Source organism: Solea senegalensis, linkage group LG20, assembly GCF_019176455.1.
Source record: "Solea senegalensis isolate Sse05_10M linkage group LG20, IFAPA_SoseM_1, whole genome shotgun sequence".
NCBI lineage: Eukaryota > Metazoa > Chordata > Actinopteri > Pleuronectiformes > Soleidae > Solea > Solea senegalensis.
In genome coordinates, this window is record NC_058039.1 from 15,794,746 (window position 1) to 15,866,834 (window position 72,089).

General features: G+C 42.0%; 2 protein-coding genes across 2 annotated transcripts; one reads left to right on the plus strand and one right to left on the minus strand.

The window, feature by feature from the left end:
- The first annotated feature begins 2,192 nt into the window (after positions 1-2,192).
- nxph1 (neurexophilin 1) lies at positions 2,193-38,263 on the plus strand. Its single transcript, XM_044053524.1, has 2 exons — positions 2,193-2,683; positions 36,312-38,263. The coding sequence occupies exons 1-2, from the start codon at positions 2,630-2,632 to the stop codon at positions 37,047-37,049; spliced, it is 792 nt and encodes a 263-aa protein (XP_043909459.1). The 5' UTR covers positions 2,193-2,629; the 3' UTR covers positions 37,050-38,263.
- Positions 38,264-60,315: 22,052 nt separating this feature from the next.
- LOC122786751 (kinesin-like protein KIF3A) lies at positions 60,316-62,382 on the minus strand. The gene has a single exon (XM_044053217.1). It carries the CDS (start codon positions 62,380-62,382, stop codon positions 60,316-60,318), a length of 2,067 nt encoding a protein of 688 aa, XP_043909152.1.
- Between the last annotated feature and the right edge of the window lie 9,707 nt (positions 62,383-72,089).

Here is a 72,089-nt window from a genome sequence, read left to right on the forward strand (position 1 = left end):
GAAGGTTGTGATAAAAGAACGTTAGGGTAACGTTTCGGGAACCTTTTAGAGAACGTTCTCTAAAGGTTGTATGAAGGTTGTGACAAAGAACGTTCCGGGAACCTTTAGAGAACGTTCTCTAAACGTTGTGGGAGAACGTTCTCTGAAAGTTTCACAAAAGCGTTTAAGGAAGGGTTAGAGAACCGAGAAAAAGGTTGTGAATGACAAAGTGTTCTGGAGAACCTTAGAGAACGTTCTCTAAAGGTTGTATGAAGGTTGTGACAAAAGAACGTTAGGGTAACGTTTCGGGAACCTTTTAGAGAACGTTCTCTAAAGGTTGTATGAAGGTTAGAACAAAGAAACATTCTGGGGACGCTCTGGGAACCTTTAAAGAACGTAAAAATTGGTGAAAGGTTGTGACAAAGGAACATTCCGAGAACCTTTAGAGAACGTTCTCTAAAGGTTGTTTAAAGGTTGTGACAAAGTGACTTTCTGGGAACCTTTAGAAAACGTTCACTAAAGGTTCTTTGAAGGTTGTGACAAAGGAACATTCCGAGAACCTTTAGAGAACGTTCTCTAAAGGTTGTTTAAAGGTTGTGACAAAGTGACTTTCTGGGAACCACATGTGGAATCAAAAACTATCATTAGTTTTGTCGAAAACCACATGATTATGGTTGATTTCTGTAGGTGTTTATTTATTAATTTATTTATTTATGATAAATTGGAAGTACCATATGATATCATTTGATGTCATTTGCATGTCTCCAATAAATATACCCTTGGGAAAACAATTATGAATAATAGGAAAATGACATTTGTGTGTTGAAATGTTGCTGCTGAACACAAATTATTTAAAAAGTGAAGTGATGATGACCACGTGACGGCTCATCAATAACCAGAAGAGTCACGAGGCGTCGTTTCATAGAGGTCACAATGTGGCTTTCACACGACTAATATGTTATTGATATTGTTGCTTACATGGTGCATAATCTCAAAGAAAGGAGTAATTAAAGCAGGTGGACACACACACACACACACACACACACACCCATGGGTTACCAACATTATTTCACATTAAAGGGATAGTCCAGGTTTTTAAAGAGGTGCTGATTTGGCCCTTGTCCAGCAGATTTTAGCCACTTCACATAAAATTTAATCTAATAACATCTACGACTGCTTGAGTCGACTTCATGTTAACAACACGTTTGCTGCTTTGTCTTATCATTAAATATCCTTTTCTGACTCACTTTGTAAGCCGCACCAAACCCCATAGAGAAAATGTCTGATTTTACATCAGCGCACACAGGGGTTCCCCATCCACTGCTGCCTCCATCAGTGAGTCGAAATGTGTCATTTTGTAATATTTGGTGTTGGAAACACTTTGTTCACACATACTTAAGTGACATCACCTCACCAAACAAGGCTGTATGAGACCAGCAGCTCCTGTGTCCTAACATGCTTAAAACATGGATTTTCTGTATGGGCTTTGGTGTGAGAGCATGTGTGAATTACACGACAAATTTGAAATATTCAACTTTATCATCATCAATCATCAACTTTAATGTGGCACTAATCTATTTTGTGCTGTCACGCGATTACTTTTCGTTATTTCTGTTACTGTTGCTTTTCTTTCACCTTGAACCGCTCTTGTTATTCTCCTCTGACCTCTGACCTCTACAAGACATGTTCTCCCATGAGCAGTGACGCTCACACTGGATTATCTTCTCTTTCCTCTGTGAACTCTAGACATGTGTCCCATAGATCAGCAGGTTGTAAGACAGGTGATTCTGGTGTTCAGCGTGAACTTCAGCAGGTTGTTTCCATCATGACTAATTGCTGTCACGTGATTGGCTGATTAGATATTTTGCGTTAACGCACAGCTGGGGACAGGTGTGCCTAATAAAGTGGCCGGTGAGCGTGCGAGAATAAACTGAAGTGGACAGCAGCTGCTGCTGGCTCGTGCTTATTCTTGTGATTTCTGAGTGGAGGAGCTCGTGCACTCCTTTTTTTTTTCTTCTTCTTCATCACGAGGATGTTTTTAGAAAAAGAAACGAGGAGAAAAAGAGAGCGAGAGGATGCGCTTTCTGCATCAATCTCCACCCGCTTTATTCGTCTTTTCCTGACCCCCTCCTCTTCCTCCTCCCTTTCCCACTCTCCCCCCTCCTTCCCCTCGAGCGACAGTCTAGCAGATTGTGTTGTGAGCGCTCGTTATAAAGCGCAAAGCTCCTCCGTTCCCTCCACAGACCGGAGCGCTCAGACCAGCTGCGTGCGCCACGTTACCACACCACACACACTCACACACACACACACACACAACCAGGACTCGAACCTCCTCACAGCGATGACCCCGCTGTCCTGGCTACCTGGATTAAGTCTCCAATAACTGGTGCCCTCCTTCCCCCCGACCCCGCACCCTCACCCGGAGCAGCTTCTGCAGCAGCAGCAGCGTCAGCGTCGCCCTTTGCCGTCGCCGTCTCCAACTCCGAGCTGTGTTCCGCGGTCATGGGCTGCGCCGTGTCCTTCTTCTCTCCCGGACTGCTGAGAGGCTCGGCCGCGCTGTGAGGCGAGAACGCCACGTGGATTTATGGTCGGCGAAGCTGCAACTGCCAGCCCAGTGGGAAATTAGTGGAAGTTTGAGTGTGCCGGGAGGATGCAGGTGACGCGCTGGTGCGCCGTGTTCCTCCTGACGCCCGCGCTTTGCCTGGTGAGTTGACTTTTTGATTCTCCCGCTCAAGTCTGTGTTTTGTGGTTCAACTTTCCTCCGCCTCGTTCTCAAAAGTCTGAATTGCGATTATTTTACTCGCAGTGGCGAGAGGATTTTTTTTTACCCTGTTATAAACGCAGAAGAAAATCATGTTGGTGCGCTCACTGCGTGGCGCACTGTGGAAAATATGATCGAGGGTGCAAATAAATAATTGTACTTTATTTATACTCCTTCTTCTGCTTCTTCCTCTTCTTCTTCTTCTTTCTTTGAATGTTTGACAATAGAGCGAACAGTCACGGGCACTGACTGTTTGTCCTGTGCGTAATTCCACCGTGCGTAAAATGCAGTGTGCGGAAATGGAGGTTTTACGCACAGAGAAAGACCCAAGATGTTTTCTTCGGGCGAATGTGTTTTACATCACTTTTTTTTTCTTTTTTTTTAATATTCATGCTGTTGTTTGTTCATACAAAAGAAACCAAGCAGAAATCAGAAAGCCCTCATCTGCACTTGCAGTGAAATGGTCTCACGGGGGCGCCCTAATAAACCAATACAACCTCCACGGCGGCTGTTGGAGCTCTACAAACGGGTTACACAGACTTGACGGACAGGTTTCCCCCAAAAAAAGACACACAGGAGTTGCGAATTTTTTTTCTTTTTTTTTTTTTAAATTGAATATAATAATTTGACCACGTTTCAATCCGACTTTGTAAACCCGAATTAAAGCATGCATCTATTTCCCTGCTTGGTTCAAAATATAGTCTTAATACACAGTTCTGCTCGGTCAAGTCGGTTATAATACGCACATGTGAAAACAAATACAACAACGAGCGAGGATTGAATTGTTTTATAAGTAAAGTCTTTGTAACTCTCAATTTCCGCCATCAAGAGGTAGAACAGGAGGAGACCAAAACACAAGGAAATAGTATTTCCCAAAACAGAGAGACGAGGCCTTCTCAATATCCATTTTCTCCTGTGAAAGTATGCTTGAATGCACGCTTTGTCCTTTATTTATTTTTTTCTTTTACGCACTGCCCAGATTCTAATATTGTACTCGCAACTGATTGAAATCTCACTACAGCTCCAACAGGTGTAATTACTTTTAAATGTGAAGTTGTATTTATAGATCACATGACCACGGACATAAATGTCAGAGGAGATTGTATCACACACACACACACACACACGACATTTCATATGTTTGATGTGTGTGTGTGTGCGCCAGTTTGTCCAAACGCATAGGCAAAAAAGGACGTGTCGCTGTCCATGGTGCTGAAAGCGCTTAAACACACTCTCCTCCACTTTTAAAGACAAAAAACACCCTTAACAACGTGTTCAATTGAATCTTAACCGGGATAAAACCAGACTGAACACACATGTACAAGTTAAATAAAATGATAAGACTCTCTATAATTTGTGCTGAAATCGTACAGTTTAACTGCTAGTTTGGGAACTTTTAGAGCAGTAAAGGGCGCAGGCCGTTGTCTTGGCCTTTTTTTTATAACACACATTTTGTCGTTCTTAGTTCTAGAGTCTGTCAAGTCATCTTTTTTTTGGCATTTTTTTATTATGGAATAAAGAAAAACACGCGAATCTATATAATTTATACACATTGAAACGGTGCGCGTGTGTGAGAGCGATTTTAATATGGCGCAGTGGTGATTAAAATAAACACTGTTCTCACTTAATCCTATCCACTGTGTTGAATTGTGTAGATGGTTTTAAAGAAAACACACACACACACGGTGCCACCTCCGCCCAGAGTAAACGCAGCGTTAGCAATCAGTGTTCTCCACAGCAGCGGGAGGATTAGTGTTGAACTGTGATGCTTTTATTCCGTGTTAAAGGCTCCAGTCTCCGCTTAAGCCTCTTGTCTGAGGAGCCGCGCCTTGACCCCGATAACAGCGCAGCCCAGGTGCAGCTGTGCAGCTGCGTAAGGCAGGAGTGGGGACCCTTAACTATTTAATTAGCACACCTCCCCTTCATCATTGGGAAAAAACAAATCCTCTTTGAGTTTCTCGTCATTTTCGCTCCTTCACATGATATAAATGAGAATCCCGCTCGTGCAAAGCTGAGCAGTTCATGTGGATAAAATGAACAAGGGTTTGTGTCAAATTCGGCTCAGTGCTTTATACTTAGTTCTTATTATTTTGTGATTTAATTCTGCACAAGTGTTTGTCCTTAATCTATATTATAGCAACAGATCAGACAGATGTTTCATGTTATTTTTAAAGCAGATCATTTCAGAAGTGAGATTCATTTATCATTGCGTGATTATATAGTGGCGTTTTTCAAAATGCTTTTTATTATGCCTATTCATTTACATATTTACAGAATATAAACAGTTTTTATCCTCTTAATCTGATGGCTGTGTAATAATCCCATAATTATATTCAGCATATCATATAAGCTTCTTCAATATCAAGGCAACACAGGCTCAACATATATGCAAACACACGAACAGACATGTCTAATAAAATAAAATGTTTCATCTCAAATGTACCTGTTTATCTGCTACTTCACCTGTCAGTCTTTAATAATCTGGTAATCTGGCCTATAGCTCGACTCTCGAACATGATTTTTCTAATTCCATTATTTTTTTTCTGCAGAGGAGGTTGTTAAACGTCATCTCTCTTGTTGGGCTTTGTGCTTCACAGACATAGTTACCGACACACAGATGATTAAAGGATTTCAGCCTTGTTGTTTTCATGTTTTCTAATAAAAAAGGATGGACACCCTTCACACATGCAGCAGCAGCAGCAGCAGCAGCAGCAGCAGCGTTTTTGGGTATGAAACCAGGCAGTGTGGTGTGTCTCTGGCTGCTGTCTCCCTTGTGTGTCTCCCTCGTCTTACCTCCTGGGAGACACAGCAGCAGCAGCAGCAGCAGCAGCAGCAGCAGCAGCAGCAGCAGCGGCCACATTAAAGTGTTATTATCAAACAGTGCAAATGGGGCCTGCAGTGTCAAGCGGTCTGCACAGCGGGGCGGGAGGAAAATTCCCACTGAGAGCACAACAGCACAGTTCACACGGTGTGAACACCCACACTGACACCGGCGGCGGCAGCAGCAGCAGCAGCAGTGACCTTAGTCCACACACATTCTGTGTGTTTTCAATGAGATATTTGAAGCTGAAATCAAGAATTAATTCAATTACACGTCACAAATGCTGACCCAACGTAATAGAAATACAATTTGATTGACTTTTGTTTAGATTTCTTTGAAGGTACTCAAGTACACTTTACAGAATTGTAAAAACAGGTCATACACAAAAGATGATGATTAAATTAACAACAAATAATCAATTAAAAAAAGTTAGATAGTAGAAATAGGTCTGGGAGATATGACCAAAAATGTATTCACAGTTTCAGATCTGTTGACATTAATAGGTATTACATAATAAAAAAAACATTTCACTCATCTGACGCATGAAACACTTACAAAAATAAGAATTAATGTAGATTACTCATCAGCACTACATCTCACTATCATTACAGTTTTGAAGGAATGAGTGATGATCTCATTTTCTTTGAGTGTCTGATATGGTACCGATATCACAACCTCGATATCCAAACTGATATTGGTTTCAAACTCTGAACATTTACAACCTACTGTCATAAGCAGCCATTTCAGAGAACCGAGCTGTGTTTTCCCATAAAGAGGAAATAGAAACAGCTCATAACGCGACTCAGTTTAAATGCTTTTTTAATCGCCGCTTTTCTTAACTTTCTTTTGAGTGGAACAATAATGTCACATTAAGGAATTTCTGGCACTGATTGTCACATTGGCTCATCCTTCATAACCCTTTAAAACCGAGTGTACCGCTCGCTGACGACACGTTTGCATCACTGAAGTTACGCGGATAAATTCCAGCGGTTTCTGAAAGCTGAGAAGTCGCACGTCAAAGCCACCGCGTGGTCATGACGGTTATTTCACTCGCGCCTGTTTCACTTAGCCGGAGAATCAGCAGCGTCTTTGTCTTTTTATGTTTTTGTACGGACAAAGAAACACAGAGAGACTCAAAAAAACTTCGTTCTATACTGTTCAAATTTCAAATTTCCCAAACTCAAAAATCTGTTGCTCATACACAACCTCAGTGTTCTCCAAAATGAACCTTTTTGTTTTCCTTCATTTTAAATAAAACAGTATTTTAACATGCAGTCAAATGGTAAATAACTGCCAGATATTGGACGTTATTCTGGAAAAATTGGCAAAAGCACTTAGTAGTTAAGCACACAAGACATTTTCTGGTCCTTTTATGGTTAAAGTAAGCATAAAAAAACTGTAATAGTATATGTGTTGAATAAATTGTTTGGGTTTAATTCACAACTAGTCAAAACAATGGTTAAGTTTAACTTTGGGACAGTTAATAGCTTGTGTTTAACGTCCATGGTTGTCATGGTTGCATAAACAAAGATTGGAAACCGTCGTGTAGCAGCACAGCAAACGTCGACTTCTCTCTCAGTTGCTTATTGCACCACCTTTGTGCTACTTAGCCGCTAAAGCAGAGCAGAGGTGTCACTTTAGATCCTTTCAATCCCCACCGGCTGCCGCTGAGGAGAGAGAGAGAGAGAGAGAGAGTGGGAGGGGGAGGGAGGGAGGGAGGCGAGAGGCTGAGAGAGTACAAGCTCCAGCCTGTTAGCCAACATTCATTCAACTCCCGCGCGGTTGAAGCGGCCACCGTGCCTGTTGAGGAGGTGACAAGTGAGTGAGGAGGTTGCTAAAGGTCTTGAAGTGGAGATGTAGGGCAGAATTAAGTGGGTTTTCTCTCCTCTTTTTTTTTTTTATCTATGTCCTGTTGTGATCTAAGGTGTTTTTTTTGTTGTTGCTCCTAATGAATGTTTTTGAGGAGGCAACAGAGGTCTGTGGGGTTTTCAAGGTCATTCAGCTGGAGTGAGAGTTTCCTCTAAAGGACTCCAGGGACCTGAGAGCGGGGTTAAGAGATGGATGAGTGTGTGTGTGTGTGTGTTGTATTTATTCTGGAGGTTGTGCGAGGTTGGATCAATAGGTGCGTTTCTCTCTGCCTGTTTTTAATCTACATTTTTGTTTTTCTGATTGGAAACACTGGCAATTTGAAAAAGTATTATAGATACCTTCAAAATACTCTAACATGAAGACATGAGTAGTTTCCAACATAGAACATAAAATGATCCCCCAAAGACATTAAAATGATTCAATTGTAACCTCCCAAAAAAATTGCAGTTGAAAAAAACACTAGCTCTGTAACTTTAATTGAAAGTGAGGTTGCAGCTGTGGCGACGACCTCTGACCTCCAGCCAGAGCGGCTCTCTGTAAATTAATGGCGCACAACTTTGGTCGTGACACGTCAAGGTGACCCGGTCTTGTTGCAGGCGCGTGTGAACTGTGACCTGCGTGAACCTGCGTGAACCTGCGTGAACCTGCTGCCTCTGAGTCGTGAGCTCGGCCTCCCCACGAGGCTGATGCTGCTGCTGTTGCTACTGCTGTTGCTGCTGCTCACAAACAACGGTTGACCTTGAAGTTTGGCCCGTAAAAGTCTGTGGTAACAGCGGTGTCTGTGGTCTTGTGGAGTCCTGAGGGAGAGGAGGCGGGAAAATCATGCCTGGATTTGGATCCTTGAGAAAGATCCTTTAAATATTCCCAAAACTAATTAGCAGTAGTGGTATCAATACTAGCTGATTCAGGGGTGTAGGAAAACATGTACACAATAAAATACTGCAGTATTTTATGAATGGGTTTTCTGAGAGTTGCAGTTAAGCCTCCGAACACTAGTTGGCAGCAGCGATCTGCATTTGAAAAGGCAGTTTTTAAATGATCACGTATTATATCGATGTATGTGTGTCATCGCTTTAGAGCCTCATTTCAGAGGAGCTGGTTAATTTTGAGGGTTAACATTTAAGGGTTTAGTGTGAGACATTAATTGTGGTTAAGGTTCGGGAAGTCAACGCAGTGTCCTGAGAAGAATAGCTGTGCAAACCCGTGTGTGTGTGTGTGTGTGGTGGTGGTTGTGTGATTAATGACCACAGTCTCCGGTCTCTCTCCGCCGCTTTCAATCGCGCTCCACAGTTCACAGGTCAAACCTGGAGCTGATCACAGAAAAACCGTTCTCTGTCTCAGAAAAATCCAGTCCCTGGGTCCACAAACCCGGGGGTCTGATCCTGAGGGAACTTCACACGTCTCTCTCTCCATCGCTCTCCCTCCTCATAGCACAATCCTTTTTTACGGTGAAGCTGCGGCACCTCAACGGAGACACTTTGAAGTCGCCCGCAGAGAGAAAAAGTCTCTGAAGGCAGCGAGAGTGACACAGATAAACCTCGTCCGCCGTGCTTTGCATCTGCTGGTGCTCGTCTCGGCTCAAAGCGACCGAGCTCACCTCTCCAAAAAAAGACACACTCCCACTGACATCACATGAGACGATTCCACTGCTCCTTTTGATGGAGATTTCATTTCAATTTCATTTTTCAATTTATTTATTCCAGTAGGGACATGAAACATGAAAAACATCAGCATGTAAATATGCCAGATAATAGCAAGTGGCTCATTTACATGTTTAAAATATCATACACAAGCATATAACGTGTGTTTACCTGAAAAAACAGATTATCTGGGGATCGATGGGTCTTTTGTGGTGTGAGGGCCACCGTCGTTGAGAGGAGGAGTTCTCCGTTTGCTACGATCTGCAGTCTCACCATTAGATGGCACTGTTTCTTACACAGACGACCTTTAACCCCTAGAACAGTGCATACAGAGGCGATATAGAGTGTCTTATATCCTTATTTTCGGACAATCGGATTGAATTTGTGAAATTTTGGAAACACGTCACAGTTCGTCGTTCGCGTTTTTATGAACAGAACGAAAAGAAAAATGGTCTAACTCTGTGACTTCTGCACAGTTGTCGCTGCTACACTACACTACACACTCCTATCCCTTGTTTGTGTGTAACAAGTCTGGTTACTGATTGCCGCGTGTGCAAAAACAAAACAAATGATATTTCTGATTCACACACGGAGGAGGGGAGTGTTTGAGTTCCTGCTGGTGAAAACCATTGTGCTGCGACACCACACTGGTGATGCAGGAGCGGTGGAGTGATGGATTGCCTCGCTTTCTAACCTTATGATGGGCTTGACTGACTGGTGAGACAGAGCAGCTTGAGAGCCTGCGCTCCTCAGGGACAGCAGGAGATGAGAATTGTGGAAATGGAGAGGAAGAGGGGGCCGTGCTTCCCCTCTGCCGCTCCGGCAGTGATAGATCTCCCATCGGGGCGCTCGTCCGACGCACAGTCCAGCGGTCACGGCGCTCACTGACGGGATTTATCAGCCGTGTCCGTTATCTCCTCCCTTACATCTTTCCATCCTGTTGCTTCACGGTGACTGACCACGCGCGCTGATGTCAGCCTCGGCTCCACAGACGTTTTGTGGAGGAATTACAAAAATCAATGTGGGCGTGACTTCAAACCCATATATTGGTTGGGAGAGAAATGATTCCAGTGGAATGAGGGAGGATTTTACTCGACGGTGTAAATCCTGCGCCATGAACCAAACTTCACCCTCCTGTCTGAAGAGCTGTGAAAGCATTCCCGTTATCTCACTGGAGATTCTCGGGAGAGTTTTAATATCAAACACCAAACAAAACCATCGAATCCCGGCGCAAAAGCAAATTTTTGAGCAGGAAAAATATGGAAAAACTGTTCCCAGGTGGGATCAGTCTTCCCTCTTTTTGACGAAACCGTGACCAGAGGTTTGCAGATGATGTGAACTCAGGAGAAGAAATTCACTTTAAGTTAAAAGTTCTAACAATCTACAGTATATGTAACCATCTATGGGATGTGACGTCCTGGAAGACGCCTGGAACATCGCGGAACAGCCAACAGGAGCGTCCACTCTCTGTGAACGACTGATACAGACTGACACAGTCTTAAACCTTCTTTAAACAACTTAAGAAACAGCTCGTATTGACGTGGACATTTGTATCTTCCACTCGCGTCCTTGTCACATGATGGCAATGTCTCCGTTTAACCCTTAAACACCGAGCGCATCGCAGACGACACTGGATTACCGTAATCACGCCACGGTTTCTGAAAGCAGAGGAATTGCACGTCAACGCCAACGTGTGGTTATTACGTAATTTCACTCCCGCCGTTGCAGGAGGAAAACGACTGTAGTTTCCAATTTTTTGGCCTGTTTTTGCACAAATGTTATTTTTTAATCTTATTTATTTTTAAAAAAAATTATTTAAAAATCTTGTTTTAAATATGTGCTATACTGTTCAAATTTCAAATTTAACACGCGTAATCTGGTGTTCATGTACAACTACAGCGTTTTTTAAAATCAAACTTTCAGTTTTTCTTCATTTTTAAATTGTTAAAACACTATTTTAACATGCAGTGAATTGTAAATAACTGCCAGATACTGAAAGTTATTGTGGAAAAATGGGAAAAAAAGCACTTAACTCACCGGACATTTTCTGGCCCTTTTATATACAATGATACACCGGCCGGTTTTCTTTTTTACTGCAAAGCCAGATGAAGTGAGAGAGACACGTGAGATGTGAAGGAGAAGAAGAAAGAGAGGAGTAAAGCAAGCGTGAGTGACTATTTAATGAGTGTAGTATTTCAGCCCACACGTCTGTCTCGTGCTGTCGCTGTCTCTCCGAGCAAACGAGCCGGTGTCGAACACAAGCTTATCAAGCAAGAGGCCACCAGTGATGAAGTCTGTTAAGTTTAACAGACTGCCTTGATATCAACACTGGGGCTGTCAGGGTTAACACATGAATTGTGATTTCTTAACGGCGGATGGATGGTCGTGTAAAAACAGCGGATGATCGTTGTGTGTTGAATCAGGGCGTGAAGTCAATAAACAAATGAAGCTGAAGCAGGAATTCTCGGTGCACCTCGGTGTCACAGAATCACTCTGCATGTTTGTGTTTAAACTCATTCTGTGGGTCAGTTCTCACTTCCTGTCCCGGGTTCTCCCGGTTCCTCCCACACTGCAAAAACATGCAGATTTCGGACACTCTACATCAGGGGGGTCAAACTCATTTTTGTTCAGGGGCCACATACAGCACAATTTGATCTCAAGGGGGCCGGACCAGTAAAAATAGCAAAATAATAGAATAATAACCTATGAACAACAAGAACGCCTTTGTTTTTTCTCCTTTGTTTTACATTTAATGAAGACATGAAAAATATAAGTGCAATTTCAACAATATTATACCTACATTTACTATTTACACAGCACAAACATTTAGTAACGGTTATCGGAGCATTTGACATTGCGTTAAATTCATCCTGTGGGCCGGATTGGACCCTCTGGCGGGCCGGTTCTGGCCCCCGGGCCGTGATGTTTGACACCCCTGCTCTACATTGACCGTAGATGTGAGTGTGAGTGTTGCGGTAGAAGATGAATGAGTGAGTGAGTGAGTGAGTTGACTTCCTGTCCTGATATCCAAAAAATCTCCCACCTGTTTGAACACAGGCTCCGCCTCGATTACTCTCACCTGTGCTCTATTAGCCACGCCTGCAGTATTTAGTTTTGCTCCATCAGCATTTTCTCGTGTGTTTATTGTATATATTTCACTGTTGGAAGACAACTACATATAGATGTAGAAAAGCTGCAAAATGACGCTGTGTTATGAAGCGATTGAATAAACGCGCGGGTTTAACGGGACACACAGCGGTGGGAGGAGTCTACGTAGCGGCGTCATGAAGTGTGACTTGAGCGATAAGAAAAGCACGCGTCGAGCTGAATTTCGCCGCGTCGATGATGACATAAAAACAAGAAGAGCCATTCGGGCTCTTTATCGGTGCGGCTTGATGGCGTCCCGAGAGACTGAGGCCGTAATGATTTTCACAAGTGCAGTTCTGTTTGGATTTAAACAGAGGGCGAAAGAAGTGGCCACGAGGGAGCGCACGTGTCTGTATCTGGCAGTTGTCAATCATCCAGATGAGAGACATCCCTTAGACCGGCGGTGCAGTGGTGGAAGATAAAAAGGGGAGGAGGAGACCTTCCACTTTTCCTCGTATCTACCTATCTCATTTTCGCCGCCTCTCTGTCTCTCTCCTCGTCTGGTTATCTCTCTCTCTCTCTCTCTCTCTCTGTGACTTTTTATTCTCCACACTCAGATCCTCAGATTCACATGAATAACTCGTCTTATCTGAGCTGACCCTTCCACTTCAAACGCTCTCCGTCTTTCCCCGGGAATCAGATGTATACTCTTCCTCATTGTTTGTCATTGGCTAAATCCTTTTTCTTTCTTTTTTTTTTAACCTCTTCTTATCACTTCATTGCCATCAAATCCTGTTTTTTTGTTCTGCCTCAGGCGGAGACATTAGATTCCACGTGTGGTGTTTTGTATTTGTGTTTTCAGCTGAATTCAGATCTGTGCTGTGGAGGAGTTTATCACAGCTGAAGGAAACACATTTTTATTTTACAAGGGCGTTTAATAATTCATTAATTGAATTAATAACAGGGCTCTGCTCGCTGTGGATTGAAAACATGCCGAGTGTTGCGCCATCTAGCAGCAAAGGTGGACTCGCATGTTATTTGAGTGGCTGTAGCTTCTGTTTTGGAATATTTGCATCGGCTGATGCTTGTGCTGAGAATGAGAAGACTTCCAGTCGTTTGTCGTGAGGAACAGTCCTGGTTTTTCGCTCAGATTCCGATATAGATCTTCAACTAATTCATTATTTTCATAATCGATTAATGTGTCGATTACTTTATCGATGAATCGAGTAATCGTTTGGTCCATAAGATGTCGAGGAAATGTTGATCAGTCTTTCTCAAACCTAGAAAGGATGGTGTTCTCAAATGTCAAACTATTCTGTTTTAAGGATTTCTTTGTGATCTGGAGCAAAGAAACCAGAAAATATTCACATTTAACGACACATCTGTGCTGAGCCAATTCAAAGACATCATTCTCCAACTGTGTAACAAATATTGTTCTCCCCAAAAGAAGAACAAACAAAAACAAACAAACATTTTCATCCGATCCAGTGATTTTGTCCGGTATCGGAGCGATACCGATTCCCATCCCTAATGGAAACACCATTTTTACTGAGACAGTCAAACAGGCTTAATCACTACTGTGTGAACTCGTTTGACAATGTTTTGAAAGTTACGCACTACAGCTTTAATCATGGCTCATTAAAAAACACTTTTTAAAAGAATCTGGCATTTTAAGATGTATTGATAATTGTTTTAGGATCAATTTATAGCCCAAGATGAAGAGAGGGTGTTATGGAAACATCTTTTATCTACATTTCCCAGCATATTTTGCCTTTAAAGCAGCTCACAGTAGTGTCACAAACAACATCAACAATGGAAAATCCAAATCTCCACTACTGCGTGCGTCAGGGCCTGTTGTTATTTCTCGCTCTCGTTCGCGTGACACTCTGAGCTCCACGTTGAAGAATCCTTCCAGAGCACAGGGCTCCGCTCTTGAGCATTCATCAAACCAATTACCGCTGATGGGAGTGGTGGTGGCGGCGGTGGCGTCGTGGCACTAATTCTTCCTGTCGCTTTGATGGATTCTCTCGGCTCTTTGAGCGCCCGTTACTTGGGAAGAGCGCGGCCGGTCCGTCGAGGCCATTACTTAAAACATTAGGTGCTCGGGAAGCGGAAAACACTGCTGCGCTGCCATGTTGATGCCAGACAGACTCTTTGGTTACAGCTGTGAGTTAACGCGAGTGTTCGCTTGAACACCTGAACACCTGAACGGCTAAATCTTGGATCTTTAAAGAATATACTGATTCAAGCACTCTTCCTGTTATATGAATAGATTCACACACTCCTTAAAGAGGTGTAACAGTTAAGTAGTGTAATAAGTTACGACTCCGCGACAGTAATAAGTAGTAAAATTACTTTTTGAGTAATGAGACCGTCATTAAATGGAGCCGCGCTGCACAGTGTGTCCCCGCAGTTGCACATTCCCCCAATAAAATCCCACTTTGAGTGTCTTGACTCAGCTAAAATTTAAAAACTATTTGGCTCCGAGACTCGAGTTAATGGCACGGGCAGTAAAGCCATTCAAGAAAAAGAATGAAAAAAAGACAGAAGAGTGGAGTTAATTGAATGTGTTTTCCTTCCAGTCAGCGCAAACGCAGACGTTGAGCTGCAGCGGAGCAGAGGACGGGACAGGAAACGCTGCACTGATACTGTAGGTGTGCGTCCGCTCCCCCGAGCAGCGAGATAACCGCGCGAAACCGCCATGACTGACAGGCCCAAAGTGTCACTCAGTGCTTGTCAGATGGAAGCTGCATCTCCTCCTTGCTCGATGCTTCCGACAAGCCAGGCTGACAGTAGACAGTAAAAGAGGGACCTGTCAATTATGAATCACACCCTTTCCATTATTAACACACGAGTATGGCGTCTTTTACTGATAATGTGGGTCCCTAAGGGTCGACCGTGACCCGCTGGTGACCCCTGGAGGTGATGTAAGGCAAGGCAAGACTATTTGTAGAGCACATTTCAAGAACAAGGCGTTTTAAAGTGCTTTACAATAAAAGGAAGGAGAAATACAGCAGCAGCAGCAGCAGCAGCGTCACACATATCAAAGGTATAATAAAAACATTTAAATAGAGAGAGAGAGAAAAGAGATTTAAAGAAACTACAAGTTGCAGTTACGGTTGAACTGCACTCTTCACAAAGCCCAGATTTAGGTGAGCTTTACACGAGAACATAACAGTTATCATTATGTGAAACAACGTGCTCATTGGTCAATTTATTAGGTACAGAAGAGGCCACTTTCTGCAGTGTGTTACGACTGAATGTGGAACTCAAACTACAGTCTGAACTTGGGAGGAGGGGAAGTACATATCCAATTCTTACAAAACCAAGCTAGAACCTCATCAGACTCTCTGAAGTGGTTCCAGTAGAGGAATCTTTGAAAAAGAAAGACGTGATGCTGTGTGTGGAAACAAACACCGAGTCATGTGACTACGTGTCAATGTGGCAAACACACATTTGAGAAGTCATGTTTTAATTGTTGGTGGTGAAGGCTGTGATAATAGATAATGTTGGAAGAACGTGTCATGCAAGAGTTATTCAAACCCTCTTGTGCATTTAGAGAAGGTCATCTGCATGTTTTGCTTATAACGAGGGGGTCATTTAAGTTACTTTCTATCATTTTGAACCAGTTTGGTCATTTTTGTCTGACCTCTGGCATCAACAAGGCACTTTTTAAGTCCATGTCAATCCAAAATATGGTTTCTGAAATCCTCAACCAGCCCAACAAAACCTAATACACCTTTCTTCTTCATTCTGATGCTCAGTTTGACCATGTCCACATAAATGCTCTGAATCACTGCCGTGTGATTGACCGATTAGCTCTCAGTGCTGAGCAGCTGAGCAGGTGTACCTAATAATGTGGCGTGGATTGTATTAGCGTCAGCATTAGCCTGTTGGTCCATGCAGTGAAACTCAGCCTCTGTTATTGCACCGTAAGGCGTGAATATTTACCCCGTCTCGCTGTTTATTTAGCTTGTCACATCCGACAGTGACACACACACACAGAAACACACACCAGCTGAGCTCCAGCACTGGCACTGGTGCAGCGGGGAACGCAGTGGTGGATTTGGCTCTCTATTAACCGCCTCACAATCATTTAAAAAAAAAAGTTGGACTAAATCCTCACCGAGTGTGAGTAGCTCTCACCAGACACCAGGGGAAATAGCCTGTGCGGCTAATACGGCAGCTGTTCAAACGACTGTGAAATACTGTGGAGAATCTCACAGTTTAAACTCGGCAGCCAGATTTAAAAAAATGGAGACGCGTCACTCAGCCTGTTTGTGAGCGTGTGTGTGTGTGTGTGTGCGTGTGCCGTGGAGCAGGATAAGCCGCGGATCAGGGACGGTGACGCGCTTTAGTTTTAACCCAGAGAAGTAGCAGCTGTTGCCAGCAGATGAAGACAGATGTCGGAATCAGCGGCTCGTGCCGAGTTCAAGCTTTTTATTGGACGACACGAGCACGTAAATGTATGATTTTTGTGTATGTGTATGTGGTGTGTGTGGTGGTGGATGAGGTTGGTCTCATAGCACCTAACCCGGCACCACGCGTCCTATAATACTTTGTTTTTACTTCCTCTCATTTGTCCTGTCTTGATGAAGTCATTCCGTCCGTGCGTTGAGAGAGTATGTTTACCACTCTGCTTAATTCAAACCGTTTCCACTTTGCTCTTTTATCACTGTAAAGATACACATCAATAAAAGTAAAACTCCTCAAGAGCCGCTTTAAAAGCGGAGTGCGTAATTCCTCTCTCGGGAGAGAGAGCGAGAGAGATGTTTCTTTGTTCGGCACTGAGCCATAAATTTTCATTACAGTGGTTATACCGAGTGAAATAAATGATTGGCTTATGTCGGGTCTAGACTCAGAAGAGTGGAGCTTTTTATTTACTCAAGCTTTCGCCCAACTTTCTCTCTCTGTCTCTCCGAGTGTGTATTTAAATAAAAAAAACAGGTCTCATGTGGGCACAGGATCAGGTCTGAACTGGACCGTAGAGAATCTTTGGATGCTGACGGATATATGCTCATAATAATGGAGGAGCATGTGATATTTGCCACACACACGCTACAGCACAGCCCCCAATGCCTGAACCCTCGTCTTCTTCTTCTTCTTCATCTTCTTCATCTTCTTCATCTTCTTCATCTTCTTCCCTGTTCTGTGCAATTAAACTTTGCCTCCCATCAGTCTGAAGATGTCGGCCAGCTGCTGTCCTCCGTGATTAATGGTACACAGCATCAGGCTGAAGAGCACACGCGGAGGACAATAAGCATTTTAAATGGACATTCTTGTCCACAAAGGCCCCATCGTGCTGTTGGACAATGGGGCGAAAGCTTTGACACACTCAAGGTCAAGTTAAGCTTCTTTGGTTCTTTTGTGTGTGTGTGTGTGTGTGTGTGTGTGTGTGTGTGTGTGTGTGTGTGTGAATAGACTGTGTTTCACTCTGATCCTTGTTATACATGTTACGAGTTTGGACAACGGTGACCTACAACGTGAAGGAGACTTTGGCTTATTTCTTATTTTCAGAAAGCAAAATGTTCTTGCACAAAAACATTTGAATTTCAAAGTGATAGTCGGTAGGGTTGTTGTGTTGTGTGTGTGTGTGTGTGTGTGTGTGTATGAGCCATGTTTTCAGTGAGAGCAACTCTGTGTTTGCCTTTTATGGCAGGAAACAAGTTCCTAAAGTGCTCATTCTCATGCACCAAAGTCCAGACAAAGGAAGTCACAAAATAACCCGTTTTACTGCAAAAATTTTTTCCCAAAAAAAAAAACCCAAAAATGTCTATTTATAGAGAAACATGGGAAACATATTCTGACAGATTAAGCAGATGTAAAATGTATTAGGTGACACAGCTGGCAGCCATGTTTTCACTGACAGTGAGTGTCAGTGTCTTTAACTGCTTCCTGGGATGAACACATTTAAGTCAGTGCTGTTGTGTCAGTTTCAGGTTCTTGAAGTGTAAGTGTGGTTGTATGAAGCACTATCTCTTTAAGCTGTCAGCTTTGAATGTAAAGGAAGCATAAGTGATGGATTCCTGGAGTTTAATGATTGGCTGGAATAGCACGCACATGTTTTACAACCACGTCTTTGTTTTCTACCTGCTACTAGTGGCCAAACTCAAACAAAGGCAGAAGCAGTTGTTGTTAATGCCATTATTGCCATTTTGTCACCTATGTATACAGTATGGATAAGATACTCACCCAGACTGCATGCGGGAAACTTGGAGCTGCTTGGTGCAGGAACAGCAGCAGTTCTGACTTGCACTGATTCTTACCTGTCGTCTAATTCTTTGCAGACTTACTCGATGTTGCCTCCACACTCTACTTCACTGTGTGTTTGGTGTAAAAGTGTAGGAAACAACACATTTGCTTTGAACACACAATTGCGATATCACAACCTTTAGGATCTACTGATAATGATATCTTTGTTTTAAATTTGACTTTATTCTCAAATGCAAACGTTTAAAAACTAAATAAACAGCCCACATGTTTACTGACTGAACCTAGTGAAGCAGTTATGTTAAATCTAGATTTATGGGATAGTATCAGATTTAGCTTTATTTCATTGTTTAGCTAATATCCAGTCCAGAGCATGCCACACACTCTTACTGCATTAGACCTTGTTGTGGTGTATTCTTTCATTCATTTTGTCTGGAAGGATGTGACCAGTTCCCTCTGCTGCAAGGTCCCACGTTTAGTCCATGTGTGAAGGACGGGTGACATTCTAACGCGGCCTCTTGTCTGCCACACCTTTGATAGGATGACACAGCGTGGCCACTCAGTCAGTTCAGAGCCAGCGAAGTGAGCACAGATCTGATAGAAGAATTAAAGGGCCAATTAGTCGGCAGGTTAAGGGATAACGCTCTCGTGTGCCTTTTTCCACCGCTCTGCTTTGATGAAGGAGACAGACGCGGTGTGAAATTCCAGAGAAAACGACGCCCGCTCTGCAGCCTCCGCCCTCTGGCTCCACATACAACACGGCCCTTTGATTTTCCCATTAGCAGCTGTAATAGAAGAAGAACTGCTTAAACCCACCTGGCTTATGATGTTTAAAAAAGAGAGATGGAGATAACGTTAGCTTTACGCTGCATTCCTCCTCCTCCTCCTCCCCGTCCCTCACGCAGGAGCTTCAGTCGAGCTGATAAGGGATAATCTGTTCATTTACAGCCGAGTTTACCCGTATTCCACTCTGATGCTGTGTGGCGGGGGCCCCGGCTCTCTCGGAGGTGGCTGCAGCACTTGGTTGGCTTCGTTTGGAATAAAAATGAAGGTGTGCGCTTAAAGAAGTGCTGCTGGGCAACATACTCTGAATAGGAAGCAGCTGGTGAGAATTTAATTGGAATTGAATGATGAGAGCGGCTGAAAGGCATCCAGTGGCTGTCAATTTGCCGGTATTAAAGAAATGTGAATTGAATGTCTCCTCTGATGGTATGTGAGAGCATGTAGAGTTTTCTGCTACATTTCTTGCAATGAACATAACTCAAGATATTTATTTGACCTTTTTATCTTTGTCTTCATACACTTATCTGGGTCTGGGTCCCGGGGGCAGCAGCCTTAGTATGGAAGCCCGGGTACTTTGTCCCGAAAGCTGTCAGGAACAACTTGGGGTTAAGTGTCTTGTCCAGGGAACACATTGGCATTAGGGAGGAAACAATTACTCAAATAATCGATTGCTAAACGAGTCGTCTACTATTTTAATAATCAATTTATCGGTTTGAGGGTTTTTCATGATTAAAAGTTTTCTGGTCATTTCAGTTTCTTAAATGTCAATATTTTCTGGTTTATTTGCGCCCTATATATAACATAATATATATAATTCATTAAAACGGAATCATTTTGAAACGATTACGCGATGAATCGAGGGAATACTCGACAGATTAATCGATTATGAATATAATTGTTAGCTGCAGCTCTAATTGGCATGTACAGTAGACCCGAGGAGCCAGGGATCAAACCCCACGATCCTCTGGACGAAAGATGACCCCACTGTACCACTGAACCACGGTGTCCAAGTGTCCGAGTGTCGGAGAATAAACCCACAAAACTGAAGCGGCTTAATGGAAATGGCACATTCTACTACAGCCTTTTTGTTGATGTGTTCCAGAACACACAACCCTGAAACATCCGCGAGGCTGAAGAAGCCCCAAGGTTTACCCCTAAACCCCTAAATGTAATCCTATTTCTTGACCCATACCCCACCGTCCTCACCGTTGTCAGCTGGGATAGATTTCAGCCCCATGACATTTAAAGAATTAAGTGGTAAATAATGAATGAATTGTATTATTACCGAAACAAAACATAAAAACTTTGCAGAGGCAGTATTTATTGACGATGACAAAAAAACATTATGGAGGCGTTGACATTTTTATGAATGACCTCAGATGGATGGATGGATGGATGGATGGATTGATGGTAGTGGCTTAAACAGTAAAGACTTCAGATTCAGCCGTAGTCATGATTGGTTTTGAGTAAAAGTGCATTTGCATTTCCACTCGTTGACTCATCGCGGTCTCCTCTTCGCGTCTCCTCCGCCGACTATTCACATGCAAATAGAAATCCTGATTCACTGAGTGAGTGCGCAGTAACGCACGCGGGGCCCTCAACTCTCAATCCGCCCGTCCTCTTCCTCTTTAATGTCACCTCGTGACCTGAAAATCAATGACGGACAGTCGCAAAACTAAAAAGCATTTATAAAATGCAATTACAGGCAGCCGATACCAGGAGCCGGAGTGAGCTTGTAACTCCATCTTTTTTGTCTCCGCTGACTTCGGCTCTTATATCATATTGATTACAGCTTGTCATAGGTTTGAGATGAGGTCCTCTGGGGTCAGTGGAAGCCAAAAAAAAAAAAAAGGGTCGTTTATTGGATTACGGGGTTCAATTTAATTTCAGGCAACAACTTGGCATAGTAATAAGCCACTCCTGCGGCGGTTTCTTCACCTGGCTGCTGTCACTCCCCTCCCCTCTTAATACAGACGAGAGGTCAACACAGGCACACTGCAAATTCATTCCCCCTGCATCTGTACACTTGTGAAAAGAACACATTTCATTATGTGTGTGTGTGTGTGTGTGTGAGAGCCAATCAAATAAAGCACCAGCGCAGTCTTTGTAATGTGGCTGAATATATTCTTTAACACAACTCGCACTGTTCGCTTTTTGAAATTATTATTATTCTCCCAAACAAAGGCCTGTATTTTTCATAATGATAATAATAGTAATTCCCTCATGTCTCATCAGTCGTGTGCATCCTGATGTTTTTTAGTGCATTATATGTAGTTCTGGTTGTTTATATATAATGAGATCTAAGAAAATTTTAAATATAAATTGTGCTTTTATTCAATTGTTATCACTATAAATAAACTAACTATGGACTTTATATGAGTTACAGTCATTTCCTGGGGGGTGGGACATGACTTCACTGTGCAGTGTGGAACACTTAGGGGGCTTTTTGCCTGAAATTGAATACACTGTACTATATCTGCACGTTTTTTTGGCACCTATTGAACTGATTGGACTGTGACTATTTGCACCTTCGGATTAGATGTCTTAACTTAATTTCGTTGTATGACTACTGCACTTATTCAGTGACTCTAAACTCTCTCGCTAATCTAAAATAATTCAAATATGAAATACAACTTTTTCTTTTACTTTTTACATAGTTGGTTGTCAGATGTATTCTGACCCGAGAACACCAGCGTCTCCAGAGCCTGTGCCGAGCGAGGAGCCGACACATCGTCCCCGCTGTACCGCACCGACTTATGCATTAGCCTAATGCTAAATTAGTCATCAAAAATAATTACACTAATCCCATTGCAGCGTGTTTGAACAACATGGCGCGTGCATGTGCGTGTGCGTGTGTGTGTTCAAGCAGGCACACACACACGCAACTGTGGAACAAAAACAAGTTCCACAACCTTGACGTGATGACGCATCCGTAACCAAACTGATTATTTGATTCCAAATTACAGCCTTTAAAATCGTAATCTAAGACTGAGCTACTGTATTTGCCGAGTGCTCCTCCGCTGACTGCACAGACACAAGACTATAACATGTAAGTGCATTAAAAAAAAGAAACACGGAGGCCGACCACAAGTCCTGCATTTAAGTATCTGAGGTTAATGAACACACTTTTGATGACTACGAGAGTGGAACAGCAGGGTCCAGTAAAAGTTAACATCGCCGCGCGCGCTGGCTTTTTAATGTGATGCATTTTACGAGAGTCTCTCAGCAGCAGCAGCAGCAGCAGACACATTACATTTAACATTGCACTCATCACAACACTAATCACATGACATAAAAGAGCCTCTGCAGAGGGATAAAATAGAATGTTCAAGAATTCCGTTTAATTACACTAATGTCGATATGCATATTTGTCTCATTTTCACGATGATTTACGGCTTATTGTTTGTTATTATCCGACACTGGAGAACGGCAGAAAAACCGCTCATTAGGAATAATAACGCCCGACATTACATGCGTACTGTACTTTTTTAGCCGTGTATTTGCAGGCTGAATAATTTAAAGTGATTTGTGTAAGAAAATAATCCCCCATAATGCATCGCTGACTGAGAGGAGAAAGAGACAGAAGGTGCAGAAGTGGCTGCTTAAAAGCATTTTTGGAGGCGATGGCGGGAACGGGAATGGCGGTGGCGGCGTGTGCTGGGGGAGTTATTGCTCCACTTACTTTACAAACTGAAAATCTCATTAAGTGTGACAGTGAAGATTAGTTGAGAGGGACCAAAGTGGAAAGAGAATGAACTCACAAAGGGGCCGTGAGGAGGCTTTGGCTTTGTTTGCCGTCATTAATTCAGCGCTGAAACAACTCGGGGGTGGAGGGGGTGCTGGAGCTGTGAGCTGCTGATCAGAGGAGCTGCAGATATGACAGGCAAACAGGTGCCTTTTTCCCTCTTGTAAGGCTTTTCCCTTTTAGTCCCCCCCCCGCCCCCCACCCCAACCCCCTGCTTCTTAATGGAGGTGAGTTGTGTATTTGGGCCATCTGCGTGCTGACAAAATAAAGCTGTCTTTGATTTTACGGTACCTAAGGACATGTAAGCCTCTGAGCTTCAACAGCAGGTAATCCCAAATCCAGCTTGGGACCTCCAAGAAAATAAGAGTCGGAATGGTTCTCGCCGCATGCTTTTACTAGAATTAACCAGCAACACATTTTAGCTTTAAATATAAACTCAATCCTTTGTCAAATGAGTTCAGGCAACGCCGATTAAGCCAATCAGCTCCACTCAACTTTCTCGGTTCAAGAGAAAAACACGAAAAGTGAAGGTTCACCGGCAGTGTGACAAAAGTTGGCGTAGCATACTTTTTCATTTATGTTATTTCCCTGACGTGACAATAAAGCTTATTTTTGCTGCTTTGCCTTTATATCGTTGTAGCGCTACTCGGATCTACTTGACTCGACTCAAGTCGTCGTAGTCATCGTAGCAAGGTTGGGCCAAACTGCCGTCACGGTGTTTTATACGCGACATCAGAGCAGGTACCAAAAAAAGCACCAGGTACCAGGTACTAGCCCTTATGGAAAATCAAAAAATACGAGTTGAGCCAAGCCAAGTCGTTCTTGCATTTGTTAAATGCTCTGCTGCCCCCTCTTACATCAAAGAAGGATACTTTAAAGGTTCTTTTCTATGCAGATGATACACTGGCCGTCACAATCCTCCCCACTTCTCCGGCTTGTGCTTCATTTAACTGTGTTTTACTAGACAAATTGAAATCTACTACTTGTAAATGTATTTATTTAATCTTTTATATACTGTGTATACAACATGAACATCAATGTTATATTGTAGGGAAACCATGAACTCCATGAACTCAACATTAAAGTATCTACCTGCAGGATAGAAGGTAAAAACAGACAATTGTATGCTTGTGTGCTTCATTCAAAATAAAAGACAAAGGCCTCAAACAATAGGTAACAAACAGGAAAAGCAATATTTTAAAAATGGACAAAACAACACACCATTCAAATCTCTTCCCCAATCATGTTCCTCCATGAATTACAGCTCCATCACTATTAGATGAGGGTTGTGTTTCTTGTTTCTTTTTTACTTTCATAAAGTGAGCACTGTAGTCACATTGCTGTGCACTCACAGGACATTTGAGGATTCTTTTTAAGAACATAATGATGTATAGTGATGAATAGTTATTTTATGCTGGAAATGGAAATAAAACAGATGAGTATCTGTGGCTGCTGTTACACAGCGCCAGTACCCCCCACTCGTACATCTGCATTTTCCTCAACTTCTCAGCAGGTAGGCCGTTCAGAGACGTTTCTGTCTCCGTGTCCTCTGTCTCTTGATGAGAGCCATTCACTGTTGGAGAGCGGAGCCTCTTCCCGGACGACTCCGAGAATCACTCTTTATGACTTCATGAATAAAATGAATGACCGTAAATGTAATGTGCTACATCGCATCGCCGAGACGGGGGCCCATCCTTCACTGTCACTGATGGGGGTTTGCGGGGCGATTGTGGACAAGATGGTCGGCTGTCCACGTGTCAAAGTGTCCTTGGGTCGAAAAAAAAACAAAAAACGGTGCACATCAAATTGTGACCGAAAAGTAGTTGAGTGTGTGAACTTGTGTAGGGTACAGTGCTTTGTGTTGCAGTTTATAGAGGCTGGCTAATTAATCGTCTTAGCAGATGAATGAATTGGCTCTGGGAGGACAAGCATCAGTGGACCCTGCCTCTGATAGTGGACATCGGCTGCCTTTACCCAGTAATTAGAGACAAATTATGGATCAATGGCTATAAGCTATGTACCGTATCAGCTTTTTCTACGGAACTAGCAAAACCTATTTTTGGATAAGAAGTTTCAGGTACGCAACCAATACGCAACTTTTGGAAAGTGATGATTTCACGGCCACGCCTCCCTCTCGCTCTTGCATTCACCATTACCGTCTCCACCATTGACGCCTTTGCCTCATTGCAGGAAATTGTCTTGTCTTTTCTTGGACTTCTCAGTCCTCATAAACCCCCAAATACCCTTCCACATGCATCACTCATCTTAGGTTTGTCTAATCAAATCCAGCCATCAATTTATAACAACAAACATTTCAGGGAATGCATGGAAATGTCGCCGGGTGACGCGAGATTAAAACTGAGAAAGTCGTTGATAGTTTTTATCAGCATTGTGGCGATGACTTCAATGTAGCAGAACTTCATTTATATTCATGCACTACATGTTTAAACTGGTATAAATTTTATTAGGTGCTTTATTAGGTGGTTAAAATGTGTTTTTGTTTTTTTCCCCTTCCCATGTTTTTAGTGAGCATCCGTGACTCAGGCTGATTCTTGGTATCTCCTGTCAGCCCGTTTATTTGTGCTAATTTGTCTTCGTTTTGATTGTGGACCGACTTGATTAAAAAATTCCGTGTTCAGTGAAGAGGGAGAGCTTTTATATACTTTGTTCTAATGAGAGAACAATGGGAGAGAGAAGAATCAGTGAGCGGCGCATCCGCTGAACCAAACGAGGTAGCAAAAAGGAGAATATGTTATGGTCTAATGACACTACGTGACAAAATATATGTAAAGTGTGTTTTTAAAGGCGTGAACAACACTTGTATCCATTTCAAATACATGATTTTGTCACTTCTTTACTGAGTAAATGAGTAGAAATTGGATAAAAATCAGGCTTAACAATTCCAACCATTGTAGCATTTATTAGGACTAAAGACTCAACAGTGAAGTTACACTAAATCACTCTACACTATAGGTCCCTGACTCGTTCATTGCTTTTCTATAGCTTACCAGCACATGCTCACCTCTTCTACTTTGTGTATGATGGTGCACAGCAAGAAACGCAATTTAAGAGCAGCTCGGTATGGAAGTACAATTGCACACTGTAAAGCAAATTGAATGCAAGTCATTTCCAGGCGTCGATAATGTGCGGCTGCAACCAGAAGGGAAGATAATACAAAGAGAGAAAGAGAAAGGGCCTGTTTCACGTCTGACACAAAACTTCCCTCTGATGTGCCTTCTCGTCTGCGGCACTGAGCGGCAGCACGTTGAGACGCAGCCAGAGAATTCCAACGCGGCTCTCAAAGTGTTCCTCGGAGAAAAGGGTGTGATGAAACGCAGAGCCTTCGCGAAAAGGTTATCTACACCCACACCACACGACGCGGGTTAAACTATTAGCGCCTGGCGCCTCACCGGTGCTAAGTGGTGCTTGAATATCACTGTTTGCCATGCACTGGAGCTGCCTGATGGTCATGTAAGCAGGCTGTTAGACACATCATTAGAGCAAATGTACAGACTGTGGGTGTCTGCACTGCTGCTACTACACTTGTTCACATTTCTATATCTTGCTGTATCTTCTATATATAAGCAGAATATTTGTTGTATAGTGTTGTTGGAGCCAGGCACAATGGAGATTATAACTTGAAATCAGTCAAAATGTCTACTGCTTGGGTTCAGTCCAGGTCGCGGCCTTGGAATGAGAGAGGAGTCCAGGTTGGGTGGAAGATTTTTTTGTGTCTTTTTCTGGGCAAATGCTGGATAATTTCACTCAAAGCAGAATGGCCCTGTGGGCAGCACGAGGGTGCTTTGGAAATGTACGTCCAGATCTGTCTGTGAGTAGAATTGTTGGCCTGATGCTGTGGCGAGAACATGTCAGAGGGTCATATGAATGATCTGCCTTCATCGCTTGAGGAAAAACAGAACACTTTTATATAAACCAATAAAAGTACTTTATCAGGGTAAACCACGCGGGTGCTTTCTTTCTTTCTGATGACTGATGAAAAGCCTGAATTGTGCAGATAAGTACCCAGTCCTCCTCTGTCTATCACTGATTGTCTGAGTAGCTCTGTGTGTAGAGCACCACTTCATATACAGGTGTAGGTTTGATGTGCAGGACTGATCTGCATGTCATTTGTATAAGACACACTTATTTTGCAAAACCATGACCAGGATTTGCGTATAAATTACCAACCTTAGCTTCTTCACGTTTGCCGGAATATTGACTGAAACACCGGCATATAATTTTGCCTGTAATCCCCTCTGCGGAGAAATCTGATGCCTTGAAAAAGATGTCCGTCCCACATGTCCATGTCCATGTCTCAACCTGTACAAAGGCCTTTTCAAATATGTTCATTTATCAGCGTAGAGCCCCACAGACTGCTGACCTCGAGGTTAATAGTCTGTATGTTCAGGGTCAGTCCTCCTCCATCCTCCTCTTCCTATATTCTAACACTGCTCTTTTTCCTCCCTTTCCTCCCTTTTCGCTCTCTTGAGGTTTCGTGCAGCTCCTGCCCATTATTCTTTGGCCAGCATTTCACCCCGGATGCTGCTCCGGAGCTCCCTCTGCATGACTATGATGATTGGGAATTTTCGAAAAGGAGGTAGCAGATGTGGAGCTCATCTCGTCTCTGATCTTTTGTCTTATCAGACTATCGGATTCAATTCAACTCCTGCTGTAAAACTGACATTAGGAACGTGTGGTTCCCTGGGTTTATATTCCCCGGGCATCTATTGTTCTTAGCCGTTACAGTATGTACAGCATGTATTCATACAAACTGATCTCTCAAGCTATTTCCCCTTCTCCAGTCGCTGAGAAGTAAATTACCATAGAGTTCACAATCCAACGTGGATCGCAGGAGCAAGTGTTCTGATTTGATTTATTGTCCTTCTCTGCAGCTGCTGGCAGTAACACGGGCACATCAATAATACCTGTGTGTTTCCAACAAAAAGAAGACAAGTTAATTACGAGAACAAATGAAGAAACTCCCCGAATTTTCTCCTTAAAAGAGCACAGTCGGAGGCACTGCGGTACATTTGAGTGCATTTTTTTTTACTGTCAAACTGACAACTGTACTCTATACTTCAGCTGATTCTGGACACACAGTTAACTCTCCTGCACTCTCTGCTGCTCCACCGCTTGCCTAGTTTGATAAGATTGTGTCACTGAGATTTTCATTTCCTCAGAACAAACCTTTGATATGTACTTATGACTTCTGTCTGCACTACATTCACCAATATCGGTGAACTATTCCAACGTATGTTTTTAACAGGACAACACGCCATTTAGTCGCCAAATGACATCAACCTTTAATTGCATTTGTGTGAACACACAGTTTGGGAAGGAGGAGAAACCTCACAGTTTCAAACTGTCAACTTCCCAAAGCAAACGTGACAAATCGCCTCTCAAGATAAAGACATTGCGTCGGGTTACGTTGGTGGAGTGATCTGTACAGTGACTTCTCAACAATCTATCGATTGTTTATGTCTCAGAAATGATATCTGACGAGTGCGTGAAAGGATCAATGATGCCGAGTGACTACAATATGTTTGAATAAGACGCCAGATTATGCAGCTGAATCACTTACAACACGTTGAAAGCTTCAGCTGATGCTGTTTAAGTCAGTGTGCGAAGAAATAGATTTTTTTGTTAAAACACAAGATGACATTTCAATTAGAATCAAACAATACACACGTCATAGTAATACTATGATTGACATGTGTTATACCAACAGTTCAGATCTCATATTTGGTGTGAAAGCAGATTCAAGTGGCATACAGTACAAGCTTAGTGTCCATTAGGTTCCTCAGCATTTAAGGCCCAAATATTCCTGTTCGCTCTGCACGTGACTGGGAAAAGAGCTACATAAATATTAACATTGACTTGGATTACAGCAGTAGTGCATAACTTATATATATATGTAAACACAATATCTGCTGCTTCCATGCCTGTCAGCTCCACCTGACTCTCTCAGCGTCTCTCAGTATCGCAATGTTTTGTTTTTATTTTTCCTTAGGCGATACAGAGTGATGCATTTGCCATCGCAGACAGGATTTGGCATGCGTGCTGATCGTTACCGTAACTCCCTAGACCGTATGTGATAACTAGAAAGTTTTAAATCTATGGACTGGCGATCTGTCCAGGGAGTGACCCGCCTGTGGAGGTGGAAAACGGACGGATGGATGCATATCGAAAAGCAGAGAAACAGAGCTTTGCGCCCATATACTTGTCATTACGGTAGTTCGCAAGACTTCCGCAGAACGAACGACCGTCCAATCACAGACAAGATTCGCGATTATGACGCCAGCTTCTCAGAACTGGAATTCCTAAACGATTGAATAACTGTCAGATATCGAAAGTGAAAGTTATCTTGGAATAAGGGGCCATAAAATCAGTTCAAACCCAGGTGGCCTGATGATCTTGATGGTCATTGATGGAGAGGTGAAGATCACGATGGACGAGGCAGTAGACTTTAGGTTAAGGTATGATCCCCAGTTTTCTGAAACATGAGTGAGCTACAAGGTGAATCTGGACTTAATTTATACCTCTGTTAAAATGAATCAGCAATGAACTCTTGAACTGCCTTTTCTCCACAGTGGCATAATTACGGTGCTAGTCGGTTTGATTGGAATTATGATCTTCAACATGAAAAATATATACTTTTTTAACCTCAAATTGCCGTGCATTGCTGTAACTCCAGCAGCCAGAGCGTTCAGATTAGCTGCCCACCCCTGTGCTGAATATTAAACTGCTTGTAGGGAAGCAGCCATGTTGAAGTGATGTCACGCTGGGAACTCTGATTTAAAGGCTTTCTCCGAGAGAAGCAGCCGAAAATATTCATTTGTGAAGTAGCAATTTATGATTCAAGGCAGAATAAGTGCTACCAAGTGCCACCGAATGCAGACGCTTCATCACCCTGGATGTGCGACGCCGTGTTTGTGTTATAACATTGTTGTCATAATGATGTAATCATTATAAATTTGTCCCCGACGCAGCCAGACGTCAGCTGTTCGGTACAACATTATGCAAATGCTATTGTGAAGCGACTACAAGCTTTTAATCAATCACTCATAGAGATTAGCATGTTTATATTAGCCAGATTAACAAGGACGGTTATGAATGCCGACAATCAGCGTCGTGAATATTCACATTAGCGCCGCGGCACGCACAAGAAATACAGTCAGTCACACGTGTCCCCAACACACCGACACAGAAGATGTTACCCACAATGCACCAACTGAGTGATGCGTGTACAGAGATGTTGTGGTTTTGATTTTGTGTAAAATCATTGTTACTGCTGCAATACTGCCATTGCAGTTAAAGGTTGGAGATCCTGGCAAAGCTACATTTTGAATTCAAAAGTCCAAACCTCCCTCCGAAGCTACGCCTCCGGAGAACAGCAACGCCCAACGAACACGGATTCTGTGCAGCATCGGTAACTTTCGGCACTTTTTGGTGACGCTAACCTTTTTGGATACAAAAAAACAACAAATACTCTCTAAAGATCACAAGTACCTGAAGTGAACCTAGCTGTCCAGTAGAAACAGAGCCACCATAACATCACCTTGCAGCCCTTTCTGTTGCCACCGTTCAAACGCAGCAGCACCGATGTTTCACTCTGGTCTTGGATCGGTTGGCAGTAGCTTTCCCAAAAAACGTCTTTCATTTGCAACCAACACCTTTTTCCGCCTAAATCCAACTGTCTCGTTGGATTTAGCAAGCTAGCATAAGCTCTGGCACCGTTCATTATGATTGGATGGTGTTTTTACAGGCCTGTCCGCTCCACAGGTGATTGATTTGTTTTATTTCTGTGACAGTGAATACACAGGGGGTGCCGCTGCCAGTCCCAGCTGACGTAGGGAGAAAAGGCAGTTTACACCCTGGATAGGTCACCAGTTCATCGTAAGGTCGCATTACATGGAGAGAGAGAAAAGTCCCAGAATGCACTTTGTTCCTCTCGACTGATCTGCCTTTTAAGTGAGAAATCAGAGTCAAATAAAACGGAGCAGAAACAAGTGAGCAAGTTGAATATCACAGAGACTAAAGCCTGTGGTGCCGGGAAACATCTGACAGCTGATTTGACGGCAGCTGTGGTGCCGTCAGGTGCCGCCAGCAAACCAACCTGTCGGCTCAGCCAACGACTGCGCGACTCCCTGTGTGAACAACAGATGTGCAAAAGCGAGCAGCTGCCTACACAAGTGTGACCCTTTTTAGCTTTTGTCCTCAAATACTTCCAAATTTGTCCCCAGACAGAAACAAAGACGCGGCGTGCACACACTATAATGCGTCCCGCAGTCAACGTGACCTGAGAAATAACAACTGTGAAAGCGTTTGTACCAGTTGGTATAAAAAGTGAAACCCAAAGTAATCAGAGAAGAACAAGGAGGAGGGAATGATAAAGCAAACTCAGAAAACAAATGCGAAACTGTTGTAATGAAAAAAGGATGCACCTACTTCAGAAGAGTAAACGGCAATGACTGTGTGTATATAGATGGATGAGCTGACAGCTCTCTAAAGGTGAAGGGAAATGATTTCAATCCCTCCAAAGAAAGTGATGGTACTTAAAACACCAAATCAATTTTTCCCCGATGACAGCTTCTGTTATTGGGAGTTGTTATCACACTGATGTATGTTCAAGTGTTCAGGTTCCCGCTACACTTAGTTTAAATTACTTATCCGTTTCTTTGGAATCAGAGTGAGACATCGCGTCTGACATCTGAGATTGACTCATGATTGGTTCTACGGCTCCCCCCACAATCAATATTGTGCGATGTCTATAGCTCTGAATTAAGTTACAGGTGTTGGTGATAACTCATGTACAGTACAGTTGGAGGGTGTGAAAATATGCCCCTCTTTATTTGTATATGTGCCCCCTAGTGGAATACTTAAGTAAATCAGCTTTTTTTGAGTGTAAGTATGATGTAATAACACAAATAGTCAGTGTTGACTTTGCCCTCTTAGTTTTTTCCTGTGTTGCTGTGATGTAAAATTGACGATATAGATTTAGATCAATAAATAACCTGCAAGTTCAAACGTGTTAACTTCAGTGTTTGAAATGGTTAGTTTGGGTTTGTTTTGATTCAGAGGCCCTTAGAATGTCAGAACCTGCATACTGTATCTTTAAAGCAGCACCAAAATGGTCAAATTGCAACGTTTGAAAAAAATCAGACGTTTGCAACCAGAAAATATATACGGACATTTCTATAAATGGAATATGGTTTTCCCTCATTAGGAACAGGTTTTAATCCCAAAAGGTCACTGTCTATAGCAGGAAAAGGTCTTAACGTGGTAACAAAAATACACAAGAACCCACATTCAAACTCTGAAATGACGACTTTAGTAAAGAAGTCATGTCTGAATGAAGAGTACAGACAGAGACTCTTGCCCAGTAGTCTTCCTTGCCTGGAGGCAACCAACTGGCTGCCGGTCAGGAATCCGCGAGGCCCGTGCTGGCCGCAGTTTCGGCCGTGTTTACCAGATGCACCGTTCCCTCCGGTAAGCGGACTGCAGCTGGCAGCTCCAGGATCCAGCAGACCTGCTGGCCCACGGCCAGAGACATTCTGGAAGATGATGTTTGGGCTCAAGAACTGATTGAACAATTAGAGCTTTGTGCATTGGATTGCAAATAAAGAAAGACAGAAGAGAGGCTCATCATCCTCCAACATAATGACAGAAAAATGGAGACGTATACGGTGACAAATGTAGATTAGATGGATGCAGCTGTGCAGATTGTTTTAAGAAAATGTTAAAAAAATTCCATGTTTCTTTGTGGAATTAAATTAAGTCTAAGCTGCTTGTGTGTCGACTGAAAGCCATTGGCGCTGTACTGATTGGTTTGTGCGACGCAGAACAAAATATCTCCACACACACACACACACAGAAAACTGTGTGACTGAATAATGAATGGTTTAAATCCCAGCAGCTCCAAAATGTCAGGCTAACACACATTGGCTCCTACTGTCCTCAAGCACCCACAGTATTAACCCGTTCTTTAAAAGTGCCACAAAAAAGAGTTTACTAGTCTTTGAGGGAACATCTGCGTTAAAGCAGAATGTTAAAGGACTCCGGCGACCGCCGTGTGACTCAAAACCCCTCAGCTGCCAGGAAAACCCTTTAAATCGGCTGCGAGGCAGTCATTTTCTGGCAATCAGATGAATCGTACATTGATTTAGTCGCATGCATCAAGTATGAGTCCAATTACAAAACTGAAATGGTGAGAGCTGTAATGGAACTGCTGCATTTGTACCCAATGAATTTCTTTTCTTTTCTTTTCTTTTTTTGCCCCGGGGCCTGAGTGAGTTAATCTGGCTCTGCTCTAATTAAGTACTTAAGAAAAACATTAAGTCTTACTTGAGATGATTACGAGTGAGAGTGCTTTAAAAAAAAAAAAAAATCTAATTGAAAATAAATATACCTGATAGATTATAATCCAAAACGCAGCAGCAGCTCGTATATGTCCAAACAAAATTGATTCTATGTCACAAGTTTTTGTCATTAAATCAATTATGTTTGGACACAGGAGACGCTGTTTCACTTCTGCTGCCTTTGTTTGCTAAGTTTCTGTCATTTGAGTCACAAATGACACGTTTTAACTCACTGATGGAGGCAACCGTGGCTTAACAACCCCTGTGTGTTTTGTAAAAATCACTAATTTTCTCTATATGGGCTTTGGTGTAGCAACATCAGTGCTGACTCTGCGTCAGTACCTCACAAAACTATAGTTAAATGATCACTTGAAGATGAAATGAAGTGACGTAGCTTGCGGCAGACGGCCACAAACCAACGATTTCCCCAGAACTGGAACAGATCTGGAAGCGGGAACGTATTGCGATGTAATGTTAAACCTCCACCGCACAGTGATATCGCTCAGCATGAGGAGGGCACTTCACCTGTGTCAACAGACACTGATTACTGTGTGTCGGCCTCACGCAGCCGTGAGTGCTGTCTGAGTTTAAAGCTTCAGACTGAAGACAGATCCCTTGAGATCCTCTTCAGCTTCCCTGAGTGGGCCTGTCAACCTCAGTCAACCTCACTCAGCCTCTGTTTGTTGCCTCGCTTTTCATTTGCTCCCCGTCTAATGTGGAACATGTTCCCCGGGGAGGGTCCGCTTTTTATTACTCAACAGTCTGTACTGTGTACGTGTGAAAAAGAAAAAGAAGGGATTGTTTCACTCATGCATGAGTTTGTAGCGGAGGGATCGGGAGAGAGAGGTGATTACTGCTCTGTCTTTTTGAAATTGAGTTTGGACATGGGGGGGGAAAAAACCCAACAGCAAATGAAAAGAACAAATTAAATCATCGCAGAGCCATAGTGGGAGAAATATTCTTGAAGAAAAGTCTAAAATTGACTGTTTGTCTGCATTTGGTTGACTCTGAAGGTGAAGTTATGGATATTTTATGTCTATTTAGCGTTAACCCTTTTCATGCTAGAGAAGTGGAGCTTGTTGTCTGTGTGTATAACAAGTGTATATTTCCTTAAGAATTATCTCATCGATATAGATTGTTAAAGAATTGCTCCAGGTTGTTAATTTTAACTTGTGATACAATGAAAACGGGTCGGTCACAGTCGGTGACTGAACGACACTCGCAGACTTGTTAATTGTGGATGGAGCTTTTGTCTGTTCTTCATCAATTATCTCATTTAAAGTGTTTGAAAACGAAACCAAAAAAACTGTTCACAAAGTTTCCAGAGGGACTGAAATGCTGACTGTTGAATTTGTGACACATTCACAATTCATATCAATTGCGATGCTGAGAAAGGTCAAGTTGAACTGTAGAGGGCAGCATTACACCTCTAAGTGTACAGTCTGTCGGAAATTATTAATAGAAGAAGATATATCTAAAATATCATAATAAACAAGTTTCAATAAGATATCGTGTTCCTGTTTTTAACAGATTGTCAAGATAATTATTGATCAGGAAAAAACGTTATATCTCTCGCGTCTTTATTTTGCACTTGTTATGCTGTCATGTGACCCACCCTGCCATTATAAACACTGCTTATTCAAACAGTATTCCCTTATAAATCATAATCCAGGCGGTAGCTTTAATATATTGTGATGTCTATTACTCGAGACAGGGTTGCTGTGACACACTTTACCGTGCCGGTATAGTCTCCTTGTAACAGTATGTGTAAAAAAAGGGGGGGGGACTGCTTGTCCCTGTGGTATTGCTGTGAGGCAATTTAATTCCGAGGGCTAACTGATTGGCTGCAAAAGCCTTATTTTCCCAAGTATTGATCCCAAGGCCAACCGGCAAAATGCAAAAACCTCAGCAAGACGAATCTGCTGCCACGTCTTACAGTAGAAATCAGGCAATCAATGTCACACAACTCCAGTGGGGCCTGCAGGAAACCTAATTCCACTCATTGGCGCTAAATAGTGAAAACCCATGGGTTCATCAATCATCAATTCAAGGGGCACTCTTTAGTTAATAGTCTGGTCTTTACCCGTTGAACAGCCACTGCCTTTTATCTGTGTGAGCCAGTAGATGCTCTCTGTGTTTGACAGAGGGAGGAGATGAGAGCAGTATAATCGCCTGTGATTGCTGTATTTTCTTCCTTGCTTTGCTTGTTGCGCCGTCATTCTCAATTCAGAGACGTCTTATTGTCACGATTTCAAATTGAAGATTGCAGCAAAGATTGCACGTTCTGTGGAACGCATTTGATTGGTCAATTTCGTAGAAAATGGCAATGGTTTGAAAGCGTAAGTCAATAGTTCCTGTACGATACAGATAATAAAGATAATGTAATAAATATCTCTTGGTGGTATCTCCAAGTTGAAATAACACAAAATTCTATCAAAATAAATGATATGAGTGACATTCTTAGTAAAAGTAAAGGTATTGGGAACACAGACAACTAGCAATGTTGGTATAAAAATACTGTTTCCTAATGAGTGTACTTTTTTTGGTGCATCAGGTGCGTGAGAGTGAATGTAAAATTGTGGAAATACATTAAAGGGTTAAAAATGCACATTCACATTTAATGTTGCTTGAAATCATTTAATTCAAAGATACAAATGTGGGGGCGTCATTCATCAACAGCACCTGTGATACCTGTGTTACCAGAGAGGAGTGTCTACAGAGGGCCCGTCCACCAAGTGGTCCACTTGGATTCTGTTCAGTACATTTGATTGTCAAAAAAGGGTCTAAGGGTGGAGGTTTGGTCCACAGTGAATTGTCACTTTAACTAAGAAGGATTGAAATTAGAAAAACACAAGACATGTCATTTTTAATATACATTTCCCAGGGTGTATAATGTAAATAAATAGCTAACATAGCTCATTCATGTGTGGTCTACATACTGTACCTCATGGTGGAAACGCAAGCCAGGTCACTGCACCGTATACTGCATGGAATTGAAGAATAACTCACAAACCTATTCATAAGCTAATGGACGTTTTTCTGTCTCTTCTCTTCGCAGGTTACAAGTGCCCACGTCAAGTCAGGAAGCCCGAAATCGTCGCTAAAGCATATATGGACAGAAAGCAGTAAGGATATGTCAATCAGTAGGCTGCTGACACAGACTCTGCACGGAAAAGAGAACAGCACAGCTTTGGACCTTCACTATGAAACCCCAGAGCCGTACTCGGAGCAGGACCTGTGGGACTGGCTGAGGAACACCACAGACCTGCAGGACTCGCGGCCGCGGGCTAAGCGGCGGCCCATGGTGAAGACGGGAAAGTTCAAGAAGATGTTCGGCTGGGGGGACTTCCACTCCAACATCAAGACGGTCAAACTCAACCTCCTCATCACCGGTAAGATCGTGGACCACGGAAACGGCACCTTCAGTGTCTACTTCCGCCACAACTCCACAGGTCAGGGCAACGTGTCCGTCAGCCTGGTCCCGCCCACAAAGATAGTGGAGTTTGACGTGGCGGCGCAGCAGTCCGTCATCGACGCGAAGGATTCAAAGTCCTTCAACTGCCGCATCGAGTACGAGAAGGTGGAGAAGGGCGCCAAGAACACGCTCTGCAACTTCGACCCGTCCAAGACCTGCTACCAGGAGCAGACCCAGAGCCACGTTTCCTGGCTCTGCTCCAAACCTTTCAAAGTCATATGCATCTTCATTTCCTTCTACAGCACCGACTACAAACTGGTGCAGAAAGTGTGCCCGGACTACAACTACCATAGTGACACACCCTACTTCCCGTCTGGGTGACGGTCTCGCACACTTGCGGTCACATGGTGGACGAGCGGAGCACAGGATGGGGCTTGGACCCATTCCGGAGAAATGTGTGTGTTAGCCTTTCTGTCCCCAAAATCATGTCCACAACATATAAGTGTAAGCCGCCCCAAATTGGCAATCTGAATTTTAAGGATTTGGTTACTTTAAACTGTAAACTGTTAAAAGAAGACAGTACATAAAAGTGTAATATGCTTAAACTGACCTGAAATCCTCTCTCTGTGTTCAATTTTATTTGATGTTTGTCAATAACCAGGATATTTTGGTTCTTTTGTGCGCGTGTGTTCCGCAGATATCAACTTTTTTGTTTTCCTCTCTCGTCATATTTCCCGTACAATACATCAACTCTCTGGACGCCGACATGTCGACTGTCTGCCCACCCCCTGCTGTGCTACTTCAGTTCATCCTGCATACCAAGAAAACAAAATAATAAAAAAAAATGAAAATACAGTATATATATATATATATATATAGCTAGCTTGGGTGCTGGCAAGGCATCTGGAAAGAGGAGAGTGAAGACTTTAAATGTGCAGTTTGATGCTTCTTAGAAACGTGCGGTGGTCTTATCTGTGTGAGGGTTTGAGCCTGAACTGAGCAAGCTTCTGCCTTCAGGTGAGTCTCATTGAGACGGCATCACGCTCAGACACTGTAACTCTGTCAACCCTCAGCTGTGCTCCTGCCGGTGCGGTGACCGCGTCGCCGGGGCGACCGCTTCACTCTTGGCTGACTGAATGTTCCGATCACCTGACCGACTGACCGGTGACTCATTCGGGGAGATGGGGCTTGCTCATTGTCACTTAATATATCAACTGTAATGTATTGAATTCTATATCTTAGAGCCTAATTTGTATGAATGGTTTGTATTGTACATAGTTTATCCCAATTGCGCTGCTTCTATACATACATGCCCCCCCCTCCCTCCCCACTCCATGAGCTGTGTCCCCTGCCTCCCCCTGAGTTGTCTTGTTCACTCCCATCTATGCTCGTTTTTTGGTTCTTCTCGCAAAGAAAATGATGTTGCTGCCCTAGATGTGAATTTCATGAAACAGCAATCCTGTAAAGAAGCTGTAACACTGTCTAAATATATTAAAGTTATTCATGGAAAACTTTCTTTACTGGGGGTTTGGGGTGGGGCGGGGGTTGGACGTGTACATACGAATTAAAGACTACAGTAAATTTTATCAAGTGAATGCTGCTACGTGTGAGTCCTTTCTGTGAGTCCCGTTCATTCCCACGCGTGTGTTACAAATGACAGCTTTAAAATACACACGGTGTATAAATATGTGAAATGTATACATTTGAGCCATTATGCGGTCATTTATTGCACTTATTATATGTTAAACGTGCAAAGAACGGATTCTAAGAGCGAACGACGAATGAATCACTTTATATGTGTCATGGCAAATTAACACAGGCTTGTGTGTGCAAACAGAATGTATATGTAAACAGCCTGTGGACACACTGGGACCCAGAACAGAAAAGCTCTCTGTGCCTGACTATAATTACTTCCCTGAGCCTCCTCTGATCTTGCATGTGCGATAGAGCAGATTTCCTAATAACCAAGTGTGCCAGAAAGTTGGACATGTGACGGCGGCGAAACTTGTCTCTCGGGCTCCCCGGGAGATGTGGAGATTGGGATGCGAGACTGATAGCGTCTGTTGTGGGACGTCGCAGTGGCACCTGCCATCGAATCCTCCAACTCGGCAGTTAGGATCAGCAGTCGGCTTTAAACAGATTAGACCCTCTTGGGGAGGGAAATCCGCTGCCTTTAGCTAGCTCACAACTTATCAGTAATTAAAGTGGATGCCAGGTTTGTGTGTGTGTTCATTGGCGGTCTGCGCGGCGCTTTTATAGCTGTCCTCATTAAGGGAAACTTTGCCCTCTTTAACAAGCCAGCAGGGATTTCCTTTAACACATGATCGAATTATCTTTAACGATCATATTAATTCATATTAACTCTAAATGTGATGAATATGTATATATATATATACATCACATTTATCTGGCTTATATATATATGTAAATAGATACCCAGTATATATATTGCATCAGATGGGAATCATTGCACACGTTGACGTGCAAATGATGCAATTGCATCCGTTTCCAGACTGCAAGAGCTCGGGGACAGAGCTACTCAAGTGGGTGGAACTATAAGTCGGTGGCATATTTTCAGTTTGTCTAAATAACGCAAAGCCACCTGAGAATAAGACAATAAAAGCACATCAGTATCGTGTGACGAGGCTTAGGGTTAGGTCGCAGTCAAGAAAACTGCGAGAGCGGGGGCAGAATTATAAGAGCGGGGAACCGTCAAGTTGTCCAAATACTTGTTTGCTGCACACTCCTCTCCAAGAGTGTGAGAGTAGAATGTTGCAGAGTTTATCAGTGCAAAGTGTTAGTGGGAGACACATCACACAACCTTCCAGATTCTGGGCCACTGTGGGCATCTCTTAAAAATACACTGAACTGTTGGTGGGTTGTAAAATTGTAAAAAAATGATCCTATGTTCTCTTCTTTTTTTGAAATGACAGTATTGTATACCCTGGGATCAACATTTAGATATTGACCAAACATAATACACTGAGTGTATTATGTATTAAGTTATGTACAAAGTTATGAATACAGCATCAGGAGAGATATGAGTTCATTATTGCCCCATATGTTGGCAGCAGAAGTACAGCTCTTTGTGCTGTATTTACTTAAAAAAATTGTCACTGTAAGCAACTCTTTCATAGCGACTGAGAAAAAAACAGTCTTATTTTTTGCTGTAACACCTCAGCAACAAAGTCCCACAAAAGGCGACCCGGTAGAGTGTACTATGCTGCATAATGGTGACTGGAGCACAATGCGGTGCAGTATTGAACTGGACCGGTGCTGCTGCAGTGAGGCAGGCTGCCAGACATCCAGCACGCCTGCATACGAGCTGCGTCTGCTGCTGCTGCTGCTGCTGATGCGTCTGCTGCTGCTGCTGCTGCTGCTGCTGCTGCTGCTGCGTCTGCTGCTGCGTTTGCTGCTGCTGCTGCTGCTGCTGCACTTTCTTACAATTTCCTTCCTCGGCTGTGGGTGTTAAAGGTGCATTGTGTAAGAATTAGTGACATCTAATGGTGCATTAGGGATCTATAATATATGGTGGCCTTCACAGGCAAGGAAACGTGTGTTAGGTTCAAACAAATACAATTGTTTAACACGTTATTGCTTTAAAAAAAAAATAATAACAATAACATATTGTGAAAGAAAATGTGTAGTATTAGGATTTCTACTGTTCACTTTGTTTATTTCATGCATTAAGTCAATGTAATAATAAGCTTCTGCACGACTGTTGCATAAAGTACATATGCAAATCTTATTTGGAGCATATAGAAACCAAACACATTTTCATTTTAAAGGGATTATCCAATTATATAAATACTCTTATTGGAAGTTAATTCAATTTATTTCAGTAAACCATCTCAAATGTTACATTAGATATTGAAAATGGCAGCCCTCATGATAACTGTGTCCCTCATTCAGTCTAATAACAAAATAAATCACTATATTTAGTAAAAGTAACATCATTTATGACAAGCCAATAAGTAATATTACATATTTGGATAATGTAGGGTCTTACATCATTTGTTTCTGAATACTACAATGACACATGTAGCATTTTGAATCATAACCAATGCAATTTGATCACATGTCTCCTCCTCCTTTTCCTCAGCAATCACCTCACCTGTGTCAGGTTCACACCTGCTCTCAATGTCCTCGTCACAGGAGTCTTCTTATTCCCTGGATCTGCAGTCACTCGTCACTTCTATGGGGTAATGTCACGGTCTTCCCGAGTTTTGCTCTCTCTAGTGTCACCTTGTTTGTTTGTGTTTTTGCCGCTGCACCACTCCTTTGTTCTTTCTTCATTAAATAATGCTTAAAAACTGCTAGACCTCCTCGCCTGCCTGTCTGCTCTTGGGTCCAAATATCGTGTTTTCGGGGAACGACCACTGCTCTCCAACTCACATTCAGGATTTAACAAGACCCTTTTTGAATTTGAACAAAATGAAAGTCAGTAAATTAATTAATATTATAATAAAATTAATATTTACCAAGTTATATATCCTGACAGACCGATATTCAACATATTATTTCTATATTTATTCTATATATATAAACTAAAAAAAAATATCCTATAACCTGTAACACTTTTGTAGAACAACAGGTTCAGACGGCCATTTTTAGCTTTGCAAATCATAACTATGTGTTTTGTAAGGGCCAAATTCAGGCCCTCAAACTCATGCATATATGTAAAGTAGGTTATGAATCTGTATAACATATGTGAGAATGAGCTGCTCTCAACTAATGGATTTGGCCTTATCTGTAAATCTGACAAAAGCTTTCACGACAAGCTGCTTCAAGACTTTACAGAAAGTCATTATTGATCATATTAATAATAGTGCATGTAAGCCATATTTCCCATTCACATGCATATAGCACTATTGCATGTCAGGCGTCGCCGTGCAGGTTGTGTCCCACTCAGCTCAGTCGCTGTGTGATGATGAATTCCTGTAATAACTGCAGATCTGATATGCAGCGCGGCGTCCTCTTGTTCGCGATAAGGCGCCCGCCCTCCCACGAGAAGACGTATCTGCAAAATCAGGGCATCGGGACAATGACTTTGGGATCCCGGCCACATTAAGTCATCTTTGCCAATGCAATCCTGACCTAAACCGCACTTTTCCCAGAACAGAGTTTCTGCTTTAATCAAAAGTGGAATGGAAAAAGGACCCTCCGTGCCTCTGGGATATTTTTCCATTAACCATTTTGACACATGACTGACTGTGGGGGATTATTGGTTTTTGAAGAACTATTAACAGCTGTACATTTGCATTTTAATACACTTCTCCTCAACTTACTAATGCAATTTGCTTCCCAGCTTTGTTGCCCCTCGTTCCTTCGGCAATTCCGACTAACAGCATAAACCCTCCAGCTTTAATCATTTTAATTTCCCTGAAATATTAGTTTTCAGTAATCTCCTCTGAATCTTCGCAGTTAAAGACCGGCCATTACATCGTCTCTCCAAACTGTTGCTTGTCGCTTCAGGTGGATTTTACACCGTGTCAGCTGAGATGGAGAGCACGCGGAATCCTAACGAGGACGAGTTAATCTCGGGTCGCACAAACATACCCTTCATTAATAAGTTTGCTCTATTTTTTTTTTTGGTAGAGAAATTGCTGAGAAATAATTATAGGTAACATTTATTCCAGGGGAAAATGTTCCTCATTAAATATTGTAGAGGTAGACTGATTAATAAGTATAGAACGATGAATGGGGCTTATTTTCTTTTGCCATAATAATCTAATTGTCTAATTGCTATTCATTTAATCAGCCAAATATTACGAATTTATGTACGTTTAAACCCCCCAAAACTTGACAAATGCCCCTTAGTTCACTAGAACTTAATTTTTTCATGCAAAAGTTTGATGGACTTCATTTTCTGTGTATTTAATATTGAGTGGTAAATTATTATTTTATGATAAAACGTACAAGTGCAGACACAAATTAGCAGATTAGGGATAAAGTGCTGTGTATTCATGTTTATTTAAAGCTGAAAGCTGAAACTTTTTGTTTTATTTAGCATTTTAACACTTGTTTTTGCCCTGGCTTGGTCGTCGTGTTTTGCCCTGTCTTGTGTTTTTCATTGTGTTATATTACGTACTTAATTTTTTATGATGATGCTTCGTCGCTTGGCTGCAATCAAATTTACCCAAGTGGGATGATGAAGTTTTTGACGATGAGGACTCTCACCTGCCACAGTGGAAAAATACATTTCCACAGGATTAAATAGTTAAAAGTATTATAAAAATTCAGTCAGCTAGCGGGGCTTCACAGCAGGGAGCCCTATTATCTGCACATCTCAGCAGGAGCATGTCCACCTGCTTCGTTTTGGCAGAGCACATTAGTCACTGAACGTTACCGACTGTGACCGAGCGAGAAGATGACGCATGAGCGTTTACACGACACTGTCAAAGGGCAAATTTTAACCAACTTTTTTAATGTCTACTTTCTGGCATTTTGTGAACTGGAAGTGACATTTTGTTCCGGTAAATAGTTCGATAGAAAGATTCTGCAGGAAATGTCTCACGGCGACGATGCAGGAGCAGTTGCTCAAACACAATGTACAATGCTTCACAACAAACCCACGGTTTGTTTTGTGGTTTCTGTGTCACAGAGGCATCGTTTCCATTTTTTTTATCTTCTTCTTATGCAAAATAGAAGTGTCTACAAGGCGATAAGGCTTCGGTAATTTGTATGATTTGGCACATTTGCATTAATGCTGATGACTCACCCAACTTTAAAATTAGAAAGCACCGGTCCCAGTTATGACTTCCACTGTGAATGTACAAGTAGTATTTAACTACAATTCTTCTACACTGGAGGTGTGACATCACATCCTGTTTTGGGGCAGCTTTGCTGAATGGAAGGTTAATGTAATCCTGCGTCAAAGACTTAATCACATTATAACAGAAGAGAGGCCACTGACCTGCCCGCTCGTACTCCAACTGCTTTTATTATCTTTGATCACCTCTCATGTGACCTCGTGTGTAAGAGACGTATAAAACCGTGCTCACTGTTACCAGCTTAAGATAACACGGTAACAATAGCCTCAGTGTGGAGTTCACGCAGATATTAATGTTAATACAACGGCGCGCCGCTGATGCTTAAAGTGTCGTCCCACAGGAAAAATGTGTGAGATGTACATACTTTTACTTCATACCTGGACACAGATTGTTTTCATTTAAAAACAGCAGTCTATCAGTATGTATTCAGTCTGAGTCTGAGCTTATTAACAGAGCGGCAGAATGAAAAGGTCACGAAGAAAAGGCCCTGAGGCTCGTGGACAAAAGGGGGCGTGTACGTTAGCAGGTAATTACGTGCCCCGCTTTAAAATGCTACGTGTTTCTTCAGACATTTTCCTCGGCCCTGAGGCGCTGCTCTTTCAGACACTATATTAATTAAATTGTTTTCCGTGGAGTTATTGAACTTTTAATAAGGGATAACAAACACGCGGTGAGGGGCCTCTTAGAAGAGTCTAAAAAGACGCCTGGTGGAGCCCCTGGAGAAATGTATATCATTAAATATGAGGATAACCTTTATCTCTGTGTCATTTCACACTCATTGATGTAGGGCTAATGGAGTACGGGGAGTGGGAGTGAATTATGAATTTTCACGTAGTTTGTCAAACCGTATTTGTTCAGGTGATTCACCGTGGGTTGTCATACGTTTAATAATGATTGTGTCAAAACATAATCAGTACTTAAAGGCGTCCTATTCTTAGGAGGTAATTGATTATCCTCTTGTGGTATCAGAGCAAAGTCACTGAAGTTAAAGTTGCTGTCAGAGATAATCCGTGTTAAACAGGGTTGCCAGGTTCCGTATGACAAAATCCGCCTAATAGCCAATCAAAACCAGTTCAACAAAGCCAGCTGAGAAAAATGATCTAATATCAGAAGTGAAAAGATATCAGTGCCATATAAATATTCTCATTATAACTGCCAAATGTGTCGGAAGATCTACAACCACAGCATGAAAAAGCTTAAATGTCCAGTGTGTTAAAAATAAAAGTCCTGAAATGACCTTTTAGCAGTCTTTTTTTTTTTAATCATAAACACAATATAGTTCTGAGAATGTGGTGATTAATTACCTGATGTATGTGTAACTCTTTCCATTTTCATGGAGGTTATGTGAAAAAAAACATATCTTTGTACAACATTTAGCATAACAATGTCTGGACATCAGATGCAAATTATAAAGGTTTTAAAAGTTAGTCCCTTGTCTTCAGTAGATCTTTGTCCACGTGTTCAACATTCATAAAACATATGTTTATGTCACTTTCTTCTCGTCTAATTTTGTAGTCAAGAACAAATGTATAATGATTCAGTTTGATGTTCATGCAGTAGTCAACAGTAGTCAAATTGACTGAATTATCTTTTTTACAGGGATAGCGAGGCCGTTTAGGTTTTAGGCTAACATTACCCATTTCAAACGTTCTGGATTTTTTTAAATTTAGGACACTACAGACACACAAATGACGGCTTTTGAAATATTTCAATTAGGTTAAAGCACAACATATTTGGAAGAAGCAGGGGCACACACTTAAAACAAACAGTTCCAGTGATTCGTGCTCTCACAGATCAAATGTAGCTTCAGGATGAAAACAAACATGGAGGTGGCTAACGACTAGCAGCTAATAGCGCGTAGCTTTTGTGTGTGTGCCATATTTTGCTGATGAATGCCATAAAAAAAATCCGATGTAGATGAAACGACATGACTCATACATGGTGTAGCACAAGCTGGAGGTGGTTTAGAAAAAAAAGGCTAATTGTTAGCCTCAAATGGCGCTACGGCTAAAGGCTAAGACTCACAGACGACTGCAGGTTTCTGCTCATGCGACAAAAAAAGTTGAAATCAAATCTTGAATGATGAATAAAACTCGCTGCCATGTCAATTTAAAGTGTTAACTCAATCTCTTATTACACGTCATAGTCCTTTTATGACTTAATACATTTCTCACATAATGCACGGTTGAGTGTTGATGATTTACAGCGTGCAATATCATATTGCACCATGAAGACGGAAAGATTCATCGCGGAGAACAAAGCCTCCGTTTGTCTTATCTGCCTTTGTTTCAGTTTGACGGGGTTATCAATTACAGACAATAACAGGGGACCTGATGGGTGGGGAGAGTGGATGACAAGGGTAAAAGAGCTATTTGGATTTCTAGAGCTACACTCCAGGCTTTCAATAACAGGATTAATGTAGCCCCGAGTGCTGCTGTTCCGGTTGGAGAAGGATCAATCGGAAAAAGGCAAAAGCGTATAAAAAGGATTATAGATTAGCAATTAGATGTCTTCTGACTTGGGGTTAGAAAGCACTCTCACGCAGTATTTGAGTCTTAAGGTGAGTTGTGTGACAGCAGGCACTGTGGTCCACTTCTTCACTCACACTTTATCTAGTCTGAGCGCCCGAGGTTCATCCAAGTCCAGTGGCTGTCTGCTGCCCAGCTGCTGATTATCTTGTTCTCGCAGACCCTGACTTAGCATTTTTTTATCACCCATTCAGAGTTATTATGCCCGGAAATGTACCTTTACCTTTTTTTTCCTTCACCAGCTCATTTGTTTGACTTGGGTTCGTTCACGTCGCCTTTGGGGTTCGGAGGAGTGAATGTGGCACACGCTGATTTACAGATGACGACAGAGCATTTCATCACTATGTTTCTTTCTGTCTTAGAATCGCGACATAATAAGGTGATAAAATTGTTTTATAACCAGCCTAGAACCAGTCACAGAAAAATAATAGTATTGGACTTTTCTGCAAATCATTGGGAGGAACACATTTGTACGACACCCCCATGTTGTAAATTCACAATCAGGTGTTTGAATGTGACGTCTTGACAAAGTGTTTCATACAGTGACGTAATAGAAATGTGGGGGTTTGGGTTAAAACAGAAAAATGGATTCTGTGAATAAATACAAAATACAAAAATGTAACATACACTTCTGTGAGGCCACGGCCACCGCTCATTTAGCACTAGTCGTGGATGATCACTCATCTCTGTGAAGTAAACCATGCATTTCCTGCATCATTTGGCTCCTTCCGCTGTTCTTCAGACTTCAAATCCACGTGTGTGTGTTCCTCACCCAGGAAGAAAAAAAACAAGAAATATCCTTCAACAAGTGACCTGTGACAGACTTGACATGGCATCAGCTGTGTCTGTGCTGTCACTGTGAGCCGGCTGTATTATTTGTTACAGCCAAGGTCAAGGTCGACAAAAAGGCAGATCTGGATCTAGGGAGAAAAAAGGTATCAAATACAAATTCAGACAATACACCGTCTGTCATTTTGTTAAATAACAGATTGTAAAATAAAAGTCAGTGAGCTTGAATATCTATTGTTTTGGTTTGAATTGATGATGTATGTATTGATGCTTCCATTTATGAGCCACTGACAGTCTCTCATTAGCTTCACTCATAGACGCATTGACTCTTTTTCGGGATTATCAGAAATAATAAGAAAACATCGGGGTGAATATTTGCATTAAATGCTAACGGTTTTTGTTGGTACTTGTTTGGTCTTTCTGGAAAGTAGGAATAATCTAATAACCACTAATTTGAATGGAAGTCTATGGGAACATGTATCAGGTTTTCCTCAAAAGAACATGACGCCAGTTTCATAAAATATGCTCCCACTTGAAAGAAAATGGATAAAGTACAGCACATGTGAGTTGGACAGCTGTCGCTTTCAAAAGGAGGCTGATTGCAGGTGAAGCCTCTGAATTTCCATTTGCAAATCGTGCATCCAACTCCTGCCTCTCCACTCCTGTCACTGAAAGGTGACGTGTGTAAAATACAGTGACACTAACTGCAATTCAAAACACAGACCATTTAATGCCCCCGTGTCTCATCACACACTCATCCACTCACCTGTTGTATTAGAGCAGTTGCCTGATCACCAACTCTCTTTGCCAGAACGTTGTCCCACTCGTGTATTCAGGCCAAACTGTGCTGTGAACTTCATGTCCAGGAGAAGCTGAAGCATTTGCACCTGTCTGCCTCTGCCCTGATTGAGCATTTCCCCCTCATTGCCTCAGGATCATCTGTTTGAAATGCTCAGCCAGCTCATCAGCCACATTGCTCCCTGGAATTGGCGCTGGACTCTTTATTTTTTTGGACTCCTGGAACAAACAATTTGGATTTCCATCCTGGAGTCTTCCCCACACCTCCACCCTTCCCTTCCTGATTTGATAGATTACACACCGTTAATTAGTCGCCTCCAGGTTTGAAATTTCTGTATGCTGTTGTTCACTCGCTGAATTATTGAAGTCTTACTCTTTTGCCACTACAACACAGGTCTTTCTGCACGGTTTTCTCCGGGTTCTCCGGTTTCCTGCACAATCCAAAGACATGCAGATTTGGGGATTAGGTCAATTGGAAACTCTAAATTGACTGCAGGCGTGAGAGTGAATGGTTGTTTGTCTTAAAGCAGTAGAAGATGGATGGATGGATGGATGGGAATAAAAGGTGAAGGTTTGGAGATGGAAAGCTTCTTTGATTTCATAAGTCCACGTGTGGCTATGATGAGCATGACGATGCTGCACCTTGTGCTGAGAAGTAAAGTTATAATTGCACTGAAAAACCTCTGGAAGTAAAGAAGCAGGCGTACTACATCATAGCCGACTTGTTGTTTCCAGCAAAAAGTGTCAGGCAGACGCACCTTATCATTGAAAAACTGCTGACACATTCCCAGCAATGTACTTCTACCTCTTCTTCCCAAGGCCATGAATCATCAGATTAAAGACAAACCCAAAAACCACCTTTTGTCACACTGTTATAGACCTAAAAATGTATTTGTATCATCTAGAGAATGGATTACCGGAACAGTTTTTGGTTTTTATCCTGCCACATTTTAGCACTAAAATGCACAAAAGTCCAGATTAGACCATTTATCAGGAGCTTGACATATATGTCGTTTTTTTTAAGGTGCTTCGGAAGAATTGCTAACTTCTAAATGGGCAGGTCTGATCTCAATAAACTATATATTCCATTGTCTCATCCTTGCTCTCAGAACACACGGCTTCTCCTCACCTCTGGAATGAAAGATGCTCCCTCCGCCTGTGGAACAACCGCCCTGCTGACATCACACTGTCTGACTCCACCGAAGCCTTTAAATCCAAATTTAAGGCTCATCTTTATGCCTTAACTCTTGGTGAGTGGCTCATTCTTTCATTATTTCGGGCTTTGCACCTGCTACCGTCCTCCTGCTGCTACTGGGTTAGTCTCACTCGAAGGGAATTCATTAAACCCAGCATGTTTCGCATTACTGTAAACATTCGAACCACCGCTTCTGTCTAAACCTGCGGTTCTGTCCTCAAGCACACGCCTGACCTGGTTTTCTGTATGCGTTGACGTGAGCTGATTTCCATAATTTGCTTTAGTATTATATTCAACTTTCAAAGGATTCTTGACATTATCATCAGGTCAAGTTAGAAGAGGGGAAATATGGGCAAAACTAAAGGTTAATTCAGTGCAATTTTTTACCACTTTTAATAATTTGTTCATGTCAAGTTTAAGCAATTTTAGAAATTTTGAGAAAACTACATTGCAAGTCCATCTCACACCTTCAGCTACTTCGAGGACCAGAAACCGGGTTCATGTTACACTGGTTTTGAAAATCACTACATTGGCACCGCGTGTGTTTCAGGATTGATTTTAAGGTGCCTTTTAATGGTTTTTAAATGCCTTACTTCTTATCTTGCATATTTGCTTTTACCCTATCAACCCTTGCGGACCCTGAGGCCTTTTAACCATTTTAACCAACAGACTCAGAAGGCTCAGAGGACTGAATTGAGACTGATTTTTTTTTTAACATGGCATCTTTTTTTTTTATCTTGTTTTAGATCTTGTATTCCAGATTTTCTAAAAATCGAAAATGGTGTCCATACACCTTATAGCAGTGGTGTTTGGTTCTTTGCCAGGCCTGAGTTTGGGTTGTGGCTCCTCGCTGGGCAGCTGGGGATGATTCTATACTTGCTTTATATAGAAAGTGCGCTAAAAATGAAGTTTGATTGACTGTCACCTCACAGTCTGTTCTGGTTCCAGATATATGGCCAAAAAGAGCATCTGAGTGCAGCTTGGCCCCACTAGATCCATACTGAATGCCGTCTAGGTCCCATCAGAAAAACACAAGCCTCACTGTCCTCCTGAGCGGACAATGACGACTACGTCTGAAAAGAGTAGATGTTGTAATAGGTTTTGAAGTACAGTAGGTGGGACCATTTTCAGGTTGTTAGGAGATTCATTTGGAGATCACAGCTCTCTGTCCTGAACCCTTCCCATCAGACGAGCGCACGCACACGCACACTGTTTCGCAGCAATGACCCGAGGCTGTCTCTGCATTTCTGTCATGTTTTATTGCTGTTATTGTTCGACTCTCCTTTAGACTATTCTCCCCGCACCCCCATCTTTTTTCCCCCGTTCCACAGAAGTGACCTGTATGGGAAGCAGTTGTTGTAAAACACACGCTTGTTGTGTCAAAATCTCTCACGATGGGGCAGAAATAGTAACGACAGGATTTTTTCTCACATCACTTGGTTTGCATTGTGTTGAATTGGAACTATTGATCAATAACACTTCAGCAATGTCCTTCCTACTGTATAAAACTCTATATACATCCACTCATCTCATTCTCCAGCTTTAAGTGACACATTATTGAGATTTAGTGGTGAAGTCGGTTTTCCACTTGACTTTTAGAGGTTTGTTCTCGCAACAGTCATTCTGGTTTAAAGAGGGAATTGAGGCAGGAGCTGGACTGTGTCCGCTCTCAATTGATTGTTGGCCTACCTTGCCCTCTGTCCTGGTACTGGTGTAAATGCAAAGTGTGGGAATGTCGAGAAACAAATGGACTCCTTCATTGGTTGTGACAGCCGTGCGAGGTTTGACGGACAGGAACTAATTTTCCCATCATACGCAAATTTACAAAAAAATAGAAATAAAAGTTATGGGTGGCTTCATTAGAGGCAGGTGATGAGCAAACCCTATAAATGCAAATGTCTGCTTATTCCGATGGCTCCCGTTACATGATCTGTTTCACGAGAAACATAGAATTTCATACTTTCAACATCATTTTCTGCTACTTATCTTATAATAATGAATTCAACACTCACACGGACAATAAAGCCATGAAGTCAGTAGAGATTCAATATTTAAAGGTTGGCACCGATACAAGTGGAGTGAAAATAAAGAATCAAATACATTTGAAACCTGACATCGTTACATGTATTTCAAGTCAAACTAAAACAATAATTTGATTTCTTGTCGTTTCTTTCATGGAAACCTCCAGCCTCTCAGTGCACAGCAGCTTCCCAATAGCTCGTCCTTTCAGTGGGGCTCCGTCGTGTTTTGGCTCTGTCGCATTATTCATCATTTCAAAGGGTAATCATGCTTGAACAGTCAAAACAAAGCTATTAGGTTTTTCAGCTGCTAGGACTGTGCTAAATGCACCGTCCTGTTTCTACAGTCAGATACTGCACACACACACACACACACACACGCTCACTGCATGTAAATACCAACAGAAATGTTCATGACACTCGTATGTTTGATTGAATAATATATTAGATATCAACCTGTTATTATATACTTTATTATGTATAAAAAAAACCTGCAGTACCGATCATGATGATACAATGTAGACTGGAAGATATAAGAGTGTGGTTACATGGAGACAACTGGAAACTATTTCCTGGAGAATAAATCAAAAGTAACCGCGTTGAATTGGTGAGAATAATGAACAAAAGTGTAGAGAAATAAAGAAACATGATATGGACACAAGTATTTGGCCACAAATTCAGGTTTTGGTCTTATGTTCTTTGGTCAGGTTCTGGTCCCTTATGAAGGACAATCTGGAAAATGCTATGTTTCCAACTTTGTGGCCACAGTTTAAGACCCTTGACCATTTTCTCTATAGCAACTAGCAAAAGTCCACTGCTGAGCTTGCAAATGCAGGTGTTACCATCTCCATAACCAACCATACACTCCTCCATGAAGGTCATGGAGGAGAAACCTCTTGCCCTGCCCATCAGGCTTAAAAAGAAACAAATGAACAACTTACTAATGTCCCTTTAATTTTGCCCCCTCTCCAAACATCTCTACTGTGTTGATAGAAATGATATTTATGGAACACTAGGAAAAAAAAACGACTACAAAGACATGGTTTGTCTTTGAGTTTGGTGTGGAAGAAGTTTGAGTGACCTGAGCTCAACCCCATCGAGCTTCTTTGGGATGAACTGGATCAGAGATTGTGAGCCGGGACCTTCTCGTTTCTGACCTCATCAATGCTCTAAAGAATGAATGGACACAAATTGACCATAGAAACACAGGTTATAGCTCCCAAAGTGACGCCAACGCCATATTAAAGTACTGTGTAATGGTCAGGCATCTGAATACTTTTGTCTATATCATGTCGAAGGGTCAAGCAGCTTGAGAGTAGAGTGAGACAGGTTGTGTTGAGGTTGTGCTGCTGCAGTACAGTATGTGCAGGACAGGACAGGACAGGACAGGACGGGACGGGAGGGTGGTATCGGCGGCTCAAGCGCGCCAGCGTATCTTAAATAGGATCTCCGTCAGTCAGGTGAAAAGCTTTGGTGAGCCAAGGGTTTGTGTGCCTCCTAAGAACAGGCAGATATGAATCAAAAAGAGAATTAATATCCACTCTGCTCTCCCTCTCCTTCCATGACAGGCTCATCACACACACACACACACACCACACACACAGCGCCTCTGTCTGATGGATTTTTTTTTTTCTTCCGTGCAGCTCCAACACACGAAAGGATACAACATCACACACACACACACACACACACTAGACATTAAACTGACACCCAAGTCAGTGTGACTTATGACAGAGCAGATATAACACAAAGTGTGTCCCCACTCGACTCACTTTTATTAATTAGATTCAGCTCATCCGAAAGAAATGCCTCTGAACGATCAGCTTTGATTAAAGAAGTGTCACATCTGCTTGTCTATTCGATAAAAACACAACAAAATGACTTATTAATGCGAATATATACCAGACCTATGGAAATGACTGCATTTATCCTATGAAGGTTTGTTGTTGTGGCACCGAGCTGCTTGATTTTCACTGTTCTGATGATTTGATTTAGAGCATAAAGGAATGATATTGTTCTGTATCCAAGTTAGTGAAGGGAAAAGTGTAATGGAAGGTGCTTGTTGCCCCTTTAAATTTACTCTCTGTTGTCTTTTGCACACTTGCTGTAATCTACTAATAAACTAAGCTAAATTATCACGGGTTATTCTCTCTACAGTACAACAATTCCCCTACGTGGCGTATGTGAAGGAAAAACTGATTTTTACAAAAACAAAATGTGTGTTTTGCGCTTTAATTTCTAGAATATTTTATCCTTTTTTTTCATGCACATTGTTAAAAAATTATGACAAGTTGTGCGTTTTTGAGTGTTATCAATGTTTTCATGTATTTTATTTTAATTTTGAGTCTATTATAAACAATGTGAACTAAAATACTCACACGAACACACTTAAGTACAAAAAATGTCCACATTGAAACCTGTTTAAATCAGTATTTTTGATGCATCGTGACAAAAACTTTTTTTTAATTCAAGGGTTAAAAACTTTAAAGCCTTGAATTAAGTAAACAATAATAATAATGTATACAAAATACACTAATATGTGAATATTTCTGCTTATCTTTCACAATACACCAGGTTGCAATAATCAAACCAAAAAACAATCCAGTCTGCATTGAAAAATAATTAATTTAATGTGTTTTTTAGACCATAAAATGAATGAACAAAACTTGGCAATTTAAGGGTTAAAAGTAATGATGAAGACATTTTGGTGCTCTAGGTGTGTTAATGTGACCTTTTAGTGCAAATTGTCTTCTTCTGCTTTGAAAATGTGCAAACTTAACTCACATTTAGAATTCTGTGTCATCTTTCAACACTAAACGATACATTTATTGTTATCACCCCGAGTTTCAGCTGACAGTGTGGAGCTCCTATATGGGCATAAATTATAGAATAATTACAATGCTGCAAATATGTGAAATTATTCAATGGGAAATTGCTACGGGGATTTTACAGTCAATGAGTTCAAAGCACTTATATCAGCGCAGTTAACACGGCCATTTCAACGCCACTGATGACACGCTAAGTGTGTTCGAAGACATTGAGGTGTGTCTTGGGCCTCTAGACTAAATAAAGTTAAATGAGGCCTGCAAAATCTGTTTGTACCTTAACTTATATTTAGTATGGATATGGAAAAACTGGAGTATGGGTCATTTTGATATGCATACTCTCTCGTACATTATTGGTGGATATTTCATGTATATCATGGTTAAAACAGACAGTGACACATTTATGTATGTGCATGAACACAGTGCAAGGCCAGCGTGTAAGTGTAGCTTCTTCCATGTTTGGGAGATTTGGGCAACCAAGCTCTGCAGTGTTTTTAACTGGGACTGCAGTGAGCATGAGGTCAACACTCTATTCTTCTATTCTTATGCTGCTATCACACTCCAGAGTGATAGGTGGCAGTGATTCACCATAAGCTGGTTGCCAACCGTCACAAAACAAGTAGAAGACTACTTTTGAGGTGTATAGAGAGGTAATGAAAAATATTCTAAGGAAATTAGGGGATCAAGAATTTAATTTAAAGGGAGAAATGGGAATGAGTGAGAAAGCACCAGTCAGGATAGAAGTAAAGTTCTTAAGGGATATGGGGCTTTTTTATAGGATATAAGGTAAAATATATAAGGTAAGCGTGTGTGTGTGTGCGAGTGTATGTTGTGATGTTGGCCTATTTTTTGGTGCACACTCCAGAGCAGAAGGGGGCGGTAATGCACCTATAGATGGATGCCAACCGCCATAACAGAAGAAGAAGAAGAAGAAGAAACACAGCTGATTTTAATGAAGGTTTTTAACCAGCACATCCATGAAGAATGAAGAGGAGCTCACAAACACCTGCAGCAGCTGGAAGTTAGCTGCTTTTCACACTGAACACTGGAACTGAGGAATACAACTTTTACAAAGTGACTGATGTCTTTGTCCAGAGGGATTAGTGAAGTGCCTTCACCCACAAATCAAGTCATCAAGTAAGAACCACTTACCAATTCTATATCTCGTGGTCTCTCTGGTGCGCCGTCACCAGACTGCTGTACGTGACTGTCAGTGCTGTTTACTTGTTGGTTACTTTGCTGTATGTCATATTTTGAGCGCAGCGTTTACCTCGAGAAATGTTTCATTGCACATTACTGGTCAAACAAGCTCCCAGGTGTAAAGAGTGTGATGAGTTCCTGTGTTCGTGTTGAAGTTGTCTGTAATTATCCTGTCTCAGTGGTAGAGTGAGTTGTCCTTCAGCTGGAAGGTTGGGGGTTTGATTCCTGGCTCTGTTAGTCTAAATGCTGATGTATACTTGGGCAAGATTCTTTCTATGCTGGTTATACAACTAACTACAACTATTGTTTTCATAATTGAATAATCGAGTACTTGTTTGGTCCAGAAAATTTTGAGAATTGTTTATCAGTGTTTCCTCGAAACAAACCGAAATAAATCAGTTTTAATGATTTCTTTGTTACATGGGGCAAAGAAAGCAGATATTCACATTATTAAATTATCAAAACACTCAAACTGATTAATCAATACATTATACAAAACAGTTTAGTTTTAATCGTTGAATCCAATAATCGCTGCAGCATAAGCTGGTAACATTTGAATTGGTCTGAAAGTCGTGTGATAGAAAATGCACTGTATGAATGTGTGAATGAATGGGTGAACTGTAGTGTAAAGCAGATTTGAGTGACTAGAAAAGCAGTATACAGAGCATGACTTGTTTTGCAATTCAGTTTTCTGGTTCAGGTTTCCTAAAGTACTTTTAACTAAAAGATTCAAGCATTGACTGTAAACTTACTGCGTGAAAGAAGTTCACAGTGTTTGGTGTGAACTCACCATACGAGTCTGCAGTTTGTGAAGATACAAATACAGACACACAAACCACACGCAAGGCAAGATTTAATTCAATGTGGATCAATCCAACTTAAGGCGCCAATTGTTAAGTTTTTTTTGTGTGGAATTATCTGTGATATACCGTGGCTGAGGTGAGGGGTTTAATATTGTTAGTTTTTCTCTCTCGAAGGGCCAATGTGTAACATTTAGGTGTGTAATCGCTTTGATATAAGTACTGTTTGGTTTTCGTAACCTTCGATTAAGGCTTTTACGTGGATTTCAAGCATGAGACGCGCATTTTTCACCTTGAAAAGACGCTTATTATGCAAATGAGGACAACTCTTGATGCATAAAGCAATGAAAGAGAGGGAAAACATGAGAGGAAAACAAGGAAGTAGGAGAGAGAAGATAATTATTTCTGATCTGTGAAGGCCTCTGTAGTTCACTAATGCACTTGTTGCAACCGGTATCACCATTAAGATTTCACTAATTATTACTCTCTGGACCTTTAAACAATAAGTATTTTCGATAACACACACATACACGTACATTTATGTGCGTTTGAGTGATTACATGCGAGAGAATGACAGTTTATCCAGAGCGAGAACAAAACAACAGTGTAATATCCGCCATCGCGAAACAAAGGTTAGCGATTCTGTCTTTTGTCTAATATTAGGTCTCCTCAGTCAGCCCAAGTCGAATAATGTGGTCTTGACAAGTTCCTAGTCTGCATAATCACTCTTGTCACAGCAGGCAGAGGGGAGGCCATGAAGAATTTCCTCCAGAGTCATCATTGTCATTGTGCAGAGCCTTGTACTTAGCCCTGTCACCTGCAATTAATGTCAGTGAGAAAGTGTAGCGCGGCTGACGCCGAGTTTAACTCTATGACAGGCTGTCAGCTGCGAGCCTTTCGCTGTCGCTGTGCCTCCCTCCGTGGATCACAAAAGGGAGTTTGGCGAGAAGGCAGACTGATGTGAGTTTCTGCTGTCAAACAAAATATGGAAAAATTGTTGGTGGGGATTTTTCAAAAAAGAGAGTCAAATAACCTGGTGGCAGTTTAACCACAAAAATTAAATGAGCTTCAAAACTGGGGCTCTACATTTTTTTAAAATAGTATTTATTGATCAATATTTATTGATCAATAATTCCATAATTACCTTTTATCATCATGTAAAAAAAATGTATGAACTCTTCTAGACTTTTCAGTTTTGTCTTAAGGTGTTTGTCTGCTATGTACGGAAGAGGATTAGGGCCACATGTAAAAAAAAAAAACTGCATGAATTCTTATTTGAAAGTCATAATTCTAAAACAATCTCAGATTTATGTAAAAACTTTTTCAATGTCAAACAAAAATGGGAATTTGAGACTCAAGCAAAAAAAGAAAATGACTTGCATTCAAATAATTAACATAATTGTGTGTATTGTCTTTTATACAGCGTTTTTGCTGCCGCACACTTGTTTGTGTTCCCTGTTTGACATAAACCTCTCAGGTGGGCGGGGTTTTCAGGGGAGCGTCCCCCATTGGCTAATACACCCCGAGACATGGACAAGGGCATTTACAGATCATTATATCCTTTATTTTGAATTCATGGAGTATCAATTCAATATCAATTCAGTTTTGTTTGTACTGTATAGCCTCCCATCTCTGACAGAACCAGACTCAAACATGTGCGGCCATCTGCCGAGACAGGTTGGGGTGAAAGGGAAAAAATGGGGGACAGAAAGGACAAGAGGGAGGTGAGGTAGAGACAGAAGAGAGACCAGGAGCCAATATCCAGCAACTATACATGTGTTTTTAGATGTGTGAAAGATGTTGTGAACCCCTGTTGATGATGTTGATGTTTTCTCAACTAAATAAGGTTTATTTCTCAAATACTCATCTACTGTCTCGACTGTATGAGCTAAAACGTTCATAAATTAATTAAGGAAGACATAACCGCACAATATGACCGAGATGGAGGATAACCGCTCATTCACTCGTCCCGGCTCCTTGTATTCATTTCCCCCATTTGTCATTTTTATGTTTCCCATTCAATTCAGCAATTATGAAGTGTTCTGCGCTTCTTATTAGTCGGGAACCAAAACTGTCAAGTCTTTGATTTGGTTCATTGTTGGTTTCATTAGTCCGGGTCGCCGCAGACAAGATTTCTAATGAAAAGCTACAGCGGAAACACTGGTGCTGCTGTAACGCTACATTCTGTGGGCTTAATGGCATTAGTGTTTATTTCTTTTTTTTTTTTCTTCAGTGGCTAACGATGCATTGTGATTCTACCTATTTGCGCTCCGAGGCAATGTCTCTACGTTATGAGACATTTTTAATCGGCTTTGGTCTCCTGTGTCTGCTGACTGTGAAAACAGACTGCATGTAATATTATCCAGGCCCAGGTACCGTTGTTGCTATAGCAATTGTAATTACAAAAGGCTCATTAACTCACAACAGTTTTGCCAGTCAAAGGGGGTTGTTGAGGGTGCTGGTGGTGGTGGGAGGGGCGTTCACATTAACAAAATTTACATATTGAGGAAATTAATGCAATTGGCACGAAACCATGGTCATTAAAATGAGGAGCATCCCAACAATGGGGAGGGATTGCTGCTGGAGTGTGTGTGTGTGTGTGTGTGTGGAGGAGAACAGAGTTAAGCTACTTCTTTGTTAGGAAAACTCTGTCAACCTAAAAGTTCATTCATCTGAGGCTCCTACAGTGGTTACAGGGGTAGTTCTGTTTTTGTTTCTATTATTTCATTTATTTATTTCTATTCATTTGATGTAGGGGTGGGCAATACCGAAAAATTATATCTTGTTATTTTGGGGCTGATTTTAATGAGAACAATAGTTAGTCGATATCCTTTAAAAATTTTAATCGTTTAAGTCCTCTGGTTCTCAAACTGTGGCACGAGTACCAGCTTCCTCTGATGGATGGAAAGGAGTTTGTGAAAATTTAACTAATTTTACTAATACTAATAATACTACTACTAATAATAATATTATTAATAATAATAATAATAATAATAATAATAATAACATTAAATAATAATAATTAACCTTCTCTCTCTCTCGCTCGAACCACTGGTTCATTCGTCACAAGTCATTCATTTTTGCTTACAGATTAAACTTTAGCATTCAAGTAAAAATCCTAAGACTTATAACTCTGCAGTGACAAAACATTGAATTGTGGGTAAAACATCCAGGTGCTGGAAGGTAAATTGTAACTCGTGAAATAATTTCAAATACTTCGTTACGGGGCTGGCGTCTTTTGTGAAGTCATTTAAATACTTGATAATGTCAATTATGTGCATATCTGAGTGGATGATACAAATGTTTTCAGAACAAAAAAATAGATAATTTATCACCCCTGATTTTATCGTATATCCTTATGGCGTGTTTCCACCGGCTTGACTCGCCACGGCACGGTACGGTTAAGTGGCATTTCCACTAGCATAGTACCTGGTACCAGGTACATTTTTTAGTATTACCAGGGAAATGTCTGAAATCTCAATGTTCAACGGAGGAGTCTTAGCGTCAGCACTGCTGATCGCGAGTGGGCGAGCTGGGACCATAGTGGAAAAGGGGCTAGAGTCTTGGATCCATGGAACCACACCATCTGGAAAAGAACATGCTGAACACAAACCTGATTCTGGCTCTGCCTATTCTGTGAACATTATTATTGTTATTATGGTGGAAGGTCAGTCATGTGAGATGAAAGAGTGATTACTTCAGCCAATGACTAAAAAAAAACATAATTATTGATTTGTACTGTTCCAAGAGGGCTAATATAGAGTACAGTATGATTTGTTTACCGTGTAATTATCCCCTCATCAGTAGAAAATCACACTTCTGAATCAAGTGGCATCATCACCCAATTAAGATATTAAACAGTGCGAGTGAAAGGGTTGATTTCGTGCCATGTATTGGTTGTGAAAGGATTTTTTTTTAATAACATCTAGCTGGGAGAATATGGGGTTTGGATAAGTCATCCGCATTCAGAGCAGGAGCTGAAGCCATCTGCTGATCAATTCATTCTGTAATGAAAAGCACTGTGGGACACAACAAATTCTCTCATTCCACTGCTGATTGCATGAATCAAAATTAACCTTTTTTCCATTTAATTCACGAACAATCCTTGATCTAACTGAGGGAAACAACTCCCTGTATTCTCTCAGGAATGCAGTCGGTCGAGTTTTCAAACCAAATACCCTTATAATAAATATGTATGTGAGTCAGGATCTGTGTGGAATAGTTGGGGGGGATATTTATATAGTTAAATCTCACAATGTCTAAGCATTTTACATGAACATGAATGTGGTCTTGTGATCTGGAAAGTAATGCCAATGTGGAAGTATGTGAAACTTATTCTCTTGAGCCCACTTCTCACTTACTTCATCACTTCATCCGGGTTAGCATTGCGTTCTGATTTGGTATTTGATAAAAGTCACTCTGCAACTTTACCTAACTTTCTTCTACTGAAACGGGCTAGTTGAAAACATTTGGATTAACATTTCTGTTGCTAGAGGTTTCTCAGTAAGAAAAATACCATTTGAAATCAGGAGGCGGCTTTGGATCATGGGAATTGTTATCTCGTTTAGTTCCCCTGTGTGTTTGCTCTCTACAGTAATGAGAAGTTGTGTACTGGTGACAAATATACCCAATAAAAAAGAAGAAACAAAACACAACACAGTGGCTAACAAGTACGGCAGAACATTACCTTTCTTATTTGACATTATGGCCCCTCTACCCCTTTACTGCAGAAGGGATTTGATCACAGTGTCTGACTTTGCCGATAATTTGCCCTGTACAGTCTTAGGTCGACCACTATCTTCCAGGTTCATCAGTGACTGCTGTGCGCTCCAGTCTATGTAGGACGAGTACACGTGGGTCAGATCCACCTCAAACAGATCTTTGATGTCAGGAGCACGGGTCTGTTTTATCATATTGTTTCCAGTAAACGCGACACATTTCAGTTGCCATTCTCCAATTTCGTCATTCCAGTGTGCTTTATTCTCGATCATCTCCTGGAAGTCCTTGGGAATAACATTGTCTATAATGACCATCTGGTATTGGAGTTCTCTGTTCAGCTGGTGGATGTTCTCCTGGAGATCTTCCATCTCCCTGTCATGCTCCTCTGATAGATCTGCCTGTTGGAATTTGGCGTCCTGCAGCATGGTCCATACTTGCCTCAATTTCTTGTGTTTTCCCTTAGCCTCTTCCTGCAGACTTGTGTACTTTTCGTCCAAGTCCGTGCATTCCTGTTCTTTCTCCTGCAGCTCCCTCCGCAGCTGCTCTTCTCTCCTGCGACGATGTTCAAGTTCGTTGTAGGACTCCTGCAAGAGCTTCTGCTGCTCCTCAGCTTTGGCTAAGAGGTCTACCCCGCCAACAATCACCATCTCTTCTAGGAATGACAGTCTCTCCTGCAGAAGGTCATGCAGTTTCTGGGCTTTAAGCAGATGCTTCTCCTCTTTCTCCAGCTCTGCTCTTGCCTTATTCCTCTCCTCCTCCTCCATGCCTAAAGCCTTACTCTCTTGTTCAATCTTTGCTTGCATCTCTGCCCTCTTCTCCGGAGAAACCTTCTTCCTGTTGCTTCTTCTCCTGCGGCCTTCTCCTGCCTCCCGTCCTTCGTTTTCACCTTCACCCATCTCTTCCAAACCACTGCCCTCTGAACCAGAGATGTCTTCACCTCCCTCTAGTTTGTTCTTAAGCTCCTCAATTTCCTTTTGTAGCTGGTGTAGCAGGGCGTCCTTAGGATCCTCATTGATCCGGGCTTTGTTCTTGATGTTTTTAGCCCTACTGGCGTAGCGCAGGGTACTGATGGTCTCATCATAATTGTAGTCTGAAGGGCCTATGTTTGCAAACATCAAGGTCTTTGAGTTTCCTCCAAGTGAATCCTGCAGAAGTCGGGTTAGTTTAGAGTTCCTGTAAGGGACATGTGTGCTCTTGCCATCCACCAGGGCAGAGATTACATTACCCAGTGTGGAGAGGGAGAGGTTGATCATTGTGGCCTCCTTTAAACGGTGACCTGCGGCTCCGGCCTTGCTCTGTCTTTCTGAACCTGCCAGGTCGACCAGATGAAGTTTTCCCATTCGCACCAGCTTATCGACACCCTTTTCACTGCACTCAATAGTGATGGTGAAGATGGCGTGCGAACGTGAGCTGTGTTCATTCATGTTTGTGGCTCCAATAGACCGGTTTTTGTGTCCCCGTGTCATAATCCTGTCCATTTTGTCAGCATTTTTCACGACGTGACTCGACAGGTCTTTGATGTACACGCCGACCCCTGGCTGTTCTCTCACCTCTAACCTCTTTGTGTGATCCTTGCCCAACAAGTCCCTGACTTCCTCGTTGTAAATCTCCAGGTATGAAACACGAACCAAGAACCTCGTATCTCCATCTGCCTTGGCAATGTGACCAAAAATATGAGCAAAGGAGTTTGGGATAATCCCTCTGAGTTCTGGCACCGCTCTCATACCCTCCATTGTGAACGTTTTTCCTGTGCCAGTTTGCCCGTAAGCAAAAATGGTGCCGTTGTAACCCTCCAATACTGACTCAATGATGGGGCGGGCTGTGAGATTGTAGACATCCACCTGTTTGCTGTCTGGTCCAAACACCATGTCAAAGTTGAAGTTCTTGGGAGGCTCCTTCGGGCTCTCCGGCTTTTTGACCGTTACCATGCCACAGATCTCGTCCACGATGACTACGTGTTGGTGGCCCATCTTCTCCTCCTTCTTGCTGAGGGGACGACATCGCACCACAGCCTTGACATTGTGACAGATCTCCTGTTTGTCGGGTTTCTTAGGGGTGTTGCTCAGCATGGTGAGGAAGCAGAGAAGAAGAGTTTTTAAGACGTTGTTTATCTGAAGATTTTAAATTGGACTGGATTCGTCCCATTCTTGGCCCTTTAGGTAGCCATTGTCGGTGTGTAACAGCAGCACGGTGGAAGTTCCTCTTTAACTTCAAAGGATCAAAGACTTCTCCTCTAGTGCTTGACATGAGTTGGAAATCCCAGTGGTGCGTGCTGCCGTCTTCTGGATTCAATCGTCCTTCCTAGTCTTGTAGTTTGTCCACATTTGAACTTACTGATGGACACAGAAATGGATCAGCAACTCCTGTGTGCCGTGATGTAAAATTGCTGATGTTCTCTGTGACCTTTGACGGGAGTGAAACTATGCCTTTACTGACTTGTATTGTTCAAAGTGTAATAGATTTTTTTTTTTTCCAAATGACACTGACTACCTGAGTGCAGCAGGTCATACACTTTGTACCTGTTTTCACTGCTTTTGCTGCTCTTGTACAATCACATTATAATCAAGGGTGTACTGTGCATTAATTATGTGGGTTCATGCCATGATTCTCCATGTGTCTCTTGCCACTTATGCTGTAAAATATAATCACAGCAGGAGGTCCCTCCTCTCCAAAGGCCCATTATGGCTGCTGGTTATTGACCCGTCTTGTCACATCATGTACAAGCTTACAGTCTATATTGCCATTCAAGCACGTAATTAATCACCGTGGCAGTGTGTTGTGACTCGCAGCGAGTCGCGGGCACCGCAGACTTGATAAATCATCCATAGATCAAAGTACAAAGTACACTCTGCACCGAAGGGCTTTGAACAAAATACAGCCACCTGAGACTGAGATCAATGAGGCTCTTGACCCGTTTCCCCTCGTAGATCCAGGTTGTGCTCATAAAAATGTGGAGGTTCACGGGGAAAGAGCAAGTGCAGAAACTCAAAAGTGAATATTCTCATCGTGAGATGAAACCCGGCTCGAGCTTTTGGGTGACGACAAAATCCAGAGGCGTAAAACATATTTGAGCGAGTCGAGCGTGGAGAGTTCTCTGACAGATTCATCATGCTGGAATAACACAGACCTGGTTTCCTGCTGCCACCCGCCTCACGTTAGGGTTAAGCACAGGCGTTAAAGGGGGATTTCAGGGTCTTTTTAAATGGTGCTCGTTGTATGAGGTACTGACACATGCTCAGAGCTGACTGCACTGTGGGCGACCCCTGACCGGCACCACCAACCCCACAACATCCAATCCACCTTTATTTGTAAAGCAACCACAGTGAACCAAAGTGCTGTACAAAAGAATAAATAAAAGACACAATAAATAAAAGGCGTAATAGCTCACAAGAGGCAATAAGATACATCTAAAACAACTAAATTAAATGAAAATCCATAAAAATGCGCATTAAAAACCACAATAAAAAAACAGATCAACTCAAATGCGTAAAGAAAATTAAATGGAAATAACATCAACAACTTAAACAGTGTCAAAGGCCAATGAAAACACGGCTATCAGCACTGAAATCTAATAATCCATGACTGATAATGCCACCTATATATGCTGCTATATTGTCAAATATATTAATCTTGAGTTTATATATAGTTCCATGATGGTGAACAAGCTCTGTGATGCTATCAAATCATAAGATAAGTAATAACTCTCTCAAAAATCTCATTACAAAAACATTACATTACATGTCGTTTAGCAGACGCTTTTATCCAAGGCGACTTACAATAAGTGCATTTCAACATTTGGGTACAAACAAGAGCTAGAAGTAAGTAAGAGCTTCAAGTTAACCAAACTATATAGTGCAACTCATAAGTGCAATGTACAAGTAAGTGCTTTTTTTATCGTCACCGTCTTAGTCCAGGTAGAGTCAAAAGAGATGTGTTTTTAGTCGCCGGCGGAAAATCGGTTTAAAATGTGTGAAATGTGGAAATATGTCAAAGTTCAAAGTTCTCTTGGCTCGTTTTTATGAACAAAAATAAAAAAAACTGTCTATTTTGTGACTTCTGCACAATTATCGCTACACCTGTTTGAAAAAAAATGAATATGCCACATAATATTAATCATAATGTTTGACAAAAATGCATTTTGTAAAGCCTGAAGGTGTGACCTATAAACACACACCCCAGGATGTCCATGTAAGAAGAGTTCACAAAGGGTTAACTAATCCTAACTTGTCTTAAACCCTCCCTTCGCTCTCATCATTGAATTTCTTCCCCCAATGCTCTCTTGTTACTTCCTCTTACATTGTAAGCAGATTTTAGCCACTTACGAGCAACAATCTGTGAGTTTCTATCCACTCTTTCTGCAATTTTCCTTTTAGGATCAGTCCCGTACGTTTTCAGCCTTGCTCCACCATTTTGCCACATTTGCCTGAAATCAGAGCAACACGATGTTGATAAGTGTGGTGATTAATCCTGATTTGGCTGATGGAGTGTGGTGTAGATGCAGACTGATTATGGAAATCAACAGTAAATTGTTTTTTGAATGTGGGCCACTTCTCTTCAGCACTCCATGAAGGGCACGGGGGAACTGCATGCTGTAACTCACCATCGTGATGTCAGACTTGTAATGTAATTACAGACCCATCTGTCTCTCATCGTATGACAAGCGCAAAATGTCCAATTATGCTTTCGTTTAAACTGTAATTAGTTCGGCCCAATTTGCCGTCCTCCAGCGTGCTGCAAGTGCCTAATGAAAGGGAGATGCATGATTTTGTGCTAAAGAACCTGGGAGACACACTCTGCTTTTTTTTTTTTGAGGGGGGGGTGGGGAGGGGCATAGCAGTATAAGTCATGTTCTTACAGTCGCGTTTTTAAGGACGTTGCTGGAGCCTGAGCTCAGTCGATCGTCCGCCTGCATCGGGTTGATCTTTTGATTGCAAATAATTCAGTCATAATTCAGATGAATTCAAATGTATTCAACACGTGATGTAAACACATACACAGAGTCACATCCACATCTCTTTTGACCATATGTCGGTGGTGAAAAACAGGAATATTGTATGATTTGGACAACAGAATGTATAAAATCTTGAAGAAATTAGGAATAAAGGGAGAGTTTAAGTAGCTCCTATGTTTGGTGCTTAACCCTTAGTGCTCAGGTGCACCCATGGTAATTTGCTGTGGGAATAATACACAACTCCTTATATGGACATCCTGGTGGTGTGTGTTTATAGGTTTTTTTTTTCATTTTCTTATGTTATGATTCATTTTATAGCACATTGTAGTGTTGTAGTGATACAAAGTAGCAATAATTGTGCAGAAGTCACAGAATTAGACCGTTTCTCTTTTCTTTTTGTTCATAAAAAATGAGCCAAGTGAACTTTGAACTGTGTCGTATTTCCAAATTTCTCAAATTCAATCGGGTTTTTAACATTTTTGCTCAGGTGTGTTTATATAGTTGGTGAAAATGCCTAGGTTGTGCTGAAAAGAAGGACAGAAGACACTCTATATTGCACATTCTCCTCTGTATATACTGTATGTTTAAATATAGTAACGGGGCAAAAAAAAGCAGCAGAAATGTTCTGTGTTATGAGGGTTAATCTCTTCTTTCACAGTTGGAAACTTAAGTTTGCGTTGCACCAAACTCCATAGATAAGTTGTCTTTTTTTAGCTCGCAGGGAAGCGGGGAACTGGCGGTCTGCTACCGCTGCCTCGTTTTTCTAACTTTGTGTCACTTAAGTGAATCGGGATGAAGGATCTTAAACAATTAAGTCACAAAAATAACACTTTTGAAATGACCGATGAAGGCAGCAGTGGATCAAAAAACTCCCGTGTGCTGTCATGTAATAGCGTTGCTTTTCTCTATGGACTTTGGTGTGGAGAGTTAACGGTTTCAAAGGTAATTTAAGGCCGTGTCATGTGCAAGATCAAGCAGCAGACTTACTCTTAAGACAGAAAACACATGGTGAACCAAGCAAAATCACTTTTTGTTGCCGTCCCTGTCCACTCACAACTGTGATATGCAGAAGGTACAAATAAACTCTACAAAAAAACTGATCTATAATAAAATAATTTAGTTTTACTGGCCTTGTAAAAATTGCAAATTAAAAAATGCCAAAAAAAAAAAGCACCATGATACAAACATACTGTATATGCACTGGTTTATAGTTGATAATAAATCCAGCTCTTCATGATTCATATCTGCCGTCGGGAAATGATTGACTCCTCCAATCCCTGCGAAATAAAACATTCATATTAATTTAGCAGCGCGGCAGGTGGAGGACTCTTTTTGTGGCTTTATTTGAATGAGCAGAAAATCCCGTCGAGATCAAAATGAAACTGCTAAAGCCCAAACTCCGACTGAAGTTTGATATCATCCTCTAGCAAACACGAGTGGATTTGGTTTTATAGCTCCCCTTTAATCCCTGTGATGTGATTTAACTCAAAGAGATGCAGGTCAATAAAGAGTGGAGTGGGGCGGGGACTTCAAAGTATGATTATGTTATCCAGAAATATTTGAACCCTGGAGAATTACCTGTCACAGGCTGTGAAGAGCAGATGAATAGCCCACATTCTCATTCGCAATTACATTCTGTTCCTTTGTATACAAATCGGCTTACTCATTGTTTTGACAGATTGCACAAGAATGCTGTTAAAAAGTCGGCTCCGGCTGCAGCCGCCGCCGCACCGAGGAGTCCGTTGGGCGAACATTGAACGCCGACAACTACACACAGAGACTTTAAGCCCGGGAGTAATTATATGCATGCATGTTTGGCCCCGACACTGAGTCTTAACAGTTTAAGCTCCAGTCTGTGGTTTTGGAAACAAGAAAAGACTTTTTTCTATCATCCATTTTATAAGACAATTAGATTTCAGGCAATGTCTGAAGGTCGTGAGCTTTAAAGGCACGGTATGTAAAACTGAGTTTCTCTCACCCCAAGAGTTGAGAAGATAATCGGTGTAGCCCTCAGTTAGCATCAAAACTGTTCATTCTAAATATGTTCCGTTTGTCCATGGTTGGTGCACGCACTGTGATGTGTACACTGTAGTGCCGACACAATGTGCAGCTTGTAGGGAGAACACAAGTGTTTATGTCAAGCAATTTTGGGTAATATTTGTAATTATAAAAGTGTTCAATTTTATTTGGTAGAGGAAAATCAAGAAAATCAGCATTACACATGGTGGCATTGGCCGTACAGATTTCTAAAGATCAGTATTCGCCGCACCGTTTTATCTAGATCCGGGGGTCTCAAACTGCAGTGACTTGGGGGGCCACTGAGCTTTAAGTCTGGTCAAGTGGGAAAAGTAGAGGTGGGCCTTAAATTCACAATTCAAATGATATCACAATGACATTTGTAACAACATTTCAAGTGAAAAGTGATTGTTTTGACATGGAATGATGTACAGTTCACAATAAAAATGTACTTATGGTGCAAAATGTATACAAAAAACCCAGGGAAATAACTGATAACTTGATATTAATTGGGCAGCGAGTGACCTCTGGTCTCCATGGAGATGAGAAATGGACATGGTCCTCCTCAATCTTGAAAACACTTACCATACTATACTGAAATCAAGCTATAATTCAGGCTAAATATTGTGGCTTCTATTCAGACCCAACAATTATTGCTATTGACGGTTACACGCATGCAACCAATCAGATGCATGTTATTGACGATGCGATGTGAAGCAGATGTTTACACACATGCAGGACTTTCTCAAAATCTATAATCCCTCCGCCAGACAGTCCACCTATTTCTTCCCGTGAAGCTTCTTCCTTTTTTTTATAATTTATTCACATACTTGCGTCACTGAATTTAATTAGAATAGTAAGCGCGCGTTTAAAATTTACCTCTGAGGTTTCTGCACTTTTGTGCCATTAATGTTAATAATCCAGGAAACTCCTGTGTGATTTCTTTAATGAGTGTGTGTGTGTGTGTGTGATCATGGGAAAGCCTACCTCCCATCTCACAGAGAGCGATACGTTCCTTCACCTCTACATACCTTGCCTTTTGTTCAGGTCTCTTATTGCTGTGTGTAATCGTTCAGCCGCGATGGAGCGGATACGCGCCGCGTTGTGTTTACCTCCGCGAGGACAAGATGAGAATCTGCTTAGTTGGACATTGCACATGGCGTAGAAGCCACAGAAGAGATAAGCAGCAATTTCACGCCTGGAGAGAGAGGATAGATCAACGTAGCAGGTGTTAACCCACAGGTATCATGATGGGATTAGGTACAGCAGGTATCCTGTATGCAACATAGGACGGTTATCAGGAACAAGGTTATTTCTGATAGGCTTAAAGCAGTACTTAACTTTTTTTTTTTTCTTTAGCCAGCAGTGCTTTAAAATAAAGCTTTGCCCTATGACCTCTGGTCTAAACACATTTTAAATGAAAAAAAGCTTTGTTTGTGTCATTGATTTAAATGATTTTATTCAGAACCAAGGCTTCCTCAGAGGACAAAAAGCTCACGCCCTTGATATTTAAATAACCACGGGGAAATGACATTTAAGACATGGCATTTTTTCTGATAAGCAGTTTCCACTACTTGTTAGAACCGGAGGGAGGGATTAATGAAATCAAATACAGACGGGGGTCCTTGAGGGAAACCTGCGTCAGTGCAAACGACCTGATAATGAGGAAAAGAAAGGGTTGGGATTTCAGTTCCGGCAATGACAGTGAGCCGAGGCTCTGATGGCACGGGATTTATGAAGATCTGGCAGAGGGAACGTTTGAGCCGGTCCTTTCACGCCGCAGCAGGAGGAAGGTGATTGATGAATGAATCGCAGGTGGTGAGACGACTTGGCAGGACATGAGGAAAGCGGTGAGCCACACCCACCTCGCTGCAAACGCGACAGAATAACAACTTAGCAGGGTCACTCCGGAGAAGAGAGCAGGTATGGAGTAATGTCTGCTCCAGCTGTTTCCATACGTGTGAAGAACATCGCAAGGTCATGACATCCGCTTTGTTTTTCCTGCCAACATGGCGGTGTAAACATACTGAGTCATGTGAGGCGTCTGGAGATCTGTGGCTGTGAGTGATGTGAGCTGCTGAAGACGAGAGGCACACTGCTATGTACTATGTACTTGTTTTGTTAAGCTCACATAACTAGCCGCTAATGTTGCTAATGCTAACTTCCAAACTAAGAAATGAAGGAGGCTGTTGCTCGAAAAAGCAGCTCATGTAAATCTGGTTGCTTGTCTGTCTTCTATATAGAGCTCCACCTACAGTTTTGGAGTGCATAGTTTTACGACGCCCCTCTTTTTTGCCGGCTCTGCCACAATGAACGTATAAAACAACGCTATCGCTGCCTTGATCTTATAGCCGGTACCTGGCTAGGGTGTGTGTGTTTAGTGCTAACGGGGAGTCTAGAGGACTCTGCGTTAGCAGCCATGATCTTGCAAGGCTGGTTTTCCGCTAACAGACAGTAGAGGGCGTGGAGGCGGTTTGCCCCCAGTCTACCCACAACAAGATATTTATACAAATCCTGTACAGCTCTGCTTTAAGTTAGACTGCAGAGAAACACAACTCTGAAGACGCATATGTGATGCACATACAGTATTTTAACATGGAGGGGAATCATGATTTTTGGATGTGTGAACATCCAAAAAAGGTTCATCCAAAAAAGGTCTGTTTTCAGTGCTGTTCCACTGTATTTGAGCAGCTTATGGATCCGCGAGTAGAAGCACCATGGCTAAAGTTGCGGCGTCCTCTGCTGAGGCTGAAGCACGACGCGCTGGTGGAAGATGCCACTAAGATAGCTGAGCCTCGCGTTTGCTTCCACGCATATGAACACGAGCGTGTTCATGCGCGACATTGTTGCCAATTAATCGGCCCGTCTGTCCACCCCTGATCTTTCGGTTCATGCTGTTTCGTACCTGAGTGTGTTTGAAATTGCTTTGTAGGGCCTCCACACCATTGTAGACCAAGTTGGCTTAGTTATAATCTATCTATATTGTAACTCTGTTTGTGTCTATATAAAGAGAGAGCGGTGGAGAGAGCGAGAGAGATGCACAGAAAGGCAATTATCAATCAAGGCGGCAGATTGGAGCCTTTAAATGGATTCATTCATACAAAGATGCGTGGCAGCATTTCAGTGCCGCTGATTAGAATCCTAGAATTGTAAATTGTGGCTAATTAGGCTGTCATGAGTTCATTAAGGGCCTCAGCGACTCAGCTCTCCCTCACCTGCATGTATATTAAAACTCATTAGCCTCCTTGTCTGAGACACCACTTGCATTAATTGCCATCGATGCCCTGGCTCTGTGCGCAGGGGTCTTTTCATGCTCCCCTGCACAGCATAGTTAGCAACATCAAGTCCTTTTAAGAATAAGCATTTTTCTTTTTTCCCTGATACCTCAGTTTCAAAGAAGTTTTTCCCTCTACAAGGTAGAGACACTTCAGAAACAACTCGCTTTGCAGCACAAACACAAAACGGCAAAGATAAGTGGGAAAGGGTTAAAGGGAAAAGCTTTGAGTGAATCTGGCAAGCGGCCATTCATTAATTTTTGAACTGGAAAACATATTAGACAATAATAGTATCAGATAAGGAACATTATGGGGGCATGACACTAAGAGTATGACACTGGACTCAGGGGCAGCTGCTGAAGAACAGCCTCGTGTCACATTAGCATAAAAAGAAAACTCAGACGTGTCAGACCTGAGGGTGTACTCACATCAGAGGTTTTAATGATGCATGGTGTTGTTGTGTTGTGTGGACACACGCTGTCCAGATCATAGGTTCTGGTTCTGCTTCAGATAGAAACCAGTGCACACCTGCACCTGTGTGCAGCCGAGTGTGGATCCCTCCCCCTGAGAACACACACACACACACACACTGCATTTATGCAGGAAGAAATAGCTCAGATCACTGACTGCAGCTAATGGCAGGCCTTATCTATTCATTTTCTTTATAACTTACACATTTTCCCAAAATATGTCCTCCATCAGTGGTTCTCAAACTTTTTTACACCGAGTGCCAGCTTAGAAAATATTATATACCTCCTTGAAGTAACACCATTATCGCCAACGTTAAAATACAGAGGTGTAAATTTAGGCCGAGCAAAGTCAGCTATATGGATTTTTGTACAGGAGGCAGATTTATTCCCAATAAGAAAATTTGCTCCCTCATCGTCCTCCTCTTCCTCACACATACTTCAGACACTGGTGTCGTGAAATTAGTTTAAGATGGAGCAAGAGATAAGGTGACTCTAAAGGCCCTGGTATACTTCCGAAGTGTGCGTGAACCAGCAATTGTTATGCGCCGCATATTGTGGACCCTGGTATACTCGCGCCTCAGGGTCCTGTGGTCTGGACGCAGGGAGTAGGACACATTTCTACTGAAGAAGAAGAAGAGAATGATGCTACAGCTAGCCTCGGATATGTCTGTTTCGAGTGGCTCACAACTGAAAGACCCGTCGGGCATAGGAGTCGGGGTGGAGGGTTGCCAGTTGAGGCTCGGGAGACTACGTCTTCTGTTGTTGAAGTGTTTTTTCTGCTTGGCGAGTGGGGCTTATACTCCACCTACTGGTGGGGCGGAGATTCAGTTTGCACTGTCCACGCACACTCAACGCGCATCCAACGCACTTTTTGCGCGCAGTTCCAAAATCTGATATCTAAATACATCCATATTGCACTGCATGTGACATTAATCACTTGAAACACATTTTTATTAGTGGATACGAAACAAAATGATATGTGACAGGTTGAAAAAAAAAGTTAAACAGCTGCTAAAGTCAAGTCTAAACATCAGTCAGTCCAAACCACAACACTTCTGCTCGTA

Bases quoted from the DNA above. Each gene is read 5' to 3' on its own strand.
- LOC122786751 (XM_044053217.1), bottom strand. From the start codon at position 62,382: ATGCTGAGCAACACCCCTAAGAAACCCGACAAACAGGAGATCTGTCAC.
- nxph1 (XM_044053524.1), top strand. From the start codon at position 2,630: ATGCAGGTGACGCGCTGGTGCGCCGTGTTCCTCCTGACGCCCGCGCTT. The intron at 2,684-36,311 runs GTGAGTTGACTT...TTCTCTTCGCAG, and splicing joins TGACGCCCGCGCTTTGCCTG to GTTACAAGTGCCCACGTCAA.